The sequence below is a fragment of the Arvicola amphibius genome, chromosome X (assembly GCF_903992535.2).
Source record: "Arvicola amphibius chromosome X, mArvAmp1.2, whole genome shotgun sequence".
NCBI lineage: Eukaryota > Metazoa > Chordata > Mammalia > Rodentia > Cricetidae > Arvicola > Arvicola amphibius.
The window spans coordinates 44,888,274-44,960,362 of NC_052065.1; the positions used below are offsets into that span (position 1 = coordinate 44,888,274).

The 72,089-nt window shown below is 39.5% G+C and overlaps 2 protein-coding genes across 2 annotated transcripts; both read right to left on the minus strand.

Annotated features, from left to right (window-relative positions):
- Positions 1-6,701: 6,701 nt before the first annotated feature.
- On the minus strand, positions 6,702-7,730 carry LOC119804229 (melanoma-associated antigen B2-like). Its single transcript, XM_038315710.1, has one exon. It carries the CDS (start codon positions 7,728-7,730, stop codon positions 6,702-6,704), a length of 1,029 nt encoding a protein of 342 aa, XP_038171638.1.
- A 17,567-nt stretch (positions 7,731-25,297) lies between these two features.
- On the minus strand, positions 25,298-42,648 carry LOC119804230 (GTPase KRas-like). The gene is made up of 2 exons (XM_038315711.2): positions 42,130-42,648; positions 25,298-25,456 (listed from the first exon to the last, which is right to left on the minus strand). Exons 1-2 carry the CDS (start codon positions 42,550-42,552, stop codon positions 25,298-25,300), a joined length of 582 nt encoding a protein of 193 aa, XP_038171639.2. The 5' UTR covers positions 42,553-42,648.
- Between the last annotated feature and the right edge of the window lie 29,441 nt (positions 42,649-72,089).

Sequence of the window (72,089 nt, forward strand, 5' to 3'; positions counted from 1 at the left end):
TACTTTTCTATTGATGTGAAGAGACACCATTCTTAAGAGAATTATAAAAGAAAGAATTTAATCATGGGCTTGCTTATAGTCTCAGATGGTGAGTCCATGAATAACCTGATAGACAGCAAAGCAGCAAGCAGGCAGGCATAACACTGGAGCAGAAGCTGACAGCTTACATACCTGTAAGATAGAGTTAGAGGGAATAAGACTGTGTGACATACCTGTTCCAACAGGGCCATACCTCTAAATCCATTCCAAAACAGTTCCACCAACTACTGACTAAACATTCAACTATATGAACCTGTTTCCAATGTTTTGATAATCACTCACAATCTTCTAGGCTCCAAAGGGCTTTGGTCACTCCACCCATCAAACTCTGCCATCTGCAGTGCACAGTTTGTCACATTCGTTCAGATAACCTCTACTTCTAACTTTCTGCTGTCTCCACAGTCCTAGTATCTCCAATATTTGTGGTCTCCACTATAATTGAGGCACTGCACCTTCATCATAAGTGGCTCTCTTTAAAGACTACAAACCAGATGACATGGTAACATACCTCAGCTTCCCTCCATAATGTAATCCATTCAATTCTAGGCTTTTTACTGTAGTAGAGGTTACACGTTTACCATGGCCCTTTTCTGTCCTCTCCCAGCACCAAGCCTTAGCTGCTCTTCATGCTCCCTTAATGCTTCTAGTATCAGTCCATATTGGCAACTCTTAGACATTATAAGTTCAGCTTCCAGCTTGAGATGCAGACTTGGCCTTCCACTGGACCAGAATTTCTGTTTGGTGACTCAGAGGAAACACTTCATAGGAAATTTTGCCTTAGTGATGTTGGTCTCTTCCTAATATCTGGTCTGGCAGATTATTTCTCAGTCCTAGCTAACTAGTATCATTTTTTTTCCAGTAAAGCAAAACTTTCACTTCAAAGATGTATTTCTCTTGTTAATTAAAACTGATTCTTCTGCTCTAGCTGAACAAAAACTGCAGGGTCTTAATTCAAATCAAACACACAAGCAGACATGATAGGGTCTTTGAAGAACTCTCAGAATTCTCTCTGAATTGACAAAAAGGCTTCCATTGTTTGCATTTCTCTCATCATTATCTTAAGTTTCCATAATACTACCTTAAGCTATGATCACTCAAAATATGACTTTTCAAACTCAACCCACCCCCCAAATTCTTTCACAGTTCTTTCCAAAACAATATGGTCAGATCTGTCACAGCAATAACCCCATTCCTGGTACTAGTTTGTTTTCTATTGCTAGGACAGAATACTGGCCATCTTGATGACAAAATGGTTTATTTGTCTTACACTTCCTAATTATAGTTCATCACGGAGGGAAGTAAAAGCAGGAACTCAAACAGGGCAGGAACCTAAAGGCAAGAGTCCATGGAGAGATTCTACAAACTGGCTGACTCTCTGTGGATTTCTCAGCCTTCTTTCTTTTTGTCTTTTCTTTTCTTTATTTTGAGACAAGGTTTCTCTTTAAATTTGGAGCCCGTCCTGGACCTAGCTCTTGTACACCAGGCTGGCCTCAAACTCATAGAGATCTGCCTGCCTCTGCTTCCCAAGTGCTGGGATTAAAGGTGTATGCTGCCACCACCCGGCTGCTCAGCCTACTTTCTTATATCACCCCAGACTACCTGCCTATGAGTGGTGTCACTTATAATGTTCTAGGCCCTACTGCAGCCATCACATGCTTGCTTATATGTCAATCTTATGGAGACAATCCCTCAAATAGTTCACTCTTCTCTAATTATTACAGTTATTCTTCTCTAATTATTCCAATGTTGGTCATCCTAATAACCCCAGCTCAGCTGCTGTGTACAGAAATGTCTTGTACTTCCCCCCCATTTTGAGATACTCTTTTACAATTTCAATTTACATACCATGAAAGTTCCTCAATATTCCTGGTCTGAGGCTCCCTCAATCCCCCATGTGCTGGCAATGCTTAACCATGTGAAATTTGGGGATTTAAATAAAAACACATTCTTTTTTATTTTTCACTTTTTTTGTCTTGACTCCCAATTTCACTGAAGATGAAGTCAGGTTTAGTTGTATATTCTGCCTGGGGCTTTTTAGGGCATAGAGTGAGTGCATGTAGCATGGGTATGCATTTGTTTGGAATTTCTCTCTTTACTGTCAAGAACCTGAGGCTTGACTTTGTACTCTAGGGCCTCACCATCTGCAGAGACAGGGGTCCTTTCTAAGACCATCACCCTCTCCATGCACTGAGGCATTCCAAAGTACACTGCAACACACATGTTCCCAGAATAAGCCCTTCAACTTAGGGGTAGGACAAAGGACTGCCTCTTTGAATCACAGAGGTATACCATCCATAGTGCATAAACAGGGTGTTTACCTTGACTGTAGGTCACTACAGAACTTGCTGGCAACTAGTCTAGGCAAAGGTACATAGTGACTGTGCCAAAGCTCGCTAAGACCCAATTTCTTTCCTTCTTACAGAAAGGGAGAGTAAACTACATCTGGCCAGTAGACTCTGAAGATTGATAGAGAGGCCACGTTGTTATGGAACCCCACTGTTGTGCAGGAAATATGGAAAGCTGCCTGAAATACTTCATGGTGCTCCCCTAAGTCATCTAGACTCCCAAACTCATACACCTTCCTTTGTCTACTCCACAAGATTTCCCTGACAGAGCCTCTGAAGACTGATAGTAGCTTCACCTACTCCTCCATATCGGTCCTTTTCCTTATACTCCAGACATCCCACTATATCCAACTTTCCATGTCCTACCCTGTTTTGTTTAATATTCTAATATGAAGTCTTTGAGCTATATAGGTATTAAGAATTATAGGTCAGTAATCGTGTTTATCACACTTATAGATAGATTAATCAGATTCTTTAGATACATAGAAATTATATTCTACATAGATAGGTAATCTCCAACCACTTCAAAGAACTGTAAAGTATGGCATTTAAATAACTTAGGGTTCTGTTGACATGAGACATGATTGCTCCTGGGAGCACCAATCTGTTCCTGAAAGAATGTTGAGCACTGGAAGATACTCCACTTGGAGCTTGTTTTCTTTTTGGCAAAACTGGTCTTTCGGTATGGAACTGCTCAGGCCTTGACCACTGACAAAATGCATGGTGTCCAAACTGAACAAGCAGGATACAAGAAAAAAGACTGCCAAACCTTGCCAATACAGGGTAAAAAAATTTGAAAATTTTCCTTCCTTTGAAAATGGTCTGTCAGTTACTCTAGACCTTAGCCAAAGTTGGTTGCTCCAATGTTGCAAATGAGACTTTGGGTGATTGCCCAGATAGCCAGTTGTCTCTGTCATCTACTGCATGTTTTGGAAGCTGCTTGATTGCACTTCCTGCCTACTCAAGTAATCTCCCTTCTCATGTTTTTGATAGGGTTAAAGACTAGATAGTTGTAGTTACTTTTTCCTTAGCCAAGCCATTTCTAGTACAAGACTTAGACTACTTAGGATAAACTAATTATTAAAATGTTTATCATATGTTTCTTGCTTAGTATTGTTTATGTCAGTTGTAATTCTAATTTTATACTTGATATCTGTTCTTATTGTATATAGTTTTGCATTGGGTTTGGAACTCTCTTATTTAGACAAAAGGGGGAGGTGATGGAGAACCTCCTTCAGGCAATGACCTTTGAGAGGTTGGACCAGTTTGGGCATGGCTTTGGGTATCAAAAAGGCACACCGTCCCCCCTCTGATGCTCTCACTCCCTTTCTAACTCTCCACTCTCACACCTGGATGCTGGATTCCATTTCTGTTCCACATTGCGATCTGTGAGTTACCCTTTAAATAAAGAACCCCTTATTATACCCTATTGGGAGCTAGCATGGGATTACTTCATCCTGCACTTTCTTCTTCATCTTGTACTTTCCCTATCACTCAATTAATCTTTTCCTCACCAATTTGACTAGATAGCTTGTCAGAAAGTCCCAGGAAACCCTTTAGTTTCCTGCACCCAAGTACTGTTATTACAAGAACATGTTGAGACACCTAGCTTCTTTAACACATATGCTAAGGTTGAACTCAGGGGCTCATGTTTGTGTCACAAACAGTTCACCTGTCGAACAATCTCCCTAGCTTTGCCCTTCCCCATTTTAACTCTAAGCTATGGCATGTAGATGAAGCCTGTGGCTCCCTGAGATCCAGTAGAAGGAAGTGAAGTGAATTTTTTCTGGTTACATACTTGTCAATGGTGTCATTAGAATGAAAACTATGACACACAGATTGGAGTCTTATGATGGTAGTAACAAATGAGTGTCAGTCCAAACCATTGGCAGTCCCAATATTTCCACCTCAGTTGCTGTGGGGTACAAACCAAGAATAAAGCCTTGTATTACCATCTTCCCCCAGAGTGGGAACTGAAAGGAGTCTGTGTTACCCTTTTATGTGTAAGGAGTTGGCAGGTTCCTGGTACAATCTGAAATCTGACTTCTCTTGACACAAGATTACACACACTTTGTATCTGTGATTCCTTGGAAAGAACTGTCACCCTAATCATGTCTCAGTCCCTTTATTCATGCTTTGTATCATCATGTTGACTCCTGTTAGGCAGTAGGTATCCCATCTCTTCTATTCAGTTCCAGGGTATGCCTGCATTTGAGACCACCTCACCCACACAAAAGGGATAAATCCATTCTGACAATCTTCTTCCTTCCTTTCTTGGGGTACAAAAGTGAGATTTTCTAAAGTTATTTTTAGTATCTGCTTTCCCTTAAAGTTCATAATTGAATGTTTTTGTTTTCTAGGGCCCTGTGTCACCCTCACTGCAGTTCATTAGTTAATGTCTACCAAAGCCTAGCCTTCCTTTCTCACCTCACATTAGCATGGTGTCTCCAAGGCCCTTAGGTCTTTTAAACCTGAAAAGAGTATGTGAACCAAGGTTTATCAGACTGGCAATTCTGATTGGGATTCTGTCAGAAAATAGATGGGGTAGTTCTTTCCGTTATGCACCTTTCGTTCTGATATTTTGATACCTACAATTCTTGTATAGGTGTGTTCATCAGTGTCTTTTGCCTTTGTCTCTGAGATTGAATATTCTAGGAAATGTACAACACTATAAAGTCTAGAGTGAATTCACCCTAGTATACCTTCTTGAGAACAGGTTCCTGTGCCACGAGTGATTTGGGATGTTAACATGTCATTCTCTTTATAGGTAGAACTACATTAACATCTGATACAAGTGACTTAATTTCTGGAAGAAATAAGATGTCCATATTGGGAGAGAATGAAACAAGGCTACATGTCAGCTAGGTAATTGCTCTTCACAATGTATTCCCCATCCTGATCTGAAATACCTAATCACTTGAAGTAATGTAACATTGCAAATGTAACGAGTCACACTGTCATTATATAGTTTTTCTTTCATTAATTCTGATTCCATTATTTATTATTCCTCAAAACATATTCATTTGGGGGAGCAAGAGGCACATGTGATGGCATGTTTATGGAGATCAGAAGATGATTTGTGGGATTTTATTCTCCTTCTTCCACAAGCATCCTAGAGATAAAACCTAGGTGGTCAGGCATGGTGGAAGGTACTGCACCATCTTGCAGGCCCCTGATTCTATTTTGGGACTGTCTTTTCTTGCTCTAGCTATGGACTCTAATCCCATAATTTGGGCACAAGTTCCTACTCTACATTAATCAAGATGTGTGTTGGAGTACTGAAATAAGAGCTTCAGTTTAGTTTTGAAGTAGCATGGTCTCTAGACCAGAGATCCAGTATGACTCTGTTATTTAGTGTCCCTGCAAATATGGGGACACTAGGATTTTCTGTAATTCTCAAACTTTCAATTAAAAAAGTGAATTTAATAGAGTCCTTTTATTAAAGAACAGCACGATTCATGTTGAATATGTGGCTTCGGTATCTGACTTGTCTTTTATTTACTTATTAAAGGATGCCACTCATTAATGTGAACATTTTGACTTGTTTAATTGGTAGTAGCCACCTGGGATTATTTCTATTCATATTTACCCTAACAGATGTCATAAAATATATAGTTCTGGGGTCCTCAAACATAGAGAGAAATTAACAAAAACATTCAGTCACACAGCAATGAAAAGTGAAAGAAATGTTTTCTAATCAAGCATACACTCACCTGTTCCTTATTTAGGAAATAGACCACATTTGACTTTCATCTATAGTAAGAGCTTCTTCTAGAGGCTATCATTGTATAGGCAGGTATTGGGTTGTATTTTGTTGTAAGACTCCTCAAGAATAGATATTCAATCTAGTGTTTTGCTAAAATACAAACCTTGAGCAAGAAATACAATTTATTGTGATTTAGTTTCTTAAACATCCTTTAATATCATAAGCAAATCAGGTATGCATATTTTACATGTTTGAAAAAATAAAGTGTGGAATGAAACAAAATATAAACTGAAACCCCCCTATTTTTCCTTCTATCTTCTTTTCACCTGTTAGGAACATATAGATTCTCATTCCATATTACCTCATGGTACGTCACCAAAGTTAACTATGAAATTTCAAATCACATTTCTCATCAAATCAAACTTTCAACCCTCTACTTGATAAACATTATAAAAGCATAATCTATGGTATCTTTCTATTTAACTTCTGACTTCAAGTGAATACTGTGATAAAAAACACTAAACAGCTTTATCAATAACTAATTCAAGCATCACAAAAACAAAGATTAGTAGGCTCTTTCAATCATGTAATGGAGACTACCTTAGATCTCATTAGCAGGTAGGAAGGCTGGACTTGGTTTTAGAGTGTCTCTTGGTCTTGCATGTAGTGCTTCTCTGGGCTACACCTTCAGCATGGGCTCTATCTTCTTCCCTCAAAGCTTCTTCATAATTGAATGGGTAGGTAGAGGAGCCAGTTTCATTGATGTTGGCCAAAAACTCCATCACCTTTACCTGGCTGGTTTCAGCATAGGCTTTTGGACCCCACAGGAACTGATAGGAAGGAGGATCACCATCAGGAACTTGACGGTATACCAGGTATTTTTCCTGTACCAGATCTTTAGTGATGAGCTTCCTGACATCTCCAAAGATGAGATGTGGGACCCCATCATAGACTCCTAGCATATTCAGGAAATGCCAGACCTCCTCTTCTGGGGCACAATAGCCATTTAGATAGATCACACTTAGGAGAGGGATCAGAATGCCCCTGTTGGGAAGACCCATATCACTGCTCCTACTTACATCATCCTCGAAATCTAGCTTACTCACAAGCATGTAGGTCTGACCATTGGGAGGGACTTCTCTCAGCTCTAGGCCAAAAACCAAATCCAGGCGGTTGGAAGCTTTCTTGAGGATCTCAGGGAAATGCTCCTTGAATCTTTTGTTGACAACATTCAGCATTTCTTCTCTCAACAGGGTCTCTTTCTGTTTGTACTTGCTGAGCATGTACTCCATCAGCAGCCCTGTCTTCCTTGTTAGAAGATCCTTCTGTTGGCTCTTATTGGAATGCTGGCCACTAGAGGAGCTCATATTTTTCTTCTGTCGGCCCTTGGCACTTTTATCAGACATTTTGCAGGCAATGCAGATACTGAAATTGGTGGCAAGAGGCATTACTTGAAACAATTTGGAAAAGACATCAGAAGGGGTGCTTGGGACAGCATATCCAGAGGCACTAGAAGAGGAAGAGGATGACTCCCTTTTCTCTGGTGCCATGGTCTGAGTACCCTCGAGCTCTTGGGATTCTGTTTTGGTCTGGCGGCATTTCTCACGAGACCGAGCCTTGCTCTTTTGTCCCCTGGGCATGATGGATATGGTCAGTGAGTATATTGCAGAGCAGGTGACTTGGATACCTGGACAGAGAAAATGAGATAATATAAGTATCATAATTATGCTTTGAAAGTATTGCCTTTTACCAATATTCTGTTACCTTTCCCCAAACCCACAGGGCTCCTGGGCTCCTGAGTGTCCTGCAGGCACTGCTGAGGTTCACCAAGGCTTCCTTTTCTTCAGTGTTTGAACACCCTCAATTCTAGGATTATATAAACTCTTTTTTTTTAGCTTCTGGGCCACTCCCCTCTGCTGCTCTCATTTGACAGCTCCAAGGTTCCTTGTAACCCTGAGGGAGAAAGCTTCAGGGAGCTTTAGTACACTGCACTAACTGGGTACACAGAGTGCTGAGAATTAGCAAAGCCCTTTCTGTCTTGGGCTCTCTGGGGTCTTCAACCTTCCTTCAGGTTCCTTGCCTAAGCTCCCAGCAAATCTTGGCACCACTCACTCTATGCTAAACTTTTTAGACTGAAGATATTCGCCCTTTGGGTGAAAACAAAGAGCTGAAGAAAGTGTTGATACTGGCGGCTCGTCTCTTTGCTTTCTGCAGGTGAAAATGCCTTGAGAGCACTGACTGTGGCTAATAATGCCAGCGTGTCCATAACTTACAACAAATCTGGGGCTCTAAATGGGCCCTTTCTTTCTGAAAGTGGTCCCTTCATCGTAGTTCATTGTCACATACTTCACTCCTGTTAGGCACTGCAAAGCAAGGTTTCAGCGAACCTACTCCACAAGGTCTAGGTAGCTGATTTTGTGAAACTACCTCTGGAAAAAAAATGAGACAACACTTTATTTTGTCAGATCCCTTACAAGACTTAATAAGTCCTGTACTGCTTTCAATATTTCATTTTGTTTCCAGCCCTTGTAACGTACTACTATGCTTGAACATTCTTAGCTAATACTTTTTGTATATTTTGATTATACTAAATAATGTGACTTATCATGGAATTTTACACATATATATTTTGTAGTTTGATTATATCCATTGTCCATTGTCCTATTTTCCCAGCCTCCTTTTCTTCAGATATTATTTTTTTCTCATAAACCTCTTATATCTAAAATTGTATGTGGCTCTTAATTACAGGATTAAATCCTTCTGTGTTTTCTCTGTTCTGTTCCTTGTACTCAAAACATTGTATCACTACACAGTTCAGGATGGCCTTGCCTTTTGAAGATATCTCCTCCTGCCCTGCATCCTGCTCACATGCTCCCTTGCTGTCTAAATACAAGGTATTTGGGGCTTTTTAGTTTCGTTTTTAATTAAACCATGTTTTATTTACTGTTGTTTGGGCTTTGTTTTTGATTTTCTTTTGGGGGGTCAAGGAGTGCTACAAATGCCCTAATCCCTGGGGATTTAATCAGGTCATTCCATGTTTACTTGCCTAATCTGTATGGGGTCTTCTAGAGCCCAGTGCAAGGGGGTTGAGTGTGGAAGCACAATTGTTTAAAATAGCATTACTTATCACTCAGGGTCCAAAGTTTGGCTTTGATTGTGGTCTAGTATATCACCATGCCATCTTCAGTGTAAGGTCTCCTTCCAAGATCAAGGTCCCCTTTCTGTTCTGAGAACTTCCAAGATACATAGCATCCCACGGGTGTTTTCTCAGAACAAGTCTGCTGACCTAGTGATAGATTTAAGTGCAACCCCGTTGCTTATCTGATGGGTATCCTCTTCTTCATACATATTCAGGTTCCTTACCTTGACTGAAGACTCCTTTTGAACTTGCTGGCAGCCGGTCTACAAGAAGGCACCCAGCATCTCTGCCAAGGGCACTAACAACCCAGTTTCTCCCCTTCCAACAGAAAATGAGAGTAGATCACATCTGGTCAGGGACTGGCTCTGAATATTGACAGCAGGGCCGGGTTGCTAAGGAACCCCACTGTCAGTTTAATATGGAAGGTAACCTGTAATTCCTTGATGTACTTGAGCCTTTCAGTGGGTTGCACACAAAGTTCCATGTTTGATCCTATGAAGCCCATTGCAGCATCTGTTCTGCTTTCTCCACTATGTTGCCATCCATTTCTCAAACCCTCCTAAACCCCTTCATTTTCTACTCCCTGCCCCACATTGTTTGTACCCCACCAATTCGAGCTTTCCTCTCAGCTTTCAGATCAAGTTCTCTACTTCCCCAGAGCTATGAGAGTTACAAGGTTGCAACATTGTATGGTACATCGCAATTGGGAACAATTTCTGCTTGTCTGAGGAGCCTTTCCTCTATTGATTCAAATTTGTCAGCAGCAAATATTGCCTTCCTATTTCCTAATCGTTGGAGTGGAAGCCTAGATATGACATAAAGCTTGACAGATTTCTCCATGGCTCACAGGGGTGAAAATAGTTAGGACTTTTGATGTCATTCTTTCATTCTGGAGTTGTCTAGCAGACCCAAGCAATTTTTCACTGTACTTATAGAAGCCCTCTAGCCTCCACAGAAAGCCCATACCTTCCTAGGTCACAAACACGACATGTTAGCCAAGCCTTACATGAATCCACAGCTTTTGTTTCTCAGGCCTGAGAGGACTCTGAATTTCCATGTGCGGTGGCAGTCTTTCTCTTTCCCACTTAGAGTCTTTGGAATTTGAAGAACTCTCCCTTCCAGAACCTAGGCCTTGCCCATTATATTCTATTTGCCCCCTTGTTGGGATCTTCAAGGCAGAAATAGAGAGCACTCCATACTCTATATTCTGGCTCAACAGAGTGGATTCTGAGGATCCTAAAATTTCTTTTTCTACTTCCATGAGTCCACTTTCTATAAACACAGCCCTCACCTTGTGAGTAGAAGTGTGCACATGCTTCAGTTAAGACTAATTTCTCGACCTTCACAGATATAGAAATAGATTTGAGGCTTTGTTTTCCATTTTCCTTCTTTTTTCAATTCTTTCTTTCACAATTTCATACACATATATAATACATCCTGGGCACTCTTCCCCAAACCCCTTTTACTTCCTTCCTATCTCTATAAACATTCCTCCCTCCCTACTTGTCCATTCCCAGACTCAGTACATTTGATTTTATTGTGTGAGCGACTTAGGACAGATGCTTTTAGCTTAGCACTCTTTTCAGGGCCGTCTTGTAATGAGTTCTGGTGGTTACATTCAACTTAACTACATATGGTGACATCTTTGTTTGTAAAGGGTAAAATTCACTCGATTACATCTTCCTCATTATTCCTATACACCATCCAGAAAAAAAATCTAAACACATAGCTCAGCTTCATAGCTTCTGCCGAGTTCTCCCATAGTTAAGAACAGAACTCCTTATCCTTTCTGGTGTGAGTTCTTTCCCAATTAGATTTCTTTTCCTCTATTCTCCCGTTGGATAAGTTACTTTAGACATTAGGTTGGGGATGTTTGTGTCTTAGGAGAGCTGATAGTCGAGTCAATATTGTGAGGGACTTTACTTTTCATCTTCCTCAAATAGTGTTCATTTAGGTTTCTTACTGGGTATCAAACAACCTAAGGATTATAGCTCTGCTGAACTGTAGTTACCACCTTAGGCCAATGTTCTCTCTCGGCTCAAGGGAGATGCCTAGTTTGGATATCCTACCTAAGGCATTTGAGGACTGAGTGTAAGTTTAGATGGCTTGCTAAATCAGGCTATAATTTCTAGATGGGTTGGTATAATTTTAGCATTCATTCATCGAGTTATTTTTCTCCATTTTTAGAGATTTCATAGAAAATGAAGTGTCCATGAAACCTCTTGAATATTGTCTCTACAGTAAAGTTGACCACTGGCACTTTGGGTCTAATGTGAAGTGAGGATAACTCCATGTAAGGGGTCAGTCAGGCTGTGAGATACAGGCACTGAGGTGTCAGAGCAAAATGCTTGCTGTTTATACTCCTTTAGTATTCATCACTAAATTAGTGTAAGTTTGAGATCATCCTTGTTTTAACTGATTTACCTCGGTCATGGAAAGTATTTCTATGGAGAATGTTTATGTGATCAATGAATTTGCCATTACTTGACATTGCATATGTGGGTCACAATGTATTATCTTTTTCTCTCTTTTATTAAAAAGTATAATTTATGGTAATGTTTTTAATTCTTTTGGCTCACTACTCTAATTCAGTAGTTTATGAATAGAAATATTCAGAATCTGTTAAGGAGGATAGAACTAAGATCAAGCGAGGACATGCTGGCTTTTATTAAAACTGCCAGTTTCTCATAAGACACTGGATACTCCATGAGAGAGTAGCTATGTTTGAGAACGTTGTCAAGAAATGTGAATAATGGATGCAAGCTTTGCCTCGGGTACTAAGAGTATGCAACGAACACTGTGGGATAAAGAAAAATTCACATTGGGAACCTAGTCTTACTGCTGCTGATAACGAGTCTTGTGAACCTGACCACATACTCTACCCCAAAGCAAAAGAACTGTAAACAGAAAAGATACTACTTAAGAAAGAAATAGCCATCACATCCCCATAAGGGTATTTGTCATTGATGTTACTAGTGCTATTGTTATATATTTATGTTGAAGGGTTCTCCCCAGTTGGAAATAACTCATAGTTCTTCTAAAGAACAGATTTTTGACTAATCTGGGCATAATATGAGTCAATAATCATGAAGTCTATATAATTGCAGATTAGTTTATTCTACATGTTGGAATAAGCCAAATAAATTCAGGTGTATACATAAATTTTAATTTTACAAACATAAACACTAAATGCAATAAGGTAAATCAATAACTAGCCACCTCAAGTAGACATGTTTGTAGTTTCAGCAACTCTGAGGCTGAGCAGAAGGACTAAAGGTTCAAGGTTATTTCTAGTAATATCCATGGTTTCAAAATATTTATAAAAATTAGTTAATAGGAAGCTAGAGATATAGCTCATTGGTAAAGTGCTCAGATAGCATGAATAAAACCCTAGGTTCAGGACTGGTACTATCTCCCAGCTACAAAAGACTCCAGATAATTTTATATTTCTATTCATGATTACAGTTGTTGTTTTTTTAATGTAACATTATTCCTAATTTCTAAGAAAAAGATTACCTCAAAGCTATATTTTGGTGGGGGGTTGTGGATCAAGTATTTTCAATGTTTTGCTAAATATCAGAACTTTTTTTCCAATACTGAGAATTGAACCGTGGGTTTCAAGCATGTCAGGAAAGTAATCTACCACTGAACTATATCTCCAGTCCCTAAAACTCTTATTCCTAAATTTATTAAACAGCAATAAATATGAAATCAAAACCATAAGATTCTGAGCTAAGTAAATCATCTATGAAAGCCAGAAATGATGGCTCATGATTACAAGCCTAGCACAAAGGTAGTTCAGACAGGAGGATTGCTGAGAGTTCAAGATCAGCCAGTTATTCCTGATGACTTTTTAGGTAATCTGGGTTATAGAATGTGATCCTGTCACAAATAGAAATCTTACATTAAAAAAAGATAATTAGCTTGAGGCCAGCCTGATCTACAGAATGCATTTCAGGATAGCCAGGACTGTTTCACAGAGAATCTCTGTCTTGAAAAATAAAAAAAAAAATGAAAATATCAGTTTATAAATAAACAAACAAGGTACAATATACATCAATAGGATAAAGGATATATGTTCTGGGCACTTTTCATACCTATAGCCATATGTATTGTTAAGAACTAATATATTATAGCAGTTTTCTCTGAGATTGAAATATTCCATCATTCAGGGAAGCTCCTTAAACCAAAAGGTAAACAATTCAAAATAGCTTCAGGAAGTTCTTGAAACTGACAAGATTCTCAAGACCCTTCTCTCCTAGAATAAACAACAACAAAAAAAAGACTTCTGAGAGCCTCTAGACAAGCCATGATACCTGGAAGAGATTTAGAGCAGCTGAATTCCAGAGAAAGGACACTCTCCAACATTTTGGGCTGCCTTCAAGCTGTATAGTGTACTCTAAGTTCCCAGCATTTGTGAGCTGTCATACATGCTGGCATGGGCTATCTTTGAGTCATTTCTTCTCTTGTGAGTAACCTTTCACATATAAATCTATAAATAATGTCAGCAAGACCCATTGCTTCATCAATTTATACTTTGGTGGTATCTGTACTTTGCTCTGAGGTGGATTCCCTGTCTAGGGTGTGTAGACGTGTGTAGTGTCTCTCCAGGAAACATTTTGTTATACAGCATGAGAGCAATGATCACAAACTTTAAAAACAAAGTGAAAAAATTACACAGCCTTTATTAGACATGGAGGAAGCTGCTGGACATGGTTCTGGAAGATGCTTCAGTTTTGACTGCAGTGCCAAGTTTGTCCCTAAATTTCATCTCAAAAATTGTTATGTGAAGATCCAGTCAGGATACTAGTCTTGGGTCAGAAACTTTTAATCCTCTCATTTTCCGGGTTTGAGTGTGGGTTCTTGGACTCCACATGTTTTGGAAATGTGAAGGTCACCATTCCACACTTGCTGGTATTTCAGTGACCTTTACTGAATCAAATCTTTAGCTTCCTGGGATCCCTAAAGACAAAGTAGTCTCCAAAATATATTGTCATTATAGTTATTTATTCTAAGATTATCTTCTATGTTGTTCTGACTCAGGACAGTCATCTGGAAGCCAGTTTTGTCATTGTAATAAGAGAATATTCTCTTATTATAGATTATTGGTTATAGAAGTTTAGCTTTCCACCAGGGGCATAAGAGTGGCCTCCTCCTTTTGCTACATCTTTGAAGAGTAGTTGAATAAGATTAAAGACTCTCTTGGGAAACTCAGAAAGTTTCCTTTATGGTTTTTTATGATATTTTTCAGCATGTCTCTTTCATTGGATTAATGAGAAGAAATCATTTATTCACCGATAAAGCTGTTTTCTAATCTAAAAGAGAGCTGAGAAAATTCAGTGTTCGACAAAGCCTGCAAGTTTGACTTTCTAACTATTCTTCCTGAGTTCTTAGTCTTCGTTTATGAAGCACTACATAAGACCATAGGCACTCCAGGATTCAGATCATCTTGTGAAGCAGTTGTTTTTACATATAGTTACATGTTATGTTTCTTGCACACGTGTAGTTCTGGTATCATTTTGGTGATCACAGTCATTATATGGTATCATTTGTTCTGGTGTCACTGGGCCCATAAAATCAGGGTCTTTATCTTGCTTCTCAAAAATAAATTGCAATTTCTCCCTCAAATAATTTTGAATCCTTAGACAAAGGACTGATGTTCCATAAGGAGAAAATAACACTGTACAAAGAAACATAGTAGCTGTTTCCTTCTATTCCTGATGCTTGGCAACCTACCTAAGAAGGATAGGAGAGACTTCTGCTTGAAACTCTGCTTGGGACTCTTAAGCCTCACAATAAAGGTGGAGTAGGTAGGACACTGGAGCTGCTTCAGTCTCAGTTCATATGAGAAATTCAGATATATCAAGAAATCATGATAGTCAAATTAAAAGAAGTTCAAGGACTTACAAGTGATTTGGGTAGGGGTTGAAGGCAATGAATATCTTGCAAAGATATTACTGAGACACAAATACAACTCTCAAAAAATGATGGAATGATATTTACACCAGCATTTCCCCAAATAGGGTAATAGGATATCAGGTATATTTGGCTACACACACACACACACACACACACACACACACACACACACACACACCACCCAAAGTCAAATAGACTTTGGAGTAAGTGGTCTAAGTAAGTTGAGCATGCTTTAGCTTCCAATTTTGTTTCCACTGCAGAGTCTCTCAGAACTCCACCCCCATTTGTGGATATGCTCTTGGAAACTTTCAAAGTGGTAACATGGTTTGAAAATGAGTTTTCTAAGCTTAGATGGCCATGAAAAAGATGCCCTTTTGCCATTTTTTCACATTGCATTTCAAGGCTTATTCAGAGATTAAATTGTGGATTTTCTTAACAGATAGTTGGCTTGTGTTTTCTGAGTGTTTTCAGTGAAAATGCAATGATCCTTGAAGGGAAGAAGAATATAGTTCAAGCACATTTTCAGAACCAAATGTCCTCTTTAGTGGCCATAAAGATAATATCTAAAGTGCAAAAATATTTTAATAACTTACATGAAATGTTATTTTTTTATAAAAAATAAATTTAGAAACTCAATAGAGCTCCAGCATATCTAAAATTCACTTCAGATGCCTGATTGTTAAGAGGCATCATCAAAAGAGTAATGTTAAATGTATAACACCCTAGATTCCCCCTTCCAAAATGATTTCAGGCTAAAGCTATTGAAATCAAAGCATGTGACTAAGTTCTAAGTCCCACAGGGGCATATCAATTAAACTTCAGGGAATGTAAATAAGAAAAATAAACTCAGAGTAAATATCCATCCACAGTAGAGAAGGAGAACATTTGGAGGAGAAAAAGTAGTATCCTATCAAATGAATTTATTTAGAGAGAGATTGTAATAACATAGAAGCCACAAAATGCTTGCCTTTGATCTAAATGATGCAGTACATAGCTCCATCGGAAGACTGCTTCTTTCATTCCTCTGTACATGGAGACTGGGGTAACTGACATTCTTCCTTTTATTTGAATAATGACTAATGTCTGAGATGACATAGGGAAAGTCATTGGGCAGTAGATTGTCCTTGTTCACATAATGGCATGGAGACATCAAACCCCAAACATTCCCAAGTTGACCTTCTACGTCTGGCCGTAGATGAATAAGGCTTCCAGGCTCATTTGACCTGACCACGACCGTCATCTGTAATGAGGATCCACGGGTAGACATCACAGTATCAGGATGGCCCATCTCCTTTCTCTTGGACACCAGAGCCACATACTCAGTAGTGAGGGAATTCTGGGGGCCTACTTCTCCTTCTAGTTTTCCTATTGTCTGGGTAAAAGGACAGCTTTATTTACCTCAGCAGACCCCATCACCTAACTGCGTGTTTAGGGGTATTTATCTCACTCATCCATTTTTAGTCACGCCAACCTGCCCAGTACCTCTCATGGGAAGGAATTTTTTAGCAAAGTAGGAGCTTCCATTTCCTTTGCTCCTCCCATTTACCTTACCCCAGACTCACGAGTAGCTCCACTCCTCCTTCTTCTAGCTTCCCAACCTCCCAACCCTAATGTGCCTTTTCCTCTACCAGCCTCCTAAGTAGACCCTCAAATCTGGGATACCCAAAACCCCTCCATTGCTAAACACCATTTCCCCATTGTTATTCAATTACAAGACCTACTAAGTACATTACCCAAGCTCAGTATCCCCTCTCTCTCCAGAGCCTTAAGGGACTTAAGCCTATCATTTCTGACCTTTTAAGAAAAAAGCTACTTTGCCCCACCTTTTCTCCCTTTAACACTCCTATACTTGCTGTTAAAAAACCTAATGGAACCTATCGTCTGGTTCAAGACCTCCATCTCATTAACTCTGCAGTGGTCCCTCTTTATGCTGTAGTACCTAATTATCAAACACTTTTATCCAATATTCCTCCAGGAACCCCCCACTTCTCAGTTCTAGACCTCAAGGGTGTTTTGTTTCTCTATCCCTCATAGCTCTCAATCTCAAAACATCTTTGCCTTCACCTGGACTGATCCTGACACTCACTTCTCCACACAGCTCAACAAGACTGTCCTTCCCCAGGGATTCTGGAATAGCCCACACCTGTTTGGCCAGGTTTTAGCTTCTCACCTGTTCTCACTGTCTCTTCCTAAGTCTAAGCTCATACAGTATGTGGATGACATTTTACTTTGCAGCTTATCATTGGAGATCAGAAAAACTGATACCTCTGCTCTTTTAAATTTCTTGTCCAAAGGGGGCTGTAGAGTCTCACCTTCTAAAACCCAACTGTTTACCCCTCAGGTCATTTATTTGGGATTAACTATAACCCCAACCCAAAAGGCTATTACTCTAGACAGAAAAAACTAATTCATTCTCTTGCAGTTCCTTCTACAAAAGAAGAGGTTTTATTGTTCTTAGGAGTAGCTGGTTTCCTGCGTGCCTGGATCCCCTCTTTTTCTCTTCTCACCTGTCCCTTATAGGAGGCAGTTCTTGGCTCTCTTCATGTGCCCCTTCTCCATCCTGTTACTAAACCCTTCCAGAGACTCCAGCAAGCCCTTATCCAGGCCCCAGATCTTCACCTCCCAGATTTAACCCATCCCTTTTCTCTCTATGTAGCAGAGAAGGAGGAATATGCCCTTGGGGTCCTAGGACATGAACTGGGACCTTCCTTTAAACCTGTAGCATACCTGTCAAAGAAGATGGATGTCACCACTCAAGGCTGGGCATCCTGAATATGTGCTTTAGCAGCTGCTGAGCTTCTTATTCATGATTTTAAAAAACTAACCTTTGCGTCACCCACCACTGTCTTCTCCCACCATAATCTGTCTCACTTCTTGACTTACAAAGGCTTACAAACCTTACCCACTTCCTGAGTCCTTTCCCTCCAGGGGGCACTGATAGAAGAGGCCACAATCACTCTCCAATGCTGCCAACACCTTAATATCTCAAATCTCCTACCTCAACCTAATGTTAATGATTTCCCCATCTCACTCCTGCATAGATATCTTAGAGGATATACTGTCCCACCCTTCACATATACAGGAGGGCAAACTGTCCCAGGCCGCTTATACCTGCTACACAGATGTCAGCTCCTTTTTATGTGATGGAACCCATAGACCAGGGCATGCCATAGTATCGGATACTGGGGTAGTGGAGGCACAGGCACTCCCTGCCCATACCACTAATCATCAGGCTGAGTTGATAGCTCTTACCCGTGCCTTCCAGTTAGCAGAAGGATACTCTTTAAATGTTTACACAGACTCCAAATATGCCTTTCATATCCTGCTGTCTCACATGGCTATCTGGAAGGAGTGTGGGCTTCTTACAGTAAAAGAAGGATCCATAACTAACTCAGGCTACATTATGGACCTGTTAAAAGCCTCCCATCTCCCCAAAGGTATAGGAATTATTCACTGTCTGTCTATTCAGATCGACAGTTCCATTATTTCCGAGGGAAATAACTGGGCTGACCAAGCAGCTAAAACAGCACCATTCCAAAGCACAAACCTACCTCAATCACCTCAGGGGGTTCATACAGTACAGCCCACATTCTCACAGACACCCCCTGACACCCAGCAAATTCTGTCCTACCTACATCAGCTCCTTCATCCCAATAGTAAAGCTCTGTTTTATTTTGTCAAGGCTTGCCTCCAACCCACCCCTGAGGACATAGCGTTCTTAAAAGCTATCACTGCCTCTTGTCATATCTGTCAAAAGTCAGATCCCAAGACCAAACACTGTAGCTTCCCTTTTCCCATCTACCAGGCTAGGGGCTCCCTTCCGGGAACTGACTGGCAGCTGGATTTTACTCGTATGCCCACAGTCAGAAAAGTTAAATATCTCCTGGTCTTGGTGGATACAATGTCTGGGTGGATTGAAGCATTTCCCACTACTAATAAAAGGGCCCAGACAGTTACTGATGTTCTTCTTCGAGAAATCATCCCCCGGTTTGGAATTCCAACCTCTCTTCAGTCAGATAATGGCCCAGAGTTCACTTCCCAGATTTCCCAAAACTTGTCCAAGGCTCTTAACATCCCTTGGCATTTTCATATCCCATACCACCCCCAGTCTTCAGGGAAGGTAGAACAAACTTACTGTTCCTTAAAAAATGTTCTTGTTAAAATATCACAAGAACTTCACCTTGACTGGGTAAAACTTTTGCCTCTGGCCCTACTAAGGCTTAGGGCTCTCCCTAAAGGCCCCCTTTTCATCTTGCCCTTTGAACTCATGTATGGGTGGCCAAGTTTAACCCCTGGCCTCTCAACTAAAACCTCTCCCCTTCCTGATCACCTGCTTACTCCTCTATTATCCCATCTTTGCTCCCTATTATGGGATTTTACTGACTTCTCATTACCTCAACCATGTGTTAATTCATGCCCACCGCCAATTAAAATAGGGGATCAGGTACTACTTTCTCCCCCAGACCAACTCCCCTCATTTCTTTCTCCTAAATGGCAGGGCCCCTTTAAAGTAATTCTTGTAACTCCCACAGCTGCCAAGCTCGAGGGACTTCCTCATTGGATTCACCTGTTGCATCTTAAATCTTTTACTCTTCCAGCTCAAGATACTCCCTCATATACAGTAACTCAATCAGGGCCCCATTCCCTTAAGTTCCAGAGGACACCAGGATCAGCCACTCTCTCTCCAGTTCCAAAAAAGTCTCATCCTTACTCATCTCTCTTGTGCCAAAACTCCATATACTCTCCCTTTTCTTCTTTCTCTTATATGCTTTCAATGTCATGCTTAAATTTCCAGTTAACCATTCAGCTGTTATAACAGGAACCATCATTAAACATAGAGCAGGAGGTACAAGGACTGTCAAAAGCCCAGGCGGTAAGAAACAATAATGAGTTTGTAGTCCCAAACTCCAAAAACTCACAAAACAAACTTTAACATAACAGGTTTTATCACTGACTGCAGCAGTGTTTCCTGGACGTTAAGGTAATAGCATGATGCAAAAGACTTTACTTCAGGTAAACATTAAAGAGTCTAATAATTATCCTTTTCAATAATTTCCTCCTCCCCCCGTCCCACCATCTTCCATTCTATTGTTATAATAATAAACTTTTAATATGTCTAAAATTTATTTCTTTTAAAACAGTTTTTATAAGCTCCAGGGAGCCAATTGGACCCACGTAAATGGACCAAACTCTCCCAGAATAAGTATCATTTAATTCTTTCTTTGTCATTCCTGGTCTTAGGAATCCCTGGGGGAAAAAAACCTCTATCTTCCATCTTTGGACTCTTCTCTGTTAATCTCTAGGATATAAATTTTTTCCAAACATAATTTTGGCCTTTCCAGCATTTTGTGAGGTCCAAGCTGCCAGCTGACCAGTTCCTCAGAGCCTGGAAAATACAGCAGTAATCAGCCACCCCAGGACATGGTCAAACATCCCAACTCCTCAATTCCCACAAAGTCAGCGTGAAGCAGTCATGAGAGACCTTACAACATTCAATTCCCACCCTTTAAGACCCTCAAACCCGCCAAATTTTTATAATAAACAAAAGGGTGGAATGTAATTATTCAGCCACCCATTAGGCTGAACTTCTGGGTTGCCTGTCATCAGCATGTGACATACTCACGCAAACCCTTGTGTGCATGCGTGGGTCACCCGTTATCTGCATCATCAGCGTCATCAGCGTGTGACATAGTCATGTCTTCCCTCTGTGCGCATGTGCTAGGCAGCCTTTAAAAGCTGGATGCACCATCTTTGCTCTCTCTCTCTCTCTCTCCCCCCCCCCCCCCGCTTGGAGAGGCAGCGTCACCCCCCTCTCTCCCCACTCTCTCTCTCTGTACACTGTTTTTCCTAGGCTTGTGTACACTTTCCCCCTCTAATAAGCTCCGAAGTGGGTTTATTCACCTCTCGTGTTCTCTTCTTGCTCACACCAGATCATTTCAGCAAGTTCTCAGATAAAGGGACAAAAAAAAAAGAAAAAATTATTTATTTTGGAGTGTGGCCTTAAAATGTTACAAAATTAGAAAGGTGTTGAGCTTTTGTAGTTACTTTCTTAAATGTTAGATTTCAAAACATTAAATATAAGGAAATGAAATGACTAAAGATAGCTGGCATTTTAAAAAAAGCAGCAGATGAGTAACCATTTTTAGACTCTACTTACATCTGCTGGGCAATATTAGTGATTGTTAATGCCTACATCAGAAGTGCAATAAATTCCATGAAAGTCACTAGTATATTGTTGTACAAATATCCTAGCTAACTAATAAATATATTAAATATAACCATTTCTAAAATCTATTCCTCCAGCATACATTTTAGTAGTGTATCTTCCATTCGACTTTAACACTTCACTATTTTCCTCCATAATATTTGGCTAGATAAAATTTTAATGAGTTGTAAAAGTATCAGATAATTGCAATAGAGCACTCTGATTTTGCTAAAAACAATGTTGCAATTGAAACATATCCACAGAGTAACCACTACAAATAAAAAGCAACTTCAAGTTTTATAATTTTGTACAACCACATGCTATTATTTTATCATAGAGTAAGAAACTAAAGGAAGAAATTTAAACATCAATGTATAAATTGATATCAATTTTTTGCAAAGTGCCATATTATTGTACAGAATGCTTTTATATTTCTTCTAGCAGAGTTTTTCATTTCATAGCAAAAGCCTCTTCAAAAGTATTAATGTTCATTGTTCAAAATTATCATTGAAATAAGGCAGGAAATTTTAAAACAACCTGTAAACCAAAATAGGATAATCTCTCCCACTCAGAGGTAGCTGCTGTTTTCGGGCTGTTTTGTGTTTGCCGCTAGAAAACTTTAGCTGTCTAGAACAAAGAACGTGAAGTACTACCTGCAAATACTGACAGAAGCCTGCCATCTAGTTACATCTTTTCAGTTTGCAGATGGGTTAAGAAACTCAGCTCTTTGCTTCTTTTCTTCTATGCATTGATTTGACTGCTGCAACGTTTACTTAAGCTGTTGACAATAATTCTCCTTCTTAAGAAATGCCCCTATGGAGAAAACAGCACCAAAATTGCAGACTACTCAAAGAGCAAGAATAAAGGAAACAAAACCAAATAAAATAACAACAAAAAACCAACATCACATTTTGAACTTCAGATGTTGTCAGCGATTGACAGAGAAAATAAAGTATAAAATGCATGGACTTTTCCCTCTAAGCTTTAATACCAATTAAACACACAATAGCCAGGTAACCTGAGCACTTATTTAATGAAGTGAATTTAATGTGACATTTTTACTGAAAGTTAGATATCTACATTAAATGTTTGTGAACTAGATGGGGCTTTAAACTTTGGATTATGTCATATGTATCACCCAAGCCAAAAAAAAAAAAACCATAGAATTTAGATTTCTGTGGCTTTAAGTTCTTGATTGAAGATAGTTTCTATTAAAATGTGGAAAACAAAAGAGTTCATGGAGGGAGTAAGCAAAACTGGTTGTTCCTTGGTAACAATACCCAATGAGTATTTGAAATCCAGAACATATTAAACGGCAAGCAAATGATACAAGAGGTATAAAATTATCCGTGAGAAGTATAGATACTGATGAAAGTTACATTGCAGCAGGCATTTCTTGGAAACCTACAGGCCACTCAAGCCAGGAAAGCAGTTTTATCCCCATCCCTGTAGAAGATCACCTGCAGCAGCCTCTCCCTCCTCTCTGCACCCATCTTTGGTGTCATGCAGACCTTTGCCTCCAACCTTTCTTCCCATTCATCTTGTTATCCCAGCTCCCAAATCCAGCAGGGATTCTCTGGGAACCCATCAGCCAAGCTTGCCAGAGGAGCAAGGAGTCCAGTGAAGCAGTTAAGATGGGAGGATTAAGTGGGGAAAGGTAGGGAAGTGGGCGATGAGGGAAGGAATATGGAGACAGCTAAAATTAAGGGTCATTTGAGGAGTAGTATGGAAACTTAATACAGTAGAAATGTGCTAAAATATTCACATATATGAAGGCAATATAAATGAACACTCCAAAAAATACGGGAGATAGTCTCAACTGGAAATCTCTTGTCATCAAAAGAAGTTTCTAGTATGAGGAATGGTTCACATATAATTGGCTTGTTGGCCAGAGGAGTACAATAAGAACACACCCAAGCCACCCAGGCTGTTGTGGAGACTATAGCTTGCTCACCATAAACTGATGGCAAAGCCCTATTGCTACACAACTTAGTGCATATGGAGAAGTGGAGTTGTTGTCTACACAGAGCCTTCATTCCCATATGCTAGCATCTTTGGTGCAGCAAGGTACTCTGCATGCTACCAAAGGAGAACCGTAAACCCAAACACAATCATAAGCTCTTTGGCCCACAATGGTGTCCTGCCTGCAAGATATGCTAGTGCCTTGGTGGCACAAACTTATGGGACCAACCAACCAATATGTGATTTGACTTCAGGACTACGTCATAAAACGGAACCCATACCTGACACAGCCCAGAGACCTAGGGCAAAACCAAATATGATTGGCAAAAAAAAAATCAATGAAATGATTCCTAACAATATTCTTCTCTACTCATAGACTGGTGCCTAGCCCAGCTGTCATCACAGAGGCTTTGTGCAGCAACTGATGGGTTCAGATGCAGAGACCCACAGCCAAACATTAGACAGACCATGAGAAATCCTGTGGAGGAGGGGGAAGATGGATTGTAGGAGAGAAAGGGGTCAAGAACACCAGGAAAACATGGCCCACAGAATCAGTTTCTCTCTATTGTACTCCACAGGTCCTTTGCATATATTTTGGCTTCCAGTTTAGTGGTTTTTATGGGATTCCTGAGTGCATGAATGAATGGGTCTCTGCATTTCTATCTGTTTATTGTGTCTTTCCTATGACCCTTTTTCCTTCTGTATTTTTTGTACTTTTCTGATGTAGTAGCTTTTGTTTTATCTCAATTTTATTATTATTCCTTAGAAGCCTGTTTTTTATTAATGAGGAGCAGAAAGAGTGTGGATCCAGATGGGAGGGTAGGTGGGTAGTAACTGTGAGGAAGGGAAGCTATAATCAGGATATATTGTGTATCACATGGAAGCTATTTTCAATGAAAATAAAAGAGGGAGCTCAGCTCTACAGACTTGTGTGCTTTGCCAGACCGTGACACTGCTACCCTCTCTGATAACTTAATGGCACTTTCAGAAAAGGAGAAATATTTTGTTTAGATTTAAATGTAATTATTGGGCACTTGTATATTATAAAACATATTAAATGTTTTAGTGATCATTTTTATTGCTGAGACTTATGTCACTAATCACAGGGTTTTTTTGAAGCTGGATAAGGTGATTTATTAAGACACAGGCATAAAACTGTCCATATAGTATCAGAGTGTATAAAGCAATATTGGCTCAAAATGTTAGTTGAACCCACTTAAAGCACTATTAACACTTGGAGTTTTTGGTAGATAAATGTAAAACAGATTTTAGGTCACATGATAATTTCCTTCATTCATTTTTCAGACCCTTCCATATTTTTATTACCACATTTTCACACCTATACCTTTGACAAGGTTTCTTTATCGCCTTAACTGCAAGTGAAGATGGTATCAGAAACAGACTTAGAAAAGATCATTTTGAGTGAGGCAACCCAGACTCAGAATGACAAATATCACATGTTCTCCTTTATCTGAGCTCCTAGCTACAAATCCTTAGCGGTAAGTATATCCAGAAGTAATGGCAGAAACCAGGCAAATAAGAAGATACCATTGCCAGCAGTGGGGAACAATGGAGAAAGATGGAGGAAGAATAGAATAGATGTGATCTGATGGGGGAAATGGAAGAAAAGGGGGATTCTAGGTAGGGAAGAGAGAGATATGAGAAGAAAAAACTGAGGGTAAAATAACATTAAGAATGTCTGGAAAAAGACATAAGAAATCATACTATTAATTATCTATCTAAAATACTTTTGATAAATATAAGTCTTTGTATAAACATTCATGTATAGTTCAATTGGATCTTTCTATCTTGCTGACAATACTGCAAGTGTCAAAAAAGTCTAACACAAAACATCCAAGTCAAGGCATGAGAAGCCCTCTTTTGAGATGTTGGTCAGGGTTGTCTAAGAGACCCTCAAAACATTATAGGCCATTGTTATTTCCCTTAGTTGTTTCACAAAGGTAGAAGGTAAGAACGTATTGCTAAAGACACAATGTGCTTGAGACGTGGAGCCTAGAGGCCCCTGTGCTGGAGTTGATTTGAAAGCCTCCTCCATGAGGACCAGTTTTCATGCCACCAGAAGGTATCATATAAGCTTCCAAGGGAGGGAAGAAACCAATAACCCTGCCCAGGTATGACACCTATGAACCACAACACAACATGACATAATAACCCAAATTAGGTGTATCCATACCATGGCCATAAGCAATATCTTTCTTATTGTACTTAAGACCCACATAACAACAGGGAAACCATGTCTGGTACTGAAAGCAAAGCCAAGGATGATGGAGTCATGAATCTTAGAGAAGAACCTATAACTGCCACTTTACTAATCCCTAAATACATTCTAAATATTTGCCCTTATACCCACAGATGAGTGTAGTCCTCTTTGCAACTGTGGCGGCCGCACTTACATTTCGCCATTACAAGATGGCGCCGAGGGCTAAAGTAAACAAGTATGTGGCGCGAACTTTTCGCGCCACATCTGCCTAGCAACAGGTTTCCACCAATCCTTTTCTGCCTCGTCACCTAATCAGTAGACACGCCCCGTCCTCCTCTATATAAGCCGCCACCCAGCCTGGCTCGGAGCCCCCTGCTTCCAGCTCTCCCTCAACCAAGCAGCGCTTCATTAAAGTGTGATCAGAGAAGAATCCTGTGTCGGTGGTGATCTTTCCCTGCTGGTCAGGGTTCGCTCGCCGCAGCTGGTGCCGAAACCCGGGAACTTCGGCGGACACACACAGGGGGCCGAAAAGGATTCAGAACTCTACACACGAAGCGGTCGGCGCCGGTAAGTATCCTTAGGTATGCTTCTTGGAGGAATTAGTCCTTTGTGGTTTGCACTAGCAGTGGTTGTTTTTGCTGTAGTGGTTTATGCCTTTTGCATTTTTATCCGTTGTCATAGACCAGGAGAGGAGTGTCTCTGCTGTAACATCTAAAGTGAAAGTAAATCCGTAGCAGATAAGGCGATTTTTCTGCCCTTTTGTAAGCCTCTTGTAGAAAAGTGAGCAAAGATGGGCAACGATCAGTCTGTCTCCAGTGTATGCGATTTTGTAGATCCCATACAGCGGTTACTACAGGAGAGAGGATTGAAAATCTCAAAATCCACCATAAAGGTGATTGTCGGGGATATTGATCGCTCGGCTCCGTGGTTTGCGGTGTCTGGGGATCTAAATCTGCATTGCTGGAGAAAGCTAGGCAAAGATTTGGAGGCAGCAAAGGAACAGGGGCAATTAAAGAAGGGGACTTATCCTTTTTGGAGATTAGTACACTCCTGTTTGAAAGACGGAAAAAATGTAGAGGAGTTAAGAGAAGGAAGGAAAATGCTAGCAAGACACCAGGACAGCCTTTCAGAAGCAGGTTCAAAGACAGAGGAGGATACTGAAGAAAAGTGCACGGTAATAAGGAACAAAAAAGGGGAAAAGAAAGATATAAAAGAAAAGGAGGATCCTAAGATAAATAAACCTTCAGCACCTCCCCTGTATCCGGTGCTGGATGAATTCGCAGCCTTGCGGCTGTCTGAAGAAGAGTTGTTAGAGGCAGAGGAGGAGAGCTTAGAGGAGGAAGATGCACGTTATGAGGAGGAGAGATATGGGCCAGCTCTAAAAGCGCCCACTAGAGAGTTTCCCCCTCCTTACGTGCAGCCCAGGAGTAGCTGCCATTTCATCGACAGGGGCACTCTTGCGCAGTTAGCTGTGCATTATCCACCTTCAGTGGTGGTATTTCCTGTTTTTGAGGATCAAAATCAACAAAGATATCATGAGCCAGTCCCTTATAAAGAGTTAAAAGATTTAGTGGAAGCGGCAAAGACTTATGGAGCTAATGCGCAGTATACTCGCACATTACTGACTCGGTTGACCACCAGAGCTATGACACCAACAGATTGGTGGGAAATTGCTAGAGCATGCCTTTCTACAGGTCAATATCTAGATTATAGATCTATAGTGGTAGAAGCTGCTCACACTCAGGCTCGAGTAAATGCGCAAACGCCAAATCGAGCTCCCTGGAATGCAGACATGTTATTAGGGCAAGGGCAATGGACGGCTAATCAAACAGCCTATCCAGTGGAGGTATATCAACAAATTAATGAAATTTACACAAGAGCATGGAAAATGATACCAAAAAGAGGTGAAGTGACGGGCAACCTTACTAAAATTATTCAAGGCCCTACTGAACCTTTTTCGGAGTTTGTGGCTCGCATGATGGAAGCTGCAGGAAAAGTTTTCGGTGAGGCGGAAGAAGCTATGCCTTTGGTTCAGCAGTTAGTGTTTGAACAGGCTACTAAAGAATGTAAGAGAGCCATCATGCCGTGGAAAAATAAAGGACTGGATGCTTGGCTTAAGGCCTGCCGAGAGATAGGCGGCCCTCTAACTAATGCTGGTCTAGCGGCTGCTATGCTAGCAGTCTCCAGGGGGCAGGGAAGATCAGGTACCTGCTTTAATTGCGGGAAGCCGGGGCATATACGAAAAAATTGCCCCCAAGGCACACATAAAAAGAGCCAAGGTCAGAGACAGCCGGGCACATGCCCGCGGTGCAAAAAGGGAAAACACTGGGCAAATGAGTGTCGATCCGTAAAGGATATCAATGGACAGCCCATACCTAATGCAACATCAGCCATGTCAAAAAACGGGCAGAAGGGCCCACTACCCCAGGGCCCGAGAATTTATGGGGCAATTCAGGAGCCAAACATGAGACCACCCCAGTCATCAGAAGGGCCACCACAGGCTCCGCAGGGTTGGACCTCCGTGCCACCACCGGATTGGTACTGACTCAGAGTATGGGTGTTCAAGCTATAGACACAGATATGTCAGGACCTCTAAAGGAAGGAACAGTGGGACTAGTTTTAGGAAGATCCTCTAGTACTCTTAGAGGGTTATTAGTGCTACCTGGAGTGATCGACCCTGACTACAAAGGCATTATTAAGGTAATGTGTCATTCTCCGTTTGGCATCATTTCGATTGCACCCGGAGATCGTATTGCACAATTGTTAATTCTTCGATCAGACCATGAAAAATTTCCCTCTTATGAGAAAGAGAGGGGCAAGCGAGGGTTCGGCTCCTCTGGGGTTGAACTAGCATGCTTGTCTATAGGACTTGATGATCGCCCCATGTGTACCCTAGAAATAGAAGGAAAGCTCTTTACGGGCCTATTGGATACCGGAGCGGACAGAAGTGTGATGCGTAAACAGGATTGGCCGAAGAGGTGGCCGTTACAGACGGCTGCACAAACCTTACAGGGTCTAGGATATCAAAATACTCCAGATATGAGTGCTAAGCAATTGCATTGGAGGATGGAACACAGTCAAGGCATTTTTCAGCCTTTTGTCATAGACCTTCCTTTAAATTTATGGGGAAGGGATGTACAACAACAATTAAAATTGATAATTACCAATGATTATTCTCAAGTGAGTAAAGATGTCATGAAGGCACAAGGCTTTGTACCAGGAAAAGGGCTGGGGGCTCGCCTTCAAGGACGAAGTGATCCCGTGTTGCCCACTCCCAAATCTGATCGGAAGGGCTTGGGTTTTTCCTAGGGGCCACTGATGATGCGTTACGCATCCCCTGGGGCACAGATACACCCGTTTGGGTGCCTCAGTGGCCCCTGTCTATGGAAAAGCTCCAGGCCGCACACATATTAGTTAAAGAACAACTTCAGCTTGGTCATATTGAACCTTCTGTGTCTCCTTGGAATTCCCCTATTTTCATCATAAAAAAGAAGTCAGGAAAATGGAGGCTGCTGCATGACCTTAGAGCAGTTAATGCACAAATGCAACTCATGGGATCTGTCCAAAGAGGGTTGCCTCTTTTAAGTGCTTTACCAAGAGATTGGCCTGTTTTTGCCATAGATGTTAAGGATTGCTTCTTTTCTATACCCTTGCATGTTTTAGATAAACATCGTTTTGCATTTACTGTTCCTTCTATAAATCATGAACAGCCTGATGAACGCTATCAATGGAAGGTTTTACCACAGGGTATGGCCAACAGTCCCACCATGTGCCAGCTATACGTGGATCAGGCGTTACAACCAGTGAGACGTAGTTTTCCAAAAGTTAGGCTGATCCATTACATGGATGATATCCTATTGGCAGCAAAACAAGAGCATATGCTAGAACGGGCATTAGTTGCCCTGGAGGCATCCTTAAAACAAAAGGGGCTGATTATTGCCGCCGATAAGATTCAAAAGACAAGTATTATAGAGTTTTTAGGAGCCCATGTTACCCCAAAACAGATTTTTCCACAAAAAATTTGCATTCGCACATCACATTTACGCACTTTAAATGATTTTCAAAAATTGCTCGGAGATATAAATTGGCTGAGAGGATATCTCCCCATTACCCGTGAAGCTTTGCAGCCGTTGTTCTCAATATTAGAAGGAAATCCTGATGTAACGTCACCTAGAGAGCTTACACCCAAAGGAAAAGAGGCATTAAAGATAGTGGAAAAGGCCATAGAACAAGCTCAGGTTCTTCGGTTTGATCCAGAACAACCATTATTGCTTTGCATTCTGCGCACTGTTGGTCATCCTACTGGAGTATTATGGCAGACAGGACCGATTTGGTGGATACATGGTCATACACTTGGTTCGCGCACGTTAAGCTATTATCCTGATTTAGTGGCACAACAGGCATTATTGGGAGTGAAGTTCAGCTTGACCTCCTTTGGAAAAATGCCAGAGAAGTTAATATTGCCCTATACCAAAGATCAAATTGAAGTTTTGACAGGGACTACTGATGATTGGGCCGTATTGATTTCCTCATATTCAGGCGTTATTGATAATCATTATCCGTCTGATAAATTGCTGTCCTTTATGGCACAGAATGTTGTATATTTTCCAAAGATTACCAGTGCTTCTCCTTTGAATAATGGCTTGACTATTTTTACTGATGGGTCCAAAACTGGAATTGGAGCCTATATGGTATATGGCTCCCCGCCTGTTACTCTGAAATTTCGCTCTGGAGCACCCCAAGTCGTGGAGTGTCAAGTAGTGTTGGAGGTCTTTAAGGCCTTTCCCCATCAGCCTTTTAATTTGTATTCTGATTCATGCTATGTAGTTAATGCTGTAAAACATCTGGAAGTGGCTGCATATGTTAAACCTAGTAGCATGGTTGCATCTTTGTTATTACAAATTCAGAATTGTATAATTCAACGTGCTAAACCATTTTTTATCGGTCATATTAGAGCTCATTCCGGTCTTCCTGGACCTATGACTGAAGCTAATGATATGGTTGATAGGGCTACCAGGGAAATGGCTTTAGTTGCCCTGGATCCTATGCAATCGGCTGAACAATTTCATAGAAAGTTTCATGTGCCTGCAAATACCCTTCGCCTTAAGTTTAATATTACTCGCGACCAAGCGCGTGAGATAGTTAAACAATGTTCCTCCTGTGTGATCTTTCATCATCCGCCTCATATTGGGGTTAATCCACGTGGGTTAAAGCCACTTACCCTTTGGCAGATGGATGTTACTCATGTTTCAGAATTTGGTAAACAAAAATATTTGCATGTTTCCGTGGACACTTGTTCAGGTGTTATACATGCCACCCCGTTATGTGGTGAAAAGGTCCTTAACGTAAGGACCCATTGCCTAGAAGCCTGGGCTGCTTGGGGCAAGCCTTATTCTTTAAAAACTGATAATGGCCCGGCATATGCCTCTAAAAGTTTTCAACAGTTCTGCTCTATTTTCGAAATTAATCATACTACTGGTTTGCCCTATAATCCACAAGGACAAGGCATCGTGGAAAGGGCTAACCGCACCATTAAGGAATTGCTTCAAAAACAAAAAGGGGGAATAGCCGAGGGCGCATCCCCGCGAGATAGAATATCTCTCGCTCTCTTTACATTTAATTTTTTGACCTTGGATTCCAATGGCTGTTCAGCCGCGGAAAGACATATGGACCACAGACACAGAAATACAGAATTAGTAAAATGGAAGGATGTAATTGATAACAAATGGTATGGACCGGACCCTGTGATACAGAGGTCCAGGGGAGCTGTTTGTGTCTTTCCTCAGAATCGGCCGGATCCGGTGTGGATCCCTACCAGACTGACAAGGATCGTGACAACACTGGAGCAGCCTGACGAAGAGCAAGGAGATGTTGCTGCTCCTGATCCTGTTGGTGAACCTGCCGGTTTCAGTTGAATCTGAAGAATCTTATTTCTGGGCTGTGGCCCGTACATGGCCCATTCCAATTCCTGTTCACAATGAGTCCACAATATTGCCACAATTTTTTGTTGATAGTTGCCAATTGAACTTAGTTTGCAAAAAGGTGGATGCTCAGGAACAAAAATTTAATCAAACTGTAGTGCCCCTAGCAGGAACTTTATGTTTTACCACAAATCAGAGCACTTCTATCTCAGACTGCATCTTGCTAGATGCTATGAATCTTACTGTAGCTAGAGATCCATTTTTAGAAGATACCCCTAATTTTTTGAGAAAGGCCATTAGCGTAGCCCTGCCTCAGGTCAGATCTGGAGCTAAATCTGGATCTGGCTCCTATTTCGGTTCCAATGATACTGTTAATGTTACCACTTATGGGATCAGTTGCAACCTTACAACGCCCAATTGGGTACAGGTTAGCAAGGTTAATAATAGTGATTCACAGGTTGGCAATAGTAATCATACTAGTAATAATATTTTTTCTTGGTCTGTCCCTAGATGCTCTGGTAATGATTTGAGCTATCCCCCTGAATTTGTGGATTGCAGAGGACGATATGATAAGTTTTACAATAATTCTGGATGGGTTCTTAGGAATCTTAACCATTTTAAGGTTAAAAGAAAACTTATGATAAAGGTTGGATCACCCTTTACACCATGGATACTTATGAATTCCAGAGGAGCTATAACTGAGTTGTCTCCATTTGCTACATTTGTTCGCTCTGGAATAATTATGTTAAATAATTATACAGGGATTATGAATCACACTTCTAAAGAAATTAATATAACTAGTGTAGAGAAAAAACATAATACTACTCTACGGCAAACCAGAGTTTGCCTGGATCCTCCCTTTGTCTGGCTTTTGTTTAATACTACAGGGAGTTCAAATAATACTGCAGTTGATTGCAAGAAGGATAATTGCTCTCTGTCACAATGTTGGAATTTCTACCATTCAGGTGCGATTGTTATGCGCATCCCTACCTTTGTGTTTTTGCCTGTAAAAGCCAATCCTAAGAACTTCCCATTAGCCACCCTGGTTCGCCGGAAAAGGGATTTTGGCATTACAGCAACTATTGTGACGGCTATTGCAGTGTCTGCTGCTGCAGCTGTTACTGCAGGAGTAGCTATGGCCAATCAAGTTCAGACAGTTACTTTTATCAATTCCGTGGTTCAAAAAACCTCGGACGCTATGTATATACAAGAAAAGATTAACCATCAATTAATGTCAGGTATTTTATTGTTAAATAAGAGAGTTGATTTGGTGGAAAGAAATATGTTAAAAATGTTTGATATAGTTACCTTTGGTTGTGTAGATCGTACTAAGCACTTGTGTGTTACCCCCTATACTGCTACCCTTAATGAATCCCGAGCGATTTCTCAATATCTAAATGGCAATTGGACAAGGGAATTGGAACAATTGCAAGCAAATTTTAGTTTGAAGATTTTGGCTTTGAATCAAACCCAGGCGACTATGGTTTCGCTGGGGGAATTTACAGATTGGCTGGTAGATACCTTTTCATATATTAAGGAATGGGCAGGGGTTGGCGTGCTAGGATTAATATTAACTTCGGGAGTGATATTGGCGTTGTTTCTGATTCTAAGGCTGATTCGGGTAAGGAAACGGGAAAAGGTGGCCATTGCTCGTGCCCTCGCAGCCTTGGAGGCCGGTAACTCCCCCCAAGCTTGGATCAGCATCTTACAGGACTCCTGACCCTAATCCCTGCTTTTGCACCCGAAGGCCATTGAGCCATTGCACTCGGAAAGAGGGATCGATGAGGTTCCCCTGAATCTGGGGATGTGTTGTCCTGGACAGGAGGTTTTGCACCTAAGAGTGCACTGAGTAGATCCACTCAGGAGATCATGACCTTATGCATATGGGTAGTCCTGCTTATTTTTCCCATCCCTGAGAAAAACGGGACATGTCTACATTTTCAGGGTAAGGTCCTCTGACCTCAGCCTTGACTGTCTTTTAAATGTCATAAAATTAAAAGGGGGGAACTGTGGCGGCCGCACTTACATTTCGCCATTACAAGATGGCGCCGAGGGCTAAAGTAAACAAGTATGTGGCGCGAACTTTTCGCGCCACATCTGCCTAGCAACAGGTTTCCACCAATCCTTTTCTGCCTCGTCACCTAATCAGTAGACACGCCCCGTCCTCCTCTATATAAGCCGCCACCCAGCCTGGCTCGGAGCCCCCTGCTTCCAGCTCTCCCTCAACCAAGCAGCGCTTCATTAAAGTGTGATCAGAGAAGAATCCTGTGTCGGTGGTGATCTTTCCCTGCTGGTCAGGGTTCGCTCGCCGCATGCAACAAATGTGGACCTTTACAGAAAGCCACACCCGATGAAAATGCATATATATGGAACCCATTCAGATATATCTACAATACAACACCCCAGCTAAAGCTGAAGAATCATTGCAGAAGAGGGGTTGGAAAGACTGTAAGAGCCAGAGGATAACAAAGTTTCCTGTGAGATTGTGTGAAGTCATACCCTTATGCCTGAAGTCACATCCATAAGGTCTTACCAACATGACTACCTAAACACGCAGGTGACTATTGCAGTTCACAAGGTTCACAGCTGAATTTGACTATAGATGACTCACCCTCTGCATTTCCAAGTAGAGTGGTGTGCATCACCTTCCAGTACCATGTAATATAAATACAAACTGCTCAGTCTACATAAAACAATTTTTATGTGTATAGGTTTTCGGGGCTGACCATTCAGTATTGTCTAACCAGTTAGTGTGCTCTTCCCTGGAGAAGACTATTTCTCCCAATGGCAACATCTCTATGGATTACATAATTTCTTATTTTTACATTTTATATATTTATTTTGTATGAGTTCACATTGAGGCACATGTGTGGAGGTCAGAGAATAACTTGCAAAATTTGATTCTCTCTTTCACCATGTGGTCCCTGCGGATCAAACTTGGGTTATCAGGTTTGGTGCAGGTAATTTTATCCCCTGAGCCATCGATTTAATTCTTTATGTAGAAATAAATAAGTATATAAACCTCATTATTATGCAAATTTACTTTAATCTTTAATAAATGTTAACATGATTTTTATAACAAAATTATTTTTAAATGAATTTCCTTTTGCTTTATCAATGTTTTATTAATATACCTGCAATATATATTTCTGTTCCTGGGGTCATGTAAGAGTTTTGCATGTAAAAAGAATAACATGTGGAAAATAATTAAACAGCCCTGATTTATAAGGTGGTTCTTATAGAAGTAGGTGACTTCTGTGGAAGTGTGAAATTCTCTTAGCAATGTTGAAGTGGAAGATATTAGAGAGTACAGGGAGAGGTCCAAGTGAGTCTCTTAGTTCTTCTAGTCCTTTGTTACCAAGAACATGATGATGCATGGTAGAAACCAGAGAATGGCTTGAGGAGTTAGTTCTCTCTTTCTACCTTGTGGGTCCATGGGGTAAAATTCAACTCACCAGCTTCAGCAACAAGTGTCTCTACCACTGAGCCATCTCACTATCCCTGGAAACTTCACTTATCCTACCCGAAACAGGGAATGGGGGATTAATGCTACCACTTTCTATAGCCAGGATTGAACATTTTTAACATTTATTATTATTATTATTATTCATTTTTCAATTTATGAATAGCCATATGAATCTTTACATAGTGTTTTAGGACTATGCACTGTCATAAGGCTATTATTATTTCCAAAACTTAGCTTCTTAATCTTCAAAATTATGTCAGGATCAATATTCTTTCTATATTAAAGTTAAACTAATTCCTCTAAAACAAAAATAAAATAGCAATTTTAACAGAATTTTACCATTTATTTTATTTGAGTGTTTACCTGCGTATGTGCCTGGAACACACAGAGGCCCAAAGAGGGCACTGGATTTGTTGGTACTGGTTATAGTGAGCTGCCATGTGGGTGCTAGGAACCAAACTTAGGCCCTCTGTAAGAACAGAAAACACTTAGCTGTGGGGCCATCTCTCTACTACCACAATGTTTCTAAGAATAAAAAAAAAATTAATGCATACCTAGTATTTAAGTATTCATGAAGACTATTCTCTAGGCCTTAAAAAGACATTGGGAAGATAAATAATTTATTCAAGATCCATAACTAATGATAGCAGTGCCTGGATTCAAGCAACAAGTGTCTGGTTCTTTGATCATATGCTTTCAGTCCAGAAATTTCATTTTGAGATAGTGTGAGGTAAATATTCTTCATGAACTATGTTTTTTAAAACTATGAAATATCTTGGATATATCCTCAACATTTTTTCTTTGTTAATAAGCATCTTGGCCTATTTTCTAATGTGTAGTACTGCAGACTTTGTTTTAGCTTAGGGTTTTGGTTGACAGTGTAGTGGAGTGTGTGTGTGTGTGTGTGTTTTCTTTTACATATTACCCTTACATATAAACCTCCTGATAGGTTTGCTATGCTCCAGTGGATGTCCCCATAACCATGAATATATGGGCAGCAGAAATTGTACTTGATGGGTTAATGAAGGAAAAATAAGAGGATACAGTGGTTATGGGAAGACTGGAAGTGGATTTGGAAGTAGTTATAGGAATGGATAGGGTGTGGATGCTATCAAAATACATGGAATGAAACTCTCAATGAATAAAAATATCTAAGTACAATATTATCTGTTAAGTTTTACTCTGCTTGTTTTAAATGTTTTATGATCATATGCATCTCCCATATTTGGCAGTACAACTACAGAAAATGTCTACCAATACAGAATATTCTATTGGATTATATTGATGTATAAATTTCTCTTTTGATTTCCTCTCCTTTCCCTCTTCTGTTTTAGTCATCATTTTTTTTATTAAGCAAATGTTAGATTTTAATGGGTCAGATCACTTGTATTACCTATTACTGACTTCAAGGCTGGTGCTAGCATGGGAGTTGAAGTCATGGGTTCCTACCCCTATATGGTGTGGTATTGGAAAGTGATGGTTGCTGGGAGAGAAAGTTAACCATGCTCCAGTGGTTGGCCCCATAGCAATGCTCACATCACCAGTGATAACGGAACTTTGGGTTATATATTTAAAAAGGGTATGAACTCATGAGGGAAATGTGTTGGAGTAAGGGAATGGGATGGCTATGGATTAGGGATACATTCAATAAATGTACATGAGTCCAAAGAATAAATAAAAAAATTGAAAACTGCTGATATCCCTAATGACCTATTTAGTTTCAATGATTCAGGACATGTTTTAGTTAAAAAGTGCACATTTGTGAAATGGCGCAAGTATATTGGTAAATTACACGCACTAATTTGAGACAAAATAGGAGAGGTCTCATCTCCCAGAAAAGATTGTTTTCTATGTTTTTGTATATATTTTTTTCACCATAACTATTTTTATTACATTACAATGATTAGGAGCAGTACAGTTCATGACAAAAATATTACAAATTTCAGATCACTTCACAGCACATACTCCTATAAACATTTAAAAGTTAATTTTAATTAAAAGAATGGTCATTTTTAAATTTAATGTTTGATATGACCAACATTCCCTAGATCAGCACAACCAAAGGATGGAAAACAACTGGATTACACTGCATATGTCCCACACACACCAAAAAAAGAAAAAAGGAAAAAAAAGAGAGGAAAGAAAAGCACAATGTACAAAATGTGCATGTTTCAGTTTACACTATACAAAAATACTTAAAATACATTCCAGGTAAACATGTTACATTAAGAAATAGCACTAGTAAGAAATTGGCACTCAAATAAAAATGCAGAAGTGTTTTCAACATGAAGAATAAGACAGTGGAATTGGGGACCTGGAGATAAATCAGGACACAGCCCACTTAGCTGGTGGGGGTGGGTGGGTCTGAAACTGGCATTTCTGCAGAGAACTGAATTTTCCCAAATTCATCTAAAATGCCTACCACCGTCCCAAACAGGCACACCACAAATCTGAATTTAATTAATAACTATTCTTTGAAAACCAATATACTTCTTTAGAAATAATTTTCATGTTTTGACATAATTTTACACCTACTGGGTATATCTGTTCAATTTTTCAGCGCAGAATTCATGCTACCCAGTATTACACAGAAGTCATTAAGTATAAACTCACCTTTAAAGTAACTTTTGGGTCTTAAAAATGACTACATGATTATCAAGAAATTACTACTTTTAACAAATGGAGTTTAAAATTTTGTTGCCTACAAAAAATCCCTCCTAAATATATATTATTGTTTTGAGGGGAAAAATGGAAGAATCAGTGGAATGCAAAATGAGATGAATTTGCAAACTGTAACTTCTGACATGCCTCACGTAACTTTTATATATGTTAAACAAAATTGTGCAACAGTGAAAAGTCATAATAATCTATAAAAATTAGGATCTAAATCCCTATGCAGTGTGACTCAGTCAGTAGAGCCTAGAACTCCTGATTGAAAATATTTACTCAAATTGTATTCATCTGCTATATTCCTACAAACATGCTAATGCCTATGACTGTGATTTAGCACTGGTTTTCATTTTCAACAAGCTGTAGTAACTAGATAGCATTTATGTTTGTTCCTCGGACTTTTTCCCTTTAAAAAATCTTTACAAAACCTTCTTGTTAATAAAAGACTAAATATTCAAAATTTACACAATGGTAATTACCACTACTTAACACACTGCCCAGAGTCTCCAGTAAATATCTGATTATGCACCACAGGTCCTGAAGTACACCTGCTCCTCTGTATAGAAACAAGAAACGTCACTAATTGTGTTAAAACTTAATATCTGGGCAGCGGTGGCTCAGGCTTTTAATCCCAGCACTTGGGAGGCACAAGCAGGCAGATCTCTGTGAGTTTGAGGCCAGCCTGGGCTATAGAGTGAGTTCCAGGCCAGCCAGGGCTACACAGAGAAGCCCTATCTTGGACCCTCCTCTCCCAGCAAAAACAAAACAAAGCGAAACAAACAAAAGAAAAACCACCAACCCCCCAGACACATATTAAAAAGAACTTAAAATATCCACCAAAAGAATGTTCTATGAACATGTAGAGCTTAGAACATTTCAGAATCCTACTAATTTTCTTTTCTTGCAAATAAATTCAGGTGTCTGCTTATTTGTACCCAAATAAAACTATTTTAGAAGTCAATATTTAATTTTCATATGTTTTTAAAAAATGTGTACTTAAGGAGAAAACTAGATTAAGGAATTTCTATTCTTTTAGAAGAAATAAACTTGCACTGGAATCACAACCAGCAATTCTTGCTGAATTGAGAGGAAACTGCAAACACCTCTCCGCAAAACTGAAACCATGCAGTCTATTATTTCTAGGCCCTCGGCCACACGTCTTACTAGAGTATTAGAAGCGCTACAAACCTCGGGCCAAGGATTGTGTCCCTTCTTTGGGGATACCACATCACATCCCCAGTGCTTGTGTGGTGCCCAGCATTAAGACAAGTACTGAATAAATGCTGAGGAAATAAATTCTGACTTTAAAAATGAGCTTTATGATTGAAACTTTAAAGTGTTTTCACTGTTAGGCTGCATTTATTAAAACAATGGACTCTTATCAACCAGGATGATACCCAGATGGAGATTAAGCTCTCCTTCCACAGTGCTCTTTGTCCACACTAAATTTGAAAATTCCTTGGGAGCTCAGTCCAGTGCTCCAATGTGGGGCTCAGTCATTTTCTTCATCTATCGCCACATGGAGGTTCCCTCACGGTCCTGACTTTCTTTCTCATGTTCTCTCTCCTTCTGCTCCTCATCAGGACCTTGGGAGCTCAGTCCGGTGCTCCAATGTGGGGCTCTGTCATTTTCTTCACCCATCGCCAGATGAAGGTTCTATGGTGATATGCAAGAAATTCATCAGTATGGCTATAGGAACTGGCCTTTTCCTGCTCACTCTCCTCAGCTGCCCAAGGAACTAACTGGGGGTGTCTCCCTGGAAACCTGGGAACCCCTCTAGGGTCAAGTCTCTTGACAACCCTCAGGTGGCTCCTTAAATTAAGATATATGCTTCCCTGCTCCCATATCCACCCTTCCTGTATCCCAAGGTCCTGATGAGGAGCAGAAGGAGAGAGAACATGAGAAAGAAAGTCAGGAACGTGAGGGGTGCGTTCACTCATGGAGACGGTGGGACAGAACTAATGGGAGATCACCAACTCCAGTTGGAATGGGACTGATGGATCATGCGACCAAACCCGTCTCTCTGAATGTGGCCAACAGCGGGGGCTGACTGAGAAGCAAAGGACAATGGCTCTGGGCTCTGATTCTTCTGCATGGACGGGCTCTGTGGGAGCCTTCTCAGCTTGGTCGATCACCTTCCTGGACCTGGGGGGAGTTGGGAGGACCTTGGTCTTAGCATAGAGTGGGGAACCCTGATGGCTCCTTGGCCTTGAGAGGGAGGGAGGGGAGGTATGGGTAGAGGGGAGGGGAGGGAAGGGGAAGAAGGACGGGAGGGAAGGGGGAGGAGGAGGGGAGGGAAGGGGGAGGAGGAGGGGAGGAGATGGAAATTTTTAAATATAAAAAAATAAACCATGAGAAAAAAAAGATTATATTATAATAATAAAAAAAAATAAATTTGAAAATTCCTACTTAGCCACCTACTTAGCCACCACTGGGCTGGGCTGCAGGCATGAAGTCAAAAAGGATCAACATTAAATTTCTATAGTGGCCTCCTGAAAACCAGCTATCAGTTCAAATCCCAGTCTGGTTTCTTCTGGATTATTTTAAACCCTGGGGAAGAAAGTCATAGGCAGCTTTGATGAACCTTCCTTAGTGGGCAACTTTCATGTAGTTGTTCATTGCAAAAATAAAATTTGAAGTGGGGGAAATTAAAGTATTAAAAGGAAACTGCACTAAGTCAGGGGCATAAAAGAGGGGAATCCTGCAATTGGAGAATGGATACTGAAATATAAACTTTACCTATTGCACAATTTTGCTCAAAACTGGCAGTGAAGATGATAATCCATGTAAAAAAGTTACAGATTAGCCGGGCGGTGGTGGCGCACACCTTTAATCCCAGCACTCGGGAGGCAGAGGCAGGCGGATCTCTGTGAGTTCGAGGCCAGCCTGGTCTACAAGAGCTAGCTCCAGGACAGGCTCTAAAAAAGCTGCAGAGAAACCCTGTCTCGAAAAACCAAAAAAAGAAAAAAGAAAAAAAAAGTTACAGATTGTGCTGAGTGTGACAAGTCGGTGTACCAGTGTGCAAATGACTATAAGTTACACAGCTGTGAAGAGTTTTTGAGATGACTGAACATGAGTAAGACAGTGATATGCCTAAAGTCAGACTTTTAGAAGACAGACATCCAGTCCTCATAGTCCAGTGGATTTTAATGTCACTTCAGAAATTTGAAGGAATGCTTTAAGTGCCTCGAAGGGATTGTTTTTGCTGTTATCTATCCTTAGAGCACAGAGATTTCTAAGTACACATTAGCTTGGGAAGTATTAGGAATGTTTGCTCAGAGGTGAGAGACTAGTGAAATACGCATTCTCCAACCTTCACACTTCACTGTCCTAAAGATTTACTCTCCTTGTAGCCTCCTACCCCAACATCTCAACCTTGAAGCTATCAAATTTATTTAATTTGATCTCAACACCTGTTAAGCTGTAACTGTCTCAAATCATCTTCATTTCTCTACCAGAATTAACACTACTATCAAGACATAAGTTCAAAACCCTTAAAAGTTAGGCTAAGAAAGAGCACTCTGACATGGGGATTATACTAATTCTTATGAGAACTTATATAATGTTAAAATTGTTGGAATTATTATAAAAATTTAATAGCTTGTAAATATAGCCCAAATGGTTACTATTTCTTACTGGGTCTGCCTTACCAGGAAAAGCTATTAGGAATCTTACAGTAATTTAACTAATATGGAGTGGATTTTTATTCACTATTTTCCATTGCCTTTTTCCCCCATTTTCCCCCTTTTCTAGAAAAAAAAATACTATTTTGGGGCATGACCATGACTAATAGCAGTAGAAAGCAAGAAAAAGCCTTTGTGAACAGTCTAACTAACTACACTTACGAAGCATGATAGACTCTGGACATGCTAGAAGTGAATCAAAGGGAAGCCCATAAATCTGTGATCCCTCAGTCTTAGCAGAACCAATCATATGGTCTCAGATGAAGCTGTAATTACTAAGGAATTCATTCTGTGACTAGATGAAACACAGAGCAGGGATGGCTCAAAAGCTTCATTATTCTGGTTCACGCCAACGCTCACAGCTAGTAAAAGAAGTAGCAAGGAATCAAGGACAGGCACCAGAACCCAAGACAGAGTCTCAGGTCTTTGTCTCTTCCACAGGCATTGCTAGTTTAAGTTCAAAACCCAGGGAATACTGGCACTTGGACTAAAGAGGTTTCCAGGGCTGGAAAGATGGCTCAGAGGTTAAGAGCACTGGCTGCTCTTCCAGAGGTTCTGAGTTCAATGCCCAGCAACCACATGGTGGCTCATAACCATCTGTACTGAGATCTGACGCCCTCCTCTGGTGTGCAGGCATACATCAAGACAGAATGTTGTATACATAATAAATAAATAAAGAGGTTTCCACTGTCATTTTAAAATAAGCATTTAAGATAAAAGCTGTCAGTTTGCACGAACAGGGGAAAAAAGAATTAGGTAATGCTAAAACAAATGCTAATAATTTAGTGTAATGTACAAAAATTACCACCTTTACTTAAATATGCTTTAAGAAAACAGTACAAATTGTATTTACATAATTATACACTGTCTTTGACTTCTTTTTCTTCTTTTTACCATCTTTGCTCATCTTTTCTTTATGTCTTCGAATTTCTCGGACTAATGTGTAGAAGGCATCATCAACACCCAGTCTTCTTTTAATTTGTTCTCTATAATGGTGAATATCTTCAAATGATTTAGTATTATTTATGGCAAATACACAAAGAAAGCCCTCCCCAGTCCTCATGTACTGGTCCCTCATTGCACTGTACTCCTCTTGACCTGCTGTGTCGAGAATATCTAAGAGACAGGTTTCTCCATCAATTATTACTTGTTTCCTGTAGGAATCCTCTATGGTAGGGTCATACTCGTCCACAAAGTGATTCTGAATTAGCTGTATCGTCAAGGCACTCTTGCCTACGCCACCAGCTCCAACTACCACGAGTTTATACTCAGTCATTTTCAGTAGGCCTCTCTCTCCGCGCCGCGGAGCCTCCGCGCCTCAGGCTCCCGCCGCCGCCGCCGCCTTCAGGCCCGCACCTCGCTCGCTCCGGGTCCGAAATGGCGCGGGGAGCGGAGCCGGACTCCGGACCTAGCCGCCGCCGCCTCCTTCCTCTGCTGCCCCAGTTGCCGCCACAGAGCTCGTCGCCTCAGCTGCGGCGGCCGCCGCCTGCCGAGTCTATGTTTCTGCATATTAAGCCCAGGTGACCTTATGTAAAACCTCTACCACCCCTGGCCTTCAGAATGGGGTGAAGAGAGAGTGGCGATCCAGACTAAGAGCTACTGAGATACTGAGTGTCAGATACAGCTACTGCTGAAATGCTTTGATAGGTAGTAATATATGCCAGAATTTCATCGCCACAGGCTACGGTCCCCCTACTTTTGCAGCAACTGCTGTTGTCGCTGCATTCGCCATCCTTCCTGATGCTGCATCTTCTACTACTATTGTGTGAGACTCTCTGTTCTAACAACTGCCGCTGTCACTAATCTAGTAGACAAAAATCCCTTGAGGTTTGACAAAAGCCTCTTTGAAGTTTTCTTTTCGCCTCCTAAGGTGCTGGTAATGCACACTTCTATCTTCTCTTGCAGTTTATGATAAGACAGTCCCAACACACACGAGCTGTTTGCTGAAGCAAGTGCAAACCTTGGTGTTGACTGCAAAAACAGTGAGGGACTGTAGAAATTCTGTGATCCTGTGTAGCTGTGCTCTGCCTTCAGAAGACTAACCTCTTTGCCTATATAACTTTCATTTATTGTATTCTCAGATAGCTGATCTGGGATCTCTCTCTCTCCCTCTCTCTCTCTCTCTCTCTCTCTCTCTCTCTCTCTCTCTCTCTCTCTCTCACACACACACACACACACACACACACACCCTCCCTTGTTCTCAGCTACAAGCATCAATGATGTTTTGGTGATGTTGCTTTGCTGTTTTATTATTTTTATCTCAGACTGAAAAGCTAGAACTATTGGCTGACCTGGTAAAACTAAAAGCTGATAACACTCAGAGCTGAAAGCTGCAAGCATCAAAAAGAAATGTACCTTTTAATTTCTGTTTAAATTTTGCAAAAGAATCCTTAGATGATGGGTAAAAACATCTTTTCAATAAACATTGATATAATATTCATTTTGACTGACACAATATTAGGTAAAAGAAAGTTCTGGTTCATCCTTGATATACATTTGGATTACCACATGTGCAAAGAAACTTATTTGAGTAGAATATGCATGACATGTAGCAAACTTTTTATTTTCTCTTCATTCAGGATTTCATCAAAAATTTTTAGTCAATTATAAAAATTCAGTATAAAAATATCAAATACAACCACTGAGAAATTTATGAACCACTAGAAAAATGAAGGAATAGATAATAATATAAAATGTTAAAAATGCATTTCAAATCAATATAAGAATAAATGGGGCATGATGTTATCTCAGATTTGAGGGATTATGAAAAGTTTTGATGAGGATATAGCACTTGATCTTGAAGAAGATAAAGGCCTTTCCTACATGAGAAAGGAACCATCTTGAGAAAGGGAACATTTTGAAATAGTCTGGAACATATCAGGATCAAAGGTCAATTTGTTTTGCTAGTTACAAAGATATGAGTTGTCTATCAAATCCTTGGTACTGATTGATAATTGGAGAAAGTCCATTTTTGAGATTTTATTGACTTTTTTGGTGTCAATGAATTCATTTATTAAACAAGTGTGATAAAGTAATTTAGCAGTTCTCAATCTTTTCCAGCTGCGAAAATCTTTTCCACTTAACCCCAAGAACCCTAGAGCCCACACACTGTGCCCACTCACCCTGCACCTGCACCAGGCCTGCCTTCCCCATTGATGTTGTTCCAGCAGGGGGCCACTCAAGAGAAGCTCCTCTTTTTTTATTTTTTTTTTTACTTTTTTTCATGGTTTATTTGTTTTTATTAAAAATTTCCATCTCCTCCCCTCCTCCTCCCCCTTCCCTCCCCTCCCTTCCACTCATACCCCCCCTCCCTCCATCAGGGTTCCCTACTCTATGTTAAGTCCAAGGTCCTCCCAACTCCCCCCAGGTCCAGGAAGGTGATCATCCAAGCTGACAAGGCTCATACAGAGCCCGTCTACGCCGTAGAATCCAAGCCCATCGCCATTGTTCTTGGCTTCTTAGTCAGCCTCCACCGTCGGCCACATTCAGAGAGTCCGGTTGATTTTGTTTTGCATGTGCATGTTTTGCCTGCATGTCTATCTGTGAAGCATGTGCTTGCAGTACCCACAGAGGCCAGCAGAGGTCATTGGATATTGGTAAATCACAATGCCGGTGCTGCAAACCATACTTGGGCTCTCTGTAAAGGGAAACACTGCCCTTAATCTCTGAGTTATCTCTCTAGGACCCTTAAAAAAGTACTTTACATGTATGTGAGAATGTAGAAACTTTTATTAACTTATTTTTAACAGATAGGCTGTCTCTGCGATACATTAATGTTTGCAGTAAATTAACAGAAATACAGTTTTCGCATATTCTCTTACATACAAAAAGTCTCTATAACATCTTGTGTTGGTTTATGATGATATCATCATAATATCGTCCAATGTTAGTACACTGTTATTAAGGAAAATTCAAAGTTCATATAAGAAGATGTGAAAAGCAGGACTGAAAACTGAATCCAGAGTCACAGATATGCTAGGCAAGTACCCTGTCACTGAGTTGTAACCTAAGCCCTTTAGTTCTTTTGCATTTTGAGACATAATCTCACAGTGTTTCTCTGTTTGTTCTTAAACTTGAGATATTGTTTCAGCTGTGTAAGTAGCTAAGCTTACAAGCTTGTAGCACCAGGCCCACTTGAGGTAATGGTTTTGAGTTGCATAATTTTGGAGGGGAATTTCTAAATGCTTTATGACGTGTCTATAATCATAACATAGAGGACAGTTTTACTACTCTAAGACTCCCATGCTGTTATTATCCCCTCTCAATTATTACTTCCTCATTTACAGTTCTAAATCATGATTGGGCAGTAGATTTTGTCAGGTTTTTCCCTTCATCTGTTTGATAAGTTGTGTGCTTGTGCTTTTTTTTTTACCATTTGTCTACTGATACAATGGGATGTACTGATTGATTTTTGAATGTTGAAATAACTTCTCATACTTGCAATAAGTCTGGTTAGATTGCGTTGCTAAATTTATTTGGCTAATATTTTATTAAGGAATTTTGCATCTGTCTTTGAGATATGACTCAGTAGTTTCTTTTCCGGTATCTGTCTCTTTTTGTTTTAAGATGATGTTAACATCAAAGAATGAGTAAGTAGGCCTCAACAATGCTAGATTTGGAGAGAACAGATCATAGAAAAATATTGAGATTGTTCCTTTTATGTCTTGTAAAATTACCAGTGAACACATTAATGAACAAGTGCTTAGTGTTAGGAAGGTAATAAGCATTGATTTAGTCTCTTTAATAGAAATGGGTCTATTCAGATTATGTGGTTTTTGTGTTGTGAGTTTTAACACATTATGTCTTGCAAGAACCCAGACCCTTTTAAGTTATTAAGTTTGTGGTTATAGAGTTGTAAAAATATTTTATTATGAGCTTATTTTATTTTTTGATATTATTTATTTGCCCCTTTCTCTTATTGTGATTAATTTTGTTAGAAGTTTATCAGTTTTATTGATTTTTGTCAAGGTACCAGTTTTTATTTTTACTGATTTTCTTTTTGCTTTTCCTGTTTTAATTTCAATGATTTCTATACTAATTTTTATTGTTTATTATTTTCTGCTCACTTTGGGTTTGATTTTTTTTAAAATTTACTTAGGCTGAAAGCATAATTGCTTTTAAATCATTCTTTCATATCTAGCTAGTACTCCTTTTCTTTCATTCATACTACTAATTTTTAATTCAGAGGTTATATTTTTATTTATATAAAATATTTAAAATTTTTCTTGATACATTAACTTATACATTATTTAGATGTGTTAAATATCTAAATATTCTGAGATGTCTCAATTATCTCAGTTATTGGCTTCTATTTTAATTCTTTTATGGTCTTAACATTCATTTAAATTTACTAAGTATGTTTTATAAAACTGAATATGTTTTATGAAACCTGTGGTGGTTTGAATAGGAGTGGCCCCCATAGGCTCATGTATTTGAATACTTAGCAGCGAGTGGCTCCACTCAACAGGTATTAGTAGATAAGACTTTGCTGGAGTAGATGTGACCTTCTTGGAGGTAGTGTGTCCTTGGCAGTGGCCTTTGGTATTTCAAATGCTCAAGCCAGGCCTAGGGTCTCTCTCTCTCTCTTCTTGCTTCTTTCCCATCCAGATGTAGAACTCTTAGCTCCTTTTCAGGCACCATGTCTGCCTGTGCACCAAACTGCTTCTACCACAATAATAATGGGCTGAACCTCTGAACCTGTAAGCCAGTAGCATATTTATTTATTTATTCCATTTAGTGGAGGAGTATAACTGGAGGTTTCTTTCCTGCCCATCAGTTCCCAAATATCCACTGTGAGGCTTAATATTAATTAAAAACTGTTTGGCCTATTAGCTCAGGCTTATTATTAAGTAGCTCTTACAACTTAAATCAACCCATTTTATTATTGTATGTATTGTCATGTGGCCATGGTGTTACTTCACATCTTGCTTTTCTGGAGACTGCTGGCATCTCCCTGATCCCATCTTCTTTTTCCCTTATCTTTGCTTAAATTTCTTACCTGGCTATATTATGTCTGACTATTGGCCAAATCAGCTTCTTTGCTAACCAATGGTAATAGAACATATTCACAACGTACAGAAGGGCATCCCACATCAGAGGAGGTGTGGCATGTGGTAGCCAGAAGAAGAAAACTTATGGGAGTCAGTTATCTCCTTTTATGTGGGTTCCATGGATTGAACTCAAATTATCAGATTTAACAGAAGCCACCTTTACCTGCTAAGGCCTCAAATAAACTTCTTTGATAAATTTCCTTCTTATGAAGGATGTTAAACCTAAAGTTAATACTCCTCTCTCCTGTCTCTCTCTAATCTTAAAACATATTTTAATTAAATATATTCATTTTTTTATTTGTATGTTTTGTCTATAGGTATGTATGTATACTGCATCTGTGTTTTGTTCCCAAAATGGTGAGGGGAAGGCATTGTAATCCCTGGAACTGGAATTAAGCATGATTGTGAACCACCTTGTGGGAGCTAGGAATTGAAACTAGGTCCTCTGCAAGAGCTGCAAGAGCTCATAACTTCTAGGTTATCTGTCCAAACACCTATCCTTTACAGAAAAGCCTTCCTTTTTAAATTTAAAATGAAGCTTATTTTTAAAACAACTAGCTGAGTTTTGTTTTGTTACACACTTACATATCATCTACCTTTCAATTAATATATTTAAACTGTAGCACATGAAATTATATTAATATAGTTATCGTAATGCATATATTATCTATAGCTAGTTCCATTTGCTGTCTTTTACTTTATGCATTTGCTAAGTGATTATTGCTGTTGTTTTTTTGAAATGAGGTCTCATGCTGCCCAACAAAACTTGAATTCAGTATGTAGTTTGTTAGAGCCCACAGAACAGGATCCATTCCACCTTGACTAAAGGTTCAGGCCTAGTCTTGTTCCTTTAAGGTTACTGACAGGAGATTTGATGTAAAGTGTGACTACTAATAGGATGTCTTTACATAGGGTGTGGTTACTTGGTGTTTTGGGTGTTAAGATGGTGCACGGAAGTGTATCCATTCTCCCTTGAATAAAGGTCAGAGAGTTTAAGCCTATTCTTGCTTCTTCAAGGTTATTTACAAGAGATTTGAAATAAGGTGAGGCTACTAACAGGATATCTTGACCTAGGGTATGGTATTAAGATCATAATCACTTTGTTCCTTGTATCATGATTTAAAAAAGTCTTTTGCTTCCTTCCCCTCTTTTGGATTGGAATATTTAAAGATCATAAGAAATAAACACAGGCACATTCAGTATTCACTGGGTTGTCCTCCTGATTCTAGCCTATGTCTCTTTATTTATTTTGTTTATTCTGCCTAATATTTCTAATTCACACACCCCTATCCTGGAACGTATGAACCCATGGAGGCTGGACCCCAGCAGTAGTACAGGATGATTTTGAATTTCTGAACCTGCTGTTTCCACTCTCCAAGTGCTGGAATTACAGACATGTATTACCATATTCTGACACCTTTACTGGTTTTTATTTAACATTTTATGTGGTAATATTTCCAATGCTATCTTACAATAACAGTTTTACATTTAAAACCTTTATTAGATTTCACAGAGTTTGCAATATGCATCTAAAACTAATCCAAGGGTACTTTCGAATAACACTATATTGTTGCTTCATGGATAGGACAAATAATACTTTACCATATTTCTATGTCTTACTTTCATTCTTGTTACAGAGTGATTTCCTCCAAGCCTGAAATATTCCATCTCCCAGGGAAGCTCCTTAAACTAGAATGTAAACAACCAAAAATAGCTTCAGAAAGTCCCTGAGAGTGACCAGATTCACTAGGCATCCCCTCTCTCCAAGAGTAAGCAACAAAGAGATCTGAAATTCACTTTCAGATGATCCAAAGGACAAAGAAGACTCTTAGACAAGCCAAGATTTAAAGAAGATTCTAAGAGGAGACTACCTGACTAGAAGAAGCAGAAACTAGCTGGGCTACCTTGAAGAGGTTTAGATGGACTCAGGCATTTGAAAAAGACACTCTCCAACTTGCTGAGCTATAGGTTGTAAAAGGTGCTCCAGGTTCCTACTTTTTGTAAGCCATCTCCCATGCTGGGGTGGGCATTGGCGATATAACTGCCTTTGAATCATTTCTTCTCCTGTCAGTAACTCTTTACTCAAATTCCTGTAAGTAAGCCCAATAAAATCATTGGTCCCTAAAGTTTTGTGGTATGTATACTTTTGTCTGTTGTAGAGTCCCTGTCTAGAGTGAGTGGACATGTATTGTATCTTCCCAGGAAAACTCTTGTCATATAATATAATTGACACCAAAAGAGAAAATTGACAGAAGAACGATGTATCGAAGAGAAATGAGTGCATGGCCCTGCTTATGGATAGCAAGGCATGTAACTGAGGGTGAGCAGACTGAAAGGGGAACATCTGTCGAGGATATTCTGATAAGTTGTGCTTTCCAGTACGGTGTGTGCTAATGTGCCTTTGTGGTACAACAGTGCTTGCATAGTTCTTTTTATGGGTAATGAGGCATACAAGTAAGGCTGAGCCATCAGGATTAGAAGTCTTTGTAGGATGAATCCCAGGACGGCAGATTTGTCTATGTAGTATTGGTGGCATGCCTGCTTGCTAAGTGAGGTCCACCATGTGAATATGGAGATACTCTGAAAACAGTTAAAGGTTTAGAGGAAATTTTGCAGTCTTAGAGATTAGTGTACAAGAATTGAGATTGCCTGCAAGCAGTGGTCAGGGTTATCTGGCTAATGTGTGTAGTTAGAAGTACATCTAAAGCTGAGAAGAAGGTCAAGCAAGAACTTGTTTGTTTAAGGGCACAATTTTAACAAGAAAGGGAGATGTAGTTGGCATCCTTTGTGTTGGCCTTTGATCTAGCAAGTAAATAGAAGGAAAATATGTGGCAAAAGCCATAGATGATATCCTGCAGGTCTGAACTTTAATAGAAATGGAAGGAAAAATCTGTGATGAAGCAAACAGATTAGGGTCTTAAAAATGGTTCCATACAATAAACTGTGGTAATCAGGAAATACTTAGCACTTGATTGCTAGAATTGGGGAAGACTTTTAAACAAGTAATGAAAGCTTGTCACAACCTGGCTTGTCAAGCTATGGGATATGGGAGTTGATGGGAGTGATCTGACTGCTATGGAGGCAGGAAAATTGAATAATAAACTACCTATCACTCCTTAAGGCAGAAGCTGAATAATCAGTGACAATATGAGGGAAATCAGTCCCTCTATTAGAAAACTGGTTTATCGGAGCTATTAAGCACACTTGGTTATCTCCATCTAAAATCCCCATAAATGTCCAGGAATGGAGCACAATAGAGGGGGAACAGACACTAACTATTGAGGGAACTAGGAATAAGAGATACTGTGTTTGAGGCCCAGCTCACAGAACATAGGACTGTGTTCACAGAGGTGTTAAAGAATAGGTTGATCCAAATGGGCAGTGGTGGTGCACACCTTTAATCCCAGCACTCGGGAGGCAGAGGCAGGCAGGTCTCTGTGAGTTCAAGGCCAGCCTGGTCTACAAGTGCTAGTTCCAGGACAGGCTCCAAAGCTACAGAGGAACCCTGTCTCAGAAAAAAAAAGAATAGGTTGATTCAACAAGGACCTCAAGGCTGTTGTGGAGCTCTAACAACTGTGCTGAGTCTTTGTTGGGGCTAGATATATTAAAAGTAGGAAAGACTTTGGTAGATCTAAGTGACATAGATCAGCATGTAAAGACAGTTGAGAAAGTGAGAGAGCAACCTAGAGGAAAGAAAAGGGCAAAGCGGAGGAAGAGGTCTATCTGGATTCCTCAAAGACAAATCTAGCAATATTTATGTTGAGCCAGAGTTGCTAAGGGAAAAATTATAGAAAGCCAAATTATGTGCTCAGGACCTTCTAGAAAGCTTTAAAACCCAAGGGAACAGTACTCAGAAGACATCTGTGATAAAACAATACAAGTGAACAAGATCAATTCTATCCCATGGGTGAATAATTTCCCTTCAGACTAAAGAAGATACATTTCCCTTGAGTTAGGGGCTATGTTAGGGGTCTGCCTTGTTAAGGACTCCCCAAATAGCCAGGTGGAGTGGCAACATCTAACAGCTACAATTTAACCACAATACCAACCAAGGGCCTCTTAGAGCCAGGAAGCCAGGAGGTATAGCAAGGAAGTGCAAGGTCATGTTTATCTTTTGCCCCGAGTAGGTCTAGGCAGATTAATTCAGCCCCACTGAGTTCATCAGACCTAGAAAAATGTAGGGAGGCTCCATGGAAGAGTTCCCAGATACAGAAATGTAATGGTTCATAGAGCATGAATAAGGATTATGGAGAGCAAATTAAGTCAGTGCCACCGTCTTAGTCACTACTGTATTGCTATGAAGAGACACCATGTCCATGGGAAGTCTTAAAAAGCATTTCTTGAGAACTTACAGTTTTAGTCCATTATTTTCATGGTGGGGAGCATGGCCATATCCATGGTGCTTGAGAAGTAAATGAGACCTACATCTGGATCCAGAGAGAGAGAGAGAGAGAGAGAGAGAGAGGAGGGAGGGAGGGAGGGAGGGAGGGAGGGAGGGAGGGAGGGAGGGAAGGAGAGAAATATAGATTGGACCTGTCTTGGTCTTCTGAAACTTCAAATCCCACCCCCAGTGACATACTTTATCTAACAAGGCCATACTTCCTAATCCTTCTCAAACAGTTCCACTCCTTAATGACTAAGCATTCAAATATATGAGCCCGAGGGGGATATTCTTATTCAAACCACCATACCTCTTATCCATGCTTTATACTCAGTTTTGATCTGTAGCAGAAACAATTGATAGAAACAGATAGAACCTTTTCATTTTGTATTAACTTTGCTTACATTTTATCATCTTCTTAGTTATGAGCTTCTGGCATCATCTGACTTGCACAGAACATATGACAACAAATTTGAGAGTGTTTTACCAAGGTTATCTTTGTAACCCCAGTATTTGTTTTGGGAGGGTGGCTCAGGATGTTGTCTTATCCTGCCCACCTTTTGGAAAAAGTTTTGTTATGTTAGTTGAATAATGCTAATTTCTGAGTGCTTTTCAGATTTGGAAACCAGCCTTTGGAGAGACAACTATATACAATGTTATTTCCTCCTCCTTTACAACTCTTCTGCAGCTAGGCTAATTGAAAAGGAAAAAAACATAAAATGGTGCTCAATATCGGTGAAAAAGGACACATCCAGAGACCATAAAAGTTACTGAATTAAGCCAGTGGTGGTAGCACACATCGTTAATTCCAACACTTGGGAGACAGAGGCAGGTAGATTTCTTTGAGTTTGAGGTCAGCCTGGTCTATAGAGCGAGTTCAGACCATCCAAGGCTGTAGAGAACAATAAAATCAACACATAGACAGAATGACCTCCCATACCACTTGACAGAAGTTAGTGGATGTGTTCTGAAACAGCCATTTCTTTGAGCTGTAATATGCTGTTGTTGTACTTGAGTGCTATTAATGGAGTGACAAACAGTGGGATTAAGGAAGCATTCTAAAATTCTAAGATTAACTCTTAGTCTTTTAGTTCACTTTCCTCTTACGAAAGGCTAGAGACAGTCAGAATTCTATATTGCATTTTCCACAGTGCAGATAGATTTTGTAAAACTCCATGTAGTTAGAGTCCAATAAAGTAATTTCTCAGAGGACAAGGCTGTTTTGATGAGAACAGAGTGCCCTGTGAGTGTTTCCTCCTTGCTCTTTCTGAAGTACAAGGTATTTTTCTTTTTTCCCATTTGAACTTCATGGTACTCTTTAAAGCAAAACCCAGGAAACTGTGGGTAACTCATTAGGGATGGATCCCCCTTAGACTTTTAAAATTCTTGTTAGTTTACACTGAAATTGCAACAATTAATCAATTACATGTTAAAGTTCTCTAGCAAATCTGGATCCTGCTGTGGGCCTCTACTATCAATGAACTGGGAAGTTTTGCATATGCCTGTCTGTCTCTCTGTCTCAACAGTTTGGAGAATCACAGTTTTCCCTGTGACTTCTGTGCTTTTATGGATCTAAAAATTGTTGATATTTAATTTGTTCAGGTTCTTTTCTTGTGAGATCAGAAACTAGAAGTTAAGACTATTTCTTTTTTAAATAGTGGGCTTTTTATTTTGGAATAACAAATGATTTTTTATATCTCCCTCTTTTCTCTCTTGTTTCTCCTCTCTGTGAGTCAGGGTCTTTCTACATAGCCCTGGATGTCCAGGATCTCTCTCTGTAGACCAGGATGGCCTCAAACTTGAAGAATTCTTCCTGCCTCTACCTCCTGGGATTAAAGTCATGACCCACCCTGGCCAGAGCTAATAGAATGCTCCAACCAGCGAAGCATGGATAGCCAAGACTGCGGGGTGGGGGGGTGCAGGGATTGAGACACGGAGGCTTCTTTTCAGGTGGAAGAACAGCAACCTTTAGTTTGCCCAGCAACCTTTTATACCTTTACTCCTTCTGTGGAGACCCACAGGACAGAAAGAACACAAACATCCTTGTCAATTACAGACCACAAAGAAGTTCCCCTGTGGGTCAGGAGAAGTGAGGGCAGCTAGATCACAACAATAGAACAATGTTTCTTTGTATTTGCTTGTTTCTTTACATTGTAGTTACAGTGTTGTTATGTATATTGTTCAGTGCACTGTTAACTTCCAATATACTATTATTGAATTTTAGGGCATCAGTCTGTAACATGTCTCAGTATTCAAAGAATCTTTTTCTCCTTTCAAGCCATGTTAAATTCGTTTCTGTTAAATAATCCCTAGAAAGATCAAGGTTGGCAAAGCGAACTGGCTTTGCCAGTGGCAATAAAAGGTGGTGCCTCTGAATTCCCGGTTAGTATTTGAGTGTAATAATTCTTAATCATGACCAGATGATCAGGATTTAATTGAACTCTGCTATCTTCATTTAAAATTGCATTGCTCTGAAACTGGCGTGTGAAAAAAATCACTTTTTTTCCAGTCTAATCTTTTTTTACCTGCAATGACTAATAATTTTTACTATCTGACAAAGTTTTGGATTTTTTGATTGTTTTTTTTTGTTTGTTTGTTTGTTTTGTTTTACCATGGAATGATTTTTGTCTACTCAAATTTTGTGTATGTCTTGATGTTTCAACAGAAGTTGATCTTGAATATCTGAGCCTTCTACATCCTTCTCCCAAGTGCTAAGATTACAGCTGTGTGCTACAATATCCACTTTATGTGGTGGAATTTAACCTAGAATTTGGTGCATGCTAAGCAACCATTCTACCAACCTCACCATGTCCCCTGCCTTCAATTACTTCCTTATTTCATATTGGGTAATATCTCCTTTTGAGGTCCAACAATATGATCTTGTGAAGATGTATATTGTATTGTTTTGTCTCTTCTGGCAACTACATTTTAGTACAGATTAATACTTTGATTCCAGGTTTGTTTTGAATCACATGTCTTTCTTACTTCAGGTTGGGATTGAGTGACAATCATGATTGCTAGTTGGAGCTGGTGGGCATGGAGTTGGATCTTACTTTGAGACACCCATCTCTCCTCCATGTTTCAGACTTATATGTTTATATCCTTTATCTTGCTTCTGTGACTAATACGGAGGGACTGAAATATTGTTGGGCATGATGAGCACTTAAGTATTGATGTGTTTATTGAATACAGATGTAAGATTTTAGTGGGTCTCTGAAAAGCATGCCTATTATGCTGTTTCTTAATATAAATGGCCTCTAAATGACATAATATTGTATTATTTCTTGCAGATTGAAGCGTGGCGGTCCAGCGGAGATTGAAAATAACCAAAAATAGCCTTTTTCAAATGAATCAGTTTTAATAAAGGGAGCAAGTGGGGTACACTTACAGAGCCAAGGTTCCAGCAAAGAGCAGAGAACCAAGCGGAAGAAGGGAGGGGCCTACCCAAACCAGGTTCTTTTAAAGGTATGTTTTGCCACTGGAGTGGCCAAGCCCCTCAGACAAGGGATTGGTCAACTGCCCCAACAGCAGATGATGAACACTCACAACCATCTTCTTATAACAGGGTTTTGGAAAATTGTTCTAATCGGATGATTTAAACAGTGTCCACTGGAAACTCACACGTAGTGCCCATGTTAATCAAGTATCAGAAAGGAGAAAGATAAAAGAGGAAACAAGAGATATAACAGAATGATATGAACTAGTAAAGAAGTTGTATGTTTCTACCTTCAATAAGTTCGTATATAAATCTGAATATAGTGGATCCTGATGAAGATGTTTTAGCGGCTTAACAGCTAAATCCAAATTTTGATTCAATTTTTATTTTCTTTTTAATTAATAAACACAAAAGTTTTGAAAAGCAGTTTTATAGCTTCTTAATTTTTCCTAATTAATCAAATATTCATTAAGTATCTCTAGTAATCAGGGAAAATAGTAAGGCTTATAATTTTAGCACTTAGGAAGTTTAAATTTTTTGTTTACCTTTCTTTGATTTGTTATATTTAAACTAATTAGCAAAATAAGCAATACTATAATAGAGTTCTTTATAGAAGCCAATAACATAAATAGTAGATAGGTAGGTAGGTAGATAGATATATGCCTGGAGAGATAGATAGATAGATAGATAGATAGATAGGTAGATAGATAGATAGATAGATAGATAGATATGCATACATACATACATACATACATGCACACACAAACTTAGGAGGATTTGATATCAAAATTATGTAGAAGGAAATGTCCTAGAAAAACTAGAGCACCACACAAAGTAGAGGAATCATTTGGGCACAGGTTTTTCATTAGACAAATTTGGATGATCTGGAATTCTTGGTGCAGAACTTTGTTGGTTCTTGAAAAATGTCAGAAGATGAAAATGCTGCCCCAAATTTAGAAAGAAAAGACTAGACTCATGAGTGATGGAGGAGGGTCATCTGTCTATGTGTTACTCTCATTGGTTAATTAATAAAGAAAACTGCTTGGCCTGATAGGTCAGAAGATAGGTGCGTGGAGTAGACAGAACAGAATGCTGGGAGGAAGAAGGCAGTGAGGCAGATGCCTCAGGCAGTCGCCATGACTCTCCTCTCTGAGACAGATGCAGGTTAAGATCTCTCCTGGCAAGCTACCACTATGTGGTGCTACACACATTAATAGAAATGGGTTAAGCAAGATGTGATAATTAGCCAATAAGAGGCTGAAACTAATAGGCCAGGCAGTATTTAAAAGAATACAATTTGTGTGTTATTATTTCTGGGCATAAGCTATCCAGGTGGCCGGGAGCCAGGTGGCAGGACGCAGCCCACTGCTTCTTCTACACATGAGGTTTTTGATGTTGTCAAAGACTTTACTGGAAAATAGACTAGAGACCATCCATGTTTTTTTTTAATTTATAGAGGAAACCTTTAATTAGGCTTGTAGTTTCAGAAGGTGAGTCCGTGGCCATTATGACATGGGAATATGGTAGCAGGTAAGCAGGCAGGTGTGGTGCTGCAGCAATAACTGAGAGGTTACATCCTAATCTACAAGTAAGAGGCAGAGAGAACTAATTAGGAACAGTATGACCATACCTCCTAATCTTTTCCTAACAGTCCCACCTACTGGAGAACAAGTGTTCAAATATTTGAGCCTATGGGGGGCCTTTCTCATTCAAACCACCACACCCATTAGGTATGTATGCATGCATGTTAATTGTTTTTCTTTTGAAATTGGAGAAAATAATGTATACAGTTTCTAAGTGTACACCACAATACTGTTAACTATAATTATTATGCTGTACAGTAGATATCTAGAACTTACCTATCTTGCATAACAGAAACTTAACCTGATCAATATTTTCCCACCCCTGCCCAACCCTTTACAATAACTCTCCTATGCTCTGTTTCTATGAATTTCACCAATTATTCCTCTTCAAATTAGATCATACAGTATTCCCATGCCTGGTTAGTTTTCTTAGCATAATCTTTTCTAGGTCTAACCATGTTGTTGCAAATGGCATGATTTCCTTCTTTATTAGGGTGGAATATTGTGTTGCATGGATGCCCAATGTTTTGTTTATTTACCCTTAGACTTTTAGATTGTTCATTGTCTTAGCTAATATAATAGGCATCTGAAAAACATGTCTGAGATTCTAACTTCAAATCCTTCAAATATATATATATATATATACGTAGATCAAATTGTTGGATCATATGATAATTCTATGTTTGATATATTTTAAAGAAACTTCATAAAACTTTCATAATAAGCACCATGGGAATGTATGTTCCTAACTTTTACCAACTATACAAATGCTGCATTCACCTGTTACAATTGTTCGAAATATTTTAACACACATCTGATTGTTCTTTTCATTTTCATTTCCTGAGAATTAGTCACAGTAGAAAATGTTTTCCATATGTAATAGCCATTTGCATGTCTTCTTTGGTGATAGTTAATATCCATCATATCTCTGGCTACATTTAAAATCACATCACTTGGTTTTGTTACTATTTATTATTGGACCTTGGATTTTCTTTTAGATATACAATTTATGACTTCTAGATTTATTTTTTCTAAACCCATCAGTTGTGTTTCCTATTCTGTCACTGGTTTCCTTGCTGCATAGAACCTTTTGTGGTTTCAGCCAGAATAATCTCCCTCATGAACACTGATGCAAAAAATATTCAATAAAACACTAGCTAACTGATCTCAAGAACCAATCAAAATACATCCACCATGATCAAGTGGGTTTCATCCCAGAGATGCAGAGATGGTTCAACATATGGAAATCTGTCAATGTTATCCATCATATAAACAAACTGAAAAAAAAGCACATGATCATCTCATTAGATTCTGAAAAAGCCTTTGACAAAATCCAACACCCCTTCATGATAAAGGTCTTGGAGGGGTCAGGGATACAGGAACATACTTAAACATAATAAAGGCAATATACAGCAAGCCTACAGTCAACATCAAATTAAATGGAGATAAATGCAAAGTGATTCCAGTAAAATCAGGAACAAGACAAGGCTGTCTACTCTCACTATATCTATTCAATGCATGAGTTGTTGGCCAAACAGTGTTGTAATTTAAAAAAAAATTAAAATGAAGAAATAAAATAAAAAAGAAATGAAAATTTTTTAAAAATTCAAAACAATAAAAGACTATAAAAAAGCAAGAAAGAAAACTAACAGAAAATAGGAGGTGGGGTTTCCAACCACTGAGTTTGGTAATGGCTTCCTGGACATGTACAGGTAGCAAGAGCGAGACCATCCATGTTATATTCTGGGCAAACAATTTATATTTTGTTCATGCCTTAATGTTTTGTGGGACACTCAAGTTAAAAATTGATAGATTTATTAAATTGGTGAAAATGTCATTTTCTTTTTTTGGTACTGGGGATTGCATATAGGATTTTACATGGACAATCACTGTACCACTGCGCTTCATGCCTAGAGAGAAGACATTGTAAGGCATCAGCAGGGTTTTGGATAAGATGAAGTTTAAGGTTGGGCATGTTAGCAATAACCTTTAATGCCAGCACTCAGGAGATAAAGTCAGGTGACTCTGTGAGTTTAAGGCCAGATTTGTGGTCTATGTAGCAGGTTCCAGGTTAGCCAAGCTAAATAGTAATGTCCAGTTTAAAAAACACCAAACAAACACAAGCACAGAAACAGTAACAACAAAAACATGCAGCCTATAGAGAAAGGGAGACAAGTTTAAATTGTGGAAAGTAAAAGTGCTTTTAAAGATGTTCTTCAAAAGAGATTAGCATATTCATTAAGATGCAAAAGGAACCTAGACACTGGCTATCATAAGTTCAAGGTCTAAAACTGTGAAGTCAGTTGATAGACGTTTTCTTAAAAAGAGAAAGCTTGAAGGGTGTGCTAATCACGCAAGATGACCTGAGATGTGTTTTCCACACTTTAAATAGCCAGGCACTAGGAAACTGTTGGAGCCATAGTTCAAAGGGCTCAGTTTCTGTATAAGTTGACGGCAGAGGTTGTTGTTATCTATGTTTCTGATTTTTCAGGCATGCAGAATATAAAAATTCTTATGGAGTATTCTACCCAGATTTTTAAAAGAAAAGCCATACAATATGTACTAGAGTTGTATTTCTCTGAAGAGCCCCTGGGATGGGGATATTACATCCTAGAAATAGAAGGAACATGGACTGTCTGTTCAGGAAAGCTTCAGATAATGATTTGAGCAAACAAAGGAGAGAGGGTATGTAGCAGGCAAATTGCAAGGCCATAGGGAACAAACTGTTTAAGCCTGTTGGAGTTTATTCTATTATATACCATGAATGCTCGATATAGAGCTGCAGGATTTGCATTTTAAAATTTCCTCTGCCAAGTTTCACTTCTATTTTGATTTTGTTTCTTTTTTTTCTGTTTTGATTCCTTCTTTTTATAATAGCAATGTTTATTCTATATCTTTGTAATTCATAACAGTCTTCCAGATTTTACAAGTACATATAGCTAGGAGATTTCCTTGTGCCTCAGTAGAAATCCTGAACTTGGGCTTTATAACAATGACGGAATCATTTAAGACTATGTAGACTCTTGGAGATAGGCTGGGAATACATTTTGAAATATGAGATGTCTTTGGGGGCCTCGGGTAAGAATGTTATGGCTGAAGTTTAAGTTGAAGTTTAGGTTTAAGTTTCAAGTGGACAAGAAGTTAACTTGTCACTGTTAGTATTCATTGTCAGTTTGAGTGGATTTTGAATCACCCAGAGGACTGATGAGGCCCAGACTTGAGTGTATATCTTAGCATATTTCCAGATAAAATAAAAGTCAGCGGAAGCCCATGCTGAATGTAGATGACATCATCTTTATTGATTGGACTAGATAGAAGGAAAGTGTTTTGAGGAAAGCCAATTCCTATGTTTTTTTTTTTCCTTGTGTGCCTTTTTCTTCCTTGATGTGAACTGCTCTATTTTGTCATTGCCTCTTGGCCACATCTCAAAGAAACCACAAGATCTAGTATATATTTCTAATGATTGTTTATGTTAGATAGCTCATCACAGTGATCTGAAAATAGCTATACATCTCTTTTGTTCTGTAGAAGTCCTCAGTAGACTGGATGACACCTACTCACATTGCTATGAAGACACCATTTTTACCATTTTTTTTTGAATGATAGTTTTTTTCTCCACATGACCTCAGAAAAACACCTAGAAGGAATACTTTACCAACAAGTTCAGTATGCATTAACCCAATCAAGTTGACACAAATGATTAGCAAACACAGATCCTAATGAACCTAATTCCATTATATTTTATCTTCTACCCTTTAAATTTACTGTTAAAGCTAAATTCTAGTAGAATATTAATCTCATTTGTAAGTACTGGAACTGACTATTAGAAATTTACTGCTTTACCATTGAGGGGCTATGGCCATATTTCAGTGGTAAAATGTAATTAGTGTGTAGGGGACCCTAGTTTGGATCCCTAGAATTTCCTAAAAATAAAAAGACATTTTGAATTTCTAACTCTCATATTCCTTCTCTCTATTTCCATGGATTTTGAATAACCATTTCCATCAAGTTTGTATCAATGTCTTATGTAGCTTTTCAAAATGAACTATTGCCAATCAAATTGTTATTCCCGTTGCAAAAACGAAGATCAATAAAGTGTTATGAAGTAGATAAAACAAAGCCCCATTTATTACATGAATTTCAATTTTAGCAAGTTCTCCTACATAAGTTGCTCCAGTTTAATTGATCTAACCATTCTTGTTCGGTACCAGAAATGTAAGTTAGAGAAGCTTCTTAGTTTATTCTTCAGTATATAGTAACTACATCCTATTTAGCAATATACATGATGCCTGTAGATGTCACTGTATCCTTATAATTCTTTTCAGAAATTCAGCTACTGCATTTCTTCCCAGTTCAAATGTATAAAGAGAGATGGAATTTATTTTCGGTTTTTAAACAGAAATTGAAAGGCAATATCACTCACAATGCAGAGAGAAAAGTAATCAAGTCGTAATATGTTAGAAACCACATGACACACGAACATGCTCATTCTCACACACACACATTTTTGCTCAGAAAAATGATGTTAATGGTGACTAATGAATCAAATATTTTTTTCATTAGTGAAATGGATAAATTTGTAGATTAGAAATAATCTGGTGAAAAATGTGGCTTCTATATAACTTTTTAAATATTAATAAAAGACTTTAAAGTCACCTAACACTCTTGTTAACAAATCATATTTTCAATGATACTTTATGAGCTTTTAGGACGTCTTAAATAAATTTTATGTCTTACAAACAAAAATATGGAAATTATGCTTTTCTCTGGATTAGTTAATGGCAAAGGATGTAGAAATGAATAAGGTGTGTTTTTAAAAAACTGTTGCTTGCTTTGGCAGTGTTTTCCCTGAGAGCTGGACTTGGCTAATGCTCAAGTACTCTGTATGAGTAATTCATTGTCCTTCCCCCTCAGTTGTGTTATATAATAGTTCGCACATAGGATGGGATGCTATATATATAAAAAAATCATGACACCAATGTAAGAATTTCAGGAGATCAAAAGTGGAATTAAGATACTGAAAGTAGAATACGCATGTTGAAAGGGTAAGAAATCAATTGGTGTGGGTGCTCAGATTTTGATAGTCTTCTTTGCTTTGTACTGCAAAACTGTGGGTCAGCATTTGTTTGATAGCTGTGCTCCTTTCATTAATTTAGGCCTAAAGCTTGTGTTTTGCACAACTTGTAGCATACCAAAGTCTTTCATGTGGGAAGAGTAGGATAATAGGAAATGATTTAGGTGCCTCATTAAGGTCTAGACAGTCATTGTATGTCACTGAAACGGTTCTTTACTCTCTCGGCCAATGATTAGAAACTCAGGAGGTCGTGAGCAAGTAATAATGCCTAGATTTTCAAAGCAACAAAAATTGGGGGGAATGTTGATCAGTTAGTACAACCAGAGTTTTGAGGGTAGAATTTAGAAGTGAATGTGGCCTGTGTTATCCTAGTTTGTTTCTGATTGTCAAGTTATGTATGCATTCAGATAAATTCCACATCACCAATGGGATGATTACAGAGTCACATCCTTCTAGACATAGGTCTAGAAAATATTGAAGGAATACCAAAGAAATCATGGAGACCCACATGTGAACAACCCCCCCCCCTTTTTCTTTTTTTTTCTTTTGGTTTTTTTTTCGAGACAGGGTTTCTCTGCAGCTTTTTTAGAGCCTGTCCTGGAACTAGCTCTTGTAGACCAGGCTGGCCTCGAACTCACAGAGATCTGCCTGCCTCTGCCTCCCGAGTGCTGGGATTAAAGGCATGCGCCACCACCACCCGGCTTACCCCCCCCCTTTTAAAAAAATAAAAGAAAATCAGATGTCCTGAGGCCTACCTATTTCTGCTAAAGATTAGAGAAGTTGTGCTGTCATGAAAAGATACTATGATCTTTTTAGACTACAATTTACTTCTTTACAAATTAAGCCATATGTCTAAGTGATCTGTTTCTTTTGTTGTAGTTTAAAAAATGTTAAAAGCTATGTTTGTGCTTAATCCAATGAAGACTGTTTATACTGTATTTATTATTTTCTTTTGTAGGATTTTTATTTTTCTTCACAAAATGATACAAAGTCATTTTACAAATTCTGGGATACATATTTCAATTCATGCTTATTATATACTTAAAAGATATATGCTAACTGCATTTTAAACTCCCATGTGAACACGAGCTTCTCCTAAATAACTCTTATACAGGAAGCACAATCTTTAGATCTTTCCTTAGCTGTTTAAATAACTTTGAACTCCAGCTAGACATTGGCCTTGCTGTTTGGAAGACACTCATGGCAGGTTACTTTCACTGGGGGAATGAAGAGATTTAACTTCGTAGGAAAGTCGTACCATCTTTTGAACATTTTGATGTTCGTCTGCAAACAAGAATTAAAAGAGGTCAAAGAGAGCTTTCTCACAGAAAGCAAGCTTAGTAGCAAGAAAGGACAGAAGGGTCAAATGATGGTGCTACAGGTAACAGAGACCAGAAAAGAGGATTAAGGACTGAGTCCTAAAAGAAGATTGAGGAGAGAATACGCTAGCTGAATTTCTTCTTCATTTAATATTATACCATATTGATCTGGCAGGAGCAGGATACTGGGTCAAAATACCTTGTCAAGGTATAAGACCTTCTTGCTTTTAGTTGAGAGTATTGAGCCCTCAGACTTTTGGAAATCATATTCTGGTTATTTAAAGGAAAATGCAGGAAGAGTTATTTGATTGTTCTCAAGCTAATTTTTCCCTTTCGAGTCATGAAGAAAAAATTTTAGGAAAGCATCTGTCTTCCAAGCCAACACTTTTCTAGAAACGTGTAAAGAGGCACTTGGGGCAAACAGATTATTGAACTTGGAGGGCTAGGATGATTATCTGTATAGCTAACTCCTATGATGGGAATACTTAATAGACTTAATTCAAATATGCATCTGGAATTTTTAAACTACATTTCAAAGAGGGAAAACATTTGAATACCTGAAAATTAACAGCATTATACTCTTAGTCCCCAATAATATTAGAAAGTCCAAGAGTCATATCAAGGTGGATTCAAGAGCACCAAAGCAAAAAGTTAAGCTGTATCAAAGAACTGAAAAAATAACACCTTTGCAATGTTGTTTGATTGTAAAGCTTACCATAATTGCTTGCAAAGGGCTGAGGCACGGTTATCTAATGGCACTGCAGGGACAGTGGATAATAACCTTCTTTGGTATTTTTAAAGCTAACTTACAAGAATTGGATCCAATATTTGATTAAAGTCCTGTTATCTTGATATAAGAAAAACTGTTTTGTAGCACATCTTTGAGTTGAAATGAAAGGTTTAGCTGTTCATGTAGGATGTTAGTATTGGTGATGTTTGCCCAGTTGACAAAGTCTAGGGCTTAGGACGAGAAAACAAAATTTATGACAGTATATGGCATCTGACTATCCTCAATACTTCATTTGAATCCAGAATTTTAGTTGTTTATGAAATTTGTAGTATCTTAAATATAAATTTCTACATGATGATGCCAAAGAAATTCTTTTCCCCCTTCTGTCCTTAACTCAGTTCATTGGTTATTTATTCATTCATTACAAAGATATTTATTTAAGATAAATTATGAACCAATAATACAGTTGAGGTTTTGACTCCAAGATGATCAGACAAATCTGTATTCAGGAATTCTCAGAGAATCAGAATTAGAAAAGCAAGAGGATATACGATTATGATGGATTCTAGGACAGAGACAAGAAGCCTTGGTGGACTGAACTGAATTGAATCATAATCAAGTAGTTCATTAACTGAACAAATGTAAGACAGAGATAGTTGCTGACATCATTTAGTAATCTTATCTCTTGCCCTTGTGTGTTATTGTTGTACAGTACATTTAAGATTGTATTATAATTATTTATTTATCCCTTCTGTTTTATTTGGATGCCTTAAGAACAACTCTGGTTTGTTTTTGTTTGATTGTTTTAAATCATACTCTATTCCTAGGTTTCTCAGTGTGGTTGGAATTCAATATATATATATATATATATATATAATAAATTATATAATATATAAAATTATATTTATCACATGTAAATGCATTATATATTATTTCTATAAAATTCTAATTTATTATATGTATAAAATAAAGAATAAACATAATAATAAGGAGATAATAAATGAATGGACAAGTATGTATAGCTTGATTAAACCATTACACAATATGGATATTTATTGAAATACCACATTCCTCTATTAGCATGTACAATTTCTGTGTTTTGTGTACTGTTTGAAAATGAAACAAATTTGTCTAAAAACTAACCAACAAAGTAGAGAGAAATCATTGTATTGTATGCTACAAATAATCTATCAATATATCTAAATTTATCAACCTATCCACGGATGGCTATATCAAATAATAAAGTCTTTATTCCATTGGAAAGTTTACACAAGACAGTATTTTTAGTTACACAATGAATTTTCATTAAAGAATGGCTCCTTTCTTTATGAAAGGCTGCTTTAGAAAGTCTCTAACTTTATACCAGATAACGGATTATGGTTAAAATGTCACCAAATCCTGCATACTGTATGAATTTTTAAAAATGGATAATGACAAATTGTGAATAGAAGTTCCTTAGTTCTGGAATATTTTCTGAGAAATGAGGAAGTCTACTTAGAAGGAAGACTCCAGCTATGAAGCAGAAGGCATGGGTGCCAAAGTTTTCTCTCCTGACATATTGATGAAGCAACTTTATGTAAAATGGCAGGAGCAGCAGAGAAGGAGACATTGCTTTTAAATTTTTAATTAGAAAGGGAAAAGCAATTTATTTTTCCTTTGTGTAACTATTAGAGTGGAATGAGATTATACTTTAGACAGATAGTTAAACTATAGACTAGAGAAGGGGCCTTGTAAGTGTCTGGTCAACAGGAATAGCATTAAACCAGACATAAAGCAAGATTTTATAAGTTATTGTTCAGAAGAGACTGAAGTTACTGTTTAGTCTGTCAGAGATGTTGGAAAGATACAGAAGTAGGGAATGAGTGGTTGCAAAATACATTCCCAAGTATTATGGCCTCATCTAGCAATGACCTTATGCCATGGCTCTTGTGTAGGCAGTGGCCAAAGGGATATAAGTTCTCAGAGGTTTCTGCAGGAAATGCTAATGTTGTTTAAGGCAAGGGTAAGAAGGTACAGTGGATGCTCCCAGAAATTAGAATTCTATTGATTGTGGCAAGGTATATTCAATGCCTATATCTTATATCATCCCCATAGCAAATCACTTAGAAGTGGGCCAGAAACAAGAAGCAATAAGATGTGTGTAGGGAAGTTAGAATTAAATTATCAAAATAGTGGGACTTCTTAAGAAAAGTCTGTGTGCTGTTGCAGAAGGTGCTTGCTACTGTTTAAGAGTGTTGTGATCTAGCTGCCCTCACTCCCCCTGACCAATAGGGGAACTTCCTTGTGGTCTGTAATTGACAAGGATGTCTGTGTTCTTTTTGTCCTGTGGGTCTCCACAGAAGGAGTAGAGGTATAAAAGGTTGCTGGGAAAACTAAAGGTTGTTGTTCTTCCACCTGAAAAGAAGCCTCCGTGTCTCAATCCTGGCACCTGCCGCCATTCTTGGCTATCCAGGCTGCACTGGCCACAGCAAGTGGAGGTTCCACCGAGATCTGGAAAGTGGGGATTCATGAACAGGGTCGCTTCAGCCACCGGCTAAATCAAGGAGCGTATTGGGGAAGCTAAAGTGTTTTTATTTTTCATCCCCAGAGATAACTCTGAGGGGCATCCTCCAAAAGATAAACAAGTATAAAGAGGCAGGAGGGTGAATTGAAAGGCCTCAAAAAGTAACTGAAACTCTTAAAGCAACAAGGCACGGAAGTAACAAGGAAGACAGCCAAAGATTTGTACAGGAAGTGTAGCTGGAGTGGCGGGGCTGCGTCCTACCACCCGGCTAGCTTTACACCCGAAATAATTACACGGAAACTGTATTTATTTAAACACTGCCTGGCCTATTAGTTCTAGCCTCTTATTGACTAATTCTCATATCTTGCTTTAACCCATATTTAGTAATCTGTGTAGCACCACGAGGTGGTCGCTTACCAGGCAGATTCTTAACCTGCGTCCATCTCAGAGAGGAGAGGCATGGCAACTCACTATGGCGACTGCCTCGAGCATCTGCCTCACTGCCTTCTACCCAGCATTCTGTTCTGTCTACTCCGCCTACCTAATTTTCTGTCCTCTTAAAGGGCCAAGGCAGTTTATTAATCAATGAAAGTAACACATAGACACTCCTCCATCAAGGAGGGGGTTTAAATGTTCCAGACTAGGAACAAGCCAAGTCAGATTAAAATGAGTATGTGTGTCTTCATTCCCAGAGATGCTCTGAGGAATAGTCTCAGAAAGATTGGTCAGTAGGGAAGAAATAAAAAGGAGGCAAGAAGGTGAATTAAGGGCCTCAAAAGATAGAATGTGTAGAGATCTATGTTATTGTGTTGATTGTGTTGTCTTTTGTATTCTGGACTGGAGAAAGACATTTGATTCTGGGAAATGCTAAGAAAAGTATTTTGACTTTAAAATACAGGCCTAAGGATTTGATGCTTTGGAAGAGTTTCTGCTTTTGTCTCCACAGAGGATGAGAAACTGTGGGTTCATTGCAAATTTACACGGTTTGAATCACCGAGACCCCTTGAAATGTTGATGTAAAATACCCCCAAGAATGCAGCATCCCCACTCAGCAGGAAGTAGCCAGACAGGTTGATGACACCCAAACTCCCTAAAAGATTGTTAAAGTGGGGCCTCTTCAATGGTTCCTAAGTAGGAGCAACAAGCCTGCTTCCCTGAGTTCTGCTCCACTCCATGCAGCAGTTTGGATCCAGAGTGAGTGCGGCTGGGGCTAGAAGGCAGCTGGAGCAGAGCTTTGCCACCACAGCTACTGCTGCCAGACTTGTTCTCTCCCAGACTGTGCAGACGGCTGAGACTGTCAACCAGCAGGCTGAAAGAGTCAGCAATGCTTTGGACATTCAAAATGATCTTAATGGACATATTAAATTGGGCATATTGACCTCAAACCAACAAGTGGCTCTGCTTCAGAAGTAAGTGGACTATCTTTGGACTTTGCAACAATTAATCATGTTATGTGAGCTACACATGACACTGTATTGCATGCTTCTGCTACTGTTATGGAACTCAACTGTCATATGAAAGGGGTTTGGAATACTGCTTTTGTTAATTTTACCACCCAGTTAGTGCATGCTAGATGTTTGCAGTGGCTCATTGGCACTGTCAGTCCTGGGGACACTTGGTTTAGGGCTATGTGTCTGGGTAGCCACAGATGGGCAATACTTTGAGGGCAGGATGCTACCTAAGACAGGGAATATTAGAGGGCTATTCCCCATGACAGGCAAGGTATTCCACCCAAAGTAACAATAAAATAAAACGGGGGAGTTGTTGTGATCCAGCTGCCCTCACTCCCCCTGACTGACAGCCGAACTTCCTTGTGGTCTGTAATTGACAAGGATGTTTGTGTTCTTTTTGGCCTGTGGGTTTCCACAGAAGGAGTAGAGGTATAAAAGGTTGCTGGGCAAAATAAAGGTTGCTGTTCTTCCACCTGAAAAGAAGCCACTGCGTCTCAATCCCTGCACCCCCACCCTGCCAGTCTCAGCTATCCAGGCTGCGCTGGCCTCAGCAAAGAGCACCTGAGTTCAGTTTCTCAGCACCCGGTTTTGGTGGCTCACAACTGCCTATAACTTCAGCTCTAGATCTGCTGCCCTCTTCTGCCCTCTGTGGGCACCTACAATTACATATCTGCAACCCTTATACAGACACACATATATACATAATTTAAAATAAAAGAAAATCTTAGGGGCCATAGAGACAATTTAATAGTTAAGAACACTTGCTGTTTTTGCAGATGATCCTGGTTCAATTCCTAGCACTCACATGGCAACTCACAACTGTCTGGCACTCCAGTTACAGCCCATCCATTGCCTTTTTCGGGCCCCCACAGACACTGCGCACACATGTAGGTACATGCATGTGTACACACACACACACACACACACACACACACACACACCAAAATAAAATAAAACATTTTGAAAAGAGAGAGGTTATGTAAAAGGCACTATTGATGCTATATCCCAATTCCCTCCTTCACTTAGTGTTTCCACAGCCCTGTTATGTGAATATGTTACACCCCAAATCACAAACCTCAGTCGCCACCATAAGACCCATGCCAGTGCAAAAATAAAGCCTTAATTGTGAGTTAACTCAGATCTCTTTGTCCATCCTAAGCGGCAGCAACAGCAGCAGCACTAGGAACACTGTAAAATAAACCTTGGGCATTTATGTATGTTGAAAGACCCTAATTTCTAGGGTTCAGGGAAGGATCCCCCAGACTTAATAAGCTACGCCAATGGATGCAAACAGCAAGAGGATTCTTTAATATCAAAGGCACCAACGGGGAACTCAGTACTCCAGTGAGACTGAGCCCCCTTGGTATTCTTCCAGCAAGCATTTATAGGGTCTCATAGTTATATAATAGGGAACCATAGCAACAGCAAAATCATTGGCCAACTCAAATTAACATATGGGTGGGATCAATATCAGGATGAAAACAAGTCTAAAAGGATAAAAACAAGTCTAACAAAATAAAAACAAGTACATTTCCTTTTGGTAGAAATGGTCCACAGCACTCACTGATAAGGCTATTGTACAGTAAACTGTCAGTATTCTCTGGTTCAGCATATCTTATAACCTATATTAACTGTACAGACTGTGCACTTAAAGCTGTTACCAAGTTTTCAGAACCTTAAGAACAAAAACAAGTCTAAATTAAGCCAGTTTTTAGTCAGTCTCTGCCTCCTGAGCTTTGATACACAAAGGACAGGGTGTTTTTTTTTTATCAAGACTGGCTCCTGCCGCCCACAGATATCCTGTTTTGCCCCCTTGGCAGGTGCAGCTGATCTCAAGGCTGCTTCTGCTACTCATAGGTATCCTATTTTTCCCTAGGTGATCACAAAAATATCATAAAAACATCTTTTTTTGGGGGGGAGGAAAGGGTTTATTTGGTTTACATTTCCATATTGGTGTTCATCACTGAAGGAAGTCTGGACAGGAACTCAAACAGGGTAGGATCCTGGAGGCAGGAGCTGATGTCAGGTTCATGAAAAGGCACTGTATACTTACTTTCTCCCCAATGGCTTTCTCATCCTGTTTTCTTTATTTTATTAAAAATTTCTGCCTCCTCCCTGCCTCCCAATTACCCCCCTCCCTCCTCCACTCCTCCTCCCTCCCCTGTCCAGAGAGCAGTAAGGGTTCCCTGCCCTGTTGAAAGTCGAAGTTCCTCACCCCTCGATCCAGGTATAGGAAGGTGAGCATCCAAACAGGCCAGGACCCCCAAAGCCAGTATGTGTAGTAGGGTCCAAATCCAGTGTCATTGTCCTTGGCTTCTCAGCAGCCCTCATTGTCTGCCATGTTCAGGGAGACTGGTTTTATCTCATGCTTTTTCAGTCCCAGTCCAGCTGGGCTTGGTAAGCTCCAAATGGATCAGCCCCACCATCTCAGTGGGTGGGAGCACTCCTCGCAGTCCAGACTTCCTTGCTCATGTTTTCCTTCCTTCTGCTCCTCATTTGGACCTTGGGCGCTCAGTTCGGTGCACCAATGTGTTGCTGTGTCTTTATCTCCATCCATCGCCAGATGAAGGTTCCCTCACGGTCCTGACTTTCTTTCTCATGTTCTCCCTCCTTCTGCTCCTCGTCAGGACCTTGGGAGCTCAGTCTTGTGCTCCAATGTGGGGCTTAGTCTCTAGCTCCATCCATCGGCAGATGAAGATTCTATGGTGATATGCAAGATAATCATCAGTATGGCTATAGGATCTGGCCTTTTCTGACTCCATCTCCTCAGCTGCCCACGGAACTAGCTGGGGGCGTCTCACTGGATACCTGGGAACCCCTCTAGAGTCAAGTCTCATAATAATCCTAAAATGGCTCCCTTAATTAGGATATATGCTTCCCTGCTCCCATATCCACCCTTCCTATATCCCAAGCATCCCATTCCCCCAAGATCTACCTATCCTCTCCTTCACGCTTTGCTCTCCCCATCTCCCCTTGCCCCCAACCCAAACCACCCCCAAATCCCAATTTTTGCATGGCAAACTTGTCTGCTTCCAATATCCATCCAGGAGGATAACTATATGTTTTACTTTGGTTTCACCTTCTTATTGTCTTCTCAAGGATCACAAATTATAGGCTCAATGTCCTTTATTTATAGCTAAAAGCTGATTATGAGAGAGTACATCTCATGTTCATCTTTTTGGTTCTGTGTTACCTCACTCAGAATAGTGTTTTCTATTTCTATCCATTTGCATGCAAAATTCAAGATGTCATTGTTTTTTACTGCTGAGTAGTACTCTAATATGTATATTCCAAAGTTTCTTCATCCATTCTTCCACTGAAGAGCATCTAGGTTGTTTCCAGGTTCTGGCTATTACAAGTAATGCTGCTATGAACATAGTTGAACAAATGCTTTTGTAATATAATAGGGCATCTTTTGGGTATGTTCCCAAGAGTGGAATTGCTGCGTCCTGGGGTAGGTTGATCCCGAATTTCCTGAGAAACTGCCACACTGATTTCCAAAGTGGTTGCAAAAGTTTGCAATCCCACCAGCAATGGATGAGTGTTCCCCTTACCCCACAACCTCTCCAGCACAGGCTATCATTGGTGTTTTTGATTTTAGCCATTCTGACAGGTATAAGATGGTATCTCAAAGTTATTTTGATTTGCATTTCCCTGATAGCTAAGGAGGTTGAGCATGACCTTAAGTGTCTTTTGGCCATTTGGATTTCTTTTGTTGAGAATTCTCTGTTCAGTTCAGAGCCCCATTTTTTTAAATGGGTTAATTAGCAATTTGAAGTCTAGTCTCTTGAGTTCCTTATATATTTTAGAGATCAGACCTTTGTCAGTTGCAGAGTTGATGAAGATCTTTTCCCAGTCAGTTGGATGCCTTTGTGTCTTAATGACAGTGTCCTTTGCTTTACAGAAGCTGCTCAGCTTCAGGAGGTCCCATTTATTCAATGTTGCCCTTAATGTCTGTGCTGCTGGGGTTATACGTAGGAAATGGTCTCCTGTGCCCAAATGTTGTAGAGTACTTCCCACTTTCTCCTCTATCAGGCTCAGTTTGTTCTGATTAATATTGAGGTCTTTAATCCATTTGGACTTGACTTTTGTGCATGTGATAGAAATGGATCTACTTTCATTCTTCTACAGGTTGACATCCAGTTATGCCAGCACCATTTGTTGAAGATGCTTTCTTTCTTCCATTGTGTACTTTTGGCTCCTTTATCAAAAATCAGGTTTTCATAGGTTTGTGGGTTAAGATCCGGGTCTTGTATTCGATTCCATTAGTCGACTTCTCTGTTTTT

Excerpts from the sequence above, each read along its gene's own strand:
- LOC119804229 (XM_038315710.1), bottom strand. The coding sequence starts at position 7,730 with ATGCCCAGGGGACAAAAGAGCAAGGCTCGGTCTCGTGAGAAATGCCGC.
- LOC119804230 (XM_038315711.2), bottom strand. The coding sequence starts at position 42,552 with ATGACTGAGTATAAACTCGTGGTAGTTGGAGCTGGTGGCGTAGGCAAG. Across the intron at positions 25,457-42,129 it reads CAAAGACAGTGTATAATTAT|GTGTCATACCTGGGCAGGGT; the intron begins GTAAATACAATT and ends TGTGGTTCATAG.